This window comes from Sturnira hondurensis, unplaced genomic scaffold (genome assembly GCF_014824575.4).
Source record: "Sturnira hondurensis isolate 20B ecotype Veracruz unplaced genomic scaffold, ASM1482457v3 Scaffold0001221, whole genome shotgun sequence".
Taxonomy (NCBI): domain Eukaryota; kingdom Metazoa; phylum Chordata; class Mammalia; order Chiroptera; family Phyllostomidae; genus Sturnira; species Sturnira hondurensis.
In genome coordinates this window covers 4,344,512-4,405,459 of record NW_028073852.1, presented here as the reverse complement: position 1 = coordinate 4,405,459, position 60,948 = coordinate 4,344,512, and the positions used below count along the sequence as shown (strand labels likewise).

Below are 60,948 nucleotides of genomic sequence, written 5' to 3'. Positions count from 1 at the left end.
GGGCAAACAATCCCACAGCGATGACAGGTAGTTGCTCGCTCCAGCAGCACCGTGGCCCAGCTCTGAGCCGGCGCACGCACAGACGCGCCGCCACCGCACCCGCCGTCTCCGGGGGCCTTCTCCCTGTCCGGCGCGGGGCTGTCCATAGTGGCGCCTGACCTGGCAGAGGGGTTACTCCGTGGACATACTGCAGTCCTTCCTGACGTGTTGTCGAGGCCCGGAAGGAAGGAAACGTGTAGAATGCCACAGAGGGGTGGTTGTGGCCGAGAGGAGAGACCCTCGCAGTATTGGGGATTGGGATCTGCAGGCAGTGCACGAGGCGCTCGGGAGGGGTCCTCTGTCGCTGCGGGCTCTGAGCGGGAGGTCTGAGCCGAGAGCTTTGGGGTCCTGCGGATTCCAGACGGGTGCGGCGCTATGGAGGAGCTTGACGGCGAGCCGGTAGTCACTGTAAGGGCACTCCAAAGCGCGTTGCTTGCCCTCGCAGTCCTAGGATCGAGTCTGCTTCGTTACTGCAGGCTTGTCTACCTCCCTGCCGCCCGCGAGGCGCCCGTCCTCTTCCTTCGGCTCAATTGCCACTGCCTGGAGGTTACATTAACTAGGTGGCAGTGGTCGCTGGGTTTGTACACCGCTGCTTTGTATACTCAGCATACCTAGCCCCACAGGCCTCACTCCATCCCTCTCCCCGCCTTCTCTTCCCACCTTTTTGCTTCCCTCGCTTTTCCTGTTGGGCTGATGCTCTTAATGAGCGCGCCCGGACTGAGAAGAATTGGGACTTCTTGCTTCATTGTTGAATGACTGCATTAGTCCTTCCTAAGAACCGAATGCGCTGCCTTTAGACAAGACTATCGCCTGCCAGAATCATTGTCTGCCAAAAATATTTTTCAAGTGTCAACTTTGTGCCAGGATCACTTCTAGGCAGTGAATGAGAATCTTAGAGGCCCTTGCCCTTGTGGGCTTTCGTCTATTTCATGGGGCACATAGTAACCATGGAGGAGAATTATGTCAGCCACCGAGAAATGCTCTGCGGTGGTCCAGACGAGAGTTGATGGTGGCTTGGGTTAGACTGGTAGAAGGGGTAAGTGGTCGGATTCAGGCTCATTTCAGAGTAGAACAGGTAGTAGGTGGATAGATAGACGTAGGTGGTGATGGAAAGAGAAGGATCGAGGGTTTCTCCTGCCAGTGTTCGGGAAGGCTTTGGAGTGGTATGAGTTTGGGGGGTGAGCCTTAAGAGTGGTTTTTTTTTAGTTCTTTTTTTGGCTCGATGTTATGGTTATACCTCTAGAGGCTAGGTCGTCCATAAAGGTGAGCCTTGGGCTTTGGAGGTATGAAGCTGAAGCTGAAAGGGATGTTCTGAGAAAACCCAAGGGTCATTTTTGAAGAGATGGCATAGGAACCGTGGGGTTGGAGGTCTGTTCTTTTAGTGAGTACAATTCCTTTTTTATTAGCTTCCCTTTTTCTACACTACAGGTCGCTAAATCACTATATAATAATTGATCAGGGTGTAGCTTTCCTTTGTACCAACATTTGAGAAGTGGCAGGCTTGGTCGAGGTGCCCAGCAAACTCACTCGCTTGTTCGGGGTCCAGTGGGCGAGGCTGATCTGAACCAGCTTCAGCTGCGTATATAGACCAGCCCTGAACACGCATGAGCACTGATCTCTAGGGTCGTACAATACTTGCAGATCATTTGAAAGCAAAGCCTTTAGTAAGAGTAACAGTTTCTGTGCCTTATTTTGTACTAGTTGATTCCAGGAGTGAATTCCAAGAAGAAGCAAATGTGTTTTGACTGGGGTCCAGGGGAGCTGCTGGTGTGTGAAACTTCCTTCAACAGAAAAGGTAGTTGGTGTTACTGTTTCTTCCAGATTATAAGTCGTGGCACATTTCGTTGTTTTGTTTTTTTCTCTTTATTCTCTCAGGTTTGACTGAGGCATGATACAGTTGAACTTACGTTGGACCATTTTCATTTTTGAAACTTTTGTTCAAGAGTTTCATTGAACTATGAGACCTGACAGATTCTGAGTCCAGGATTTAAGAAGTTAACAGTAGACTTCTTAGTGTTAGCGTAGAGTTTTCAGCCCTGGCCAGATGGCTCACTTGGTTGGTACATCATCCATAGACCGAAAGGTTGTGGGTTCGATTCCGCTCGGGGCACATACCCAGGTTACAGGTTAAACCCCCAGTAGGGGCACATAGAAGAAAGTAGCTGATAAGTGTTTCTCTCCCTTCCTCCCTCTGTCTCTAAAAGCAAGGAAAAATTATCCTCAGGTGAGGATTAAAAAATAAAGAAAGAAGAGTTTTTTTTAATTTTTATTTATTTATCTTTAGAGGGGAAGAGGAGAGAAATATCAATGTATGGTTGCCTCTCATGCGTCCCCTGCTGGGAACTGGCCTGCAACCCAGGCATGTGCCCTGACTGGGAATCAAACCACGGTTGTTTGGTTCATAGGCCTGCGTTCAATTCACTGAGCTACACCAGCCAGGGCTCCATCTTGTTTATTTTTAATTTTATTTTTTAATTAGAGCTTACAGTCAATGTTACTTTGTATTAGTTTCAGGTGGGAAAGGTTTTCTTTATATTTAAAAACTTCAGCCTGGGCCAGTTAGGTCAGTCAGTGAGAGTTTTGCCTCAGTACGCCAAGGTTGCAGATTTGATCCCTGATCAGAACACGGACAAGAAAACCAAAGGATGCATAAGTAAGTGGAACAACAAATCAGTGGTTTTTTTTAAAAAAAGGGCTTTCTTTCTTTTTTTAATTTTATTTATTTATTTATCTTTAGAGGGGAAGGAGAGAGGGAGAGAGACATCAATGTATGGTTGCCTTTCGTGCATCCCCTGCTGGGAGTTGGCCTGCAGGGAACTGGCCTGCAACCCAGGCATGTGCCCTGACTAGGAATCGAACCACGATCCTTTGGTTTGCAGGCCTGTGCTCAATCCACTGAGCTACACCAGCCAGGGTGACAAATCAGTGTTTCTCTCTCTCCCTTGCCCCCCTGCAAAAACCTATTTTTAAAAAAAACTTCAGGTCTATCCCTCTTTTTGTCCCAAGTGACTCAGTTTCCTCTACAGCAGTTCCTTTTTTCTGAAAATTTGCAGATCTCATAGCATTTCCCTTTGGGTTACCATTGTAGACTCAGTTGAATTCTGTAGGCTGTTGCTACACAGCAGAAATGGGCTGGAGAGTGACGTGACTTATCCTTCCCTTTGTTCTGAAAGCTCCATGGGGTGTCCGACGTGATCTCTCCCTTCGGATACAGACTCCCACTAGTAGCGAGATAAAACTGAAATCTTGGCATTCGATCTTGCTTTCTCCTTTTCAGGGGTGAAGTCTCAGGAAGTGTTGAAGAGATTTTCTTGCACATCTTTGACATGTTTGTTAAAGAACAGGTTTTCCTCTTTTATAAAGAGCAGGTTGGGCTAATGAAAGTCTCATAATTTTGGCAAATTATAATATAGTGTGCAGTTTATGCAATTGTTTTAAAATTTTTACATGTTTATTTATTAGAGAGAGGGGAAGGGAGGAGAAAGAGAGGGAGAGAAACATCTGTCGGCTGCCTCTCCTGTGTGCACCTAACCTGCAACCCAGGCCTGTAGCCTGACTGGGAATTGAACCAGTGACCTTTTGTTTTGCAGAACTGCACCCAACCATCTGAGCCACACCTGCCAGGATCAACATGTGGTTTTTCTTTTCTGTTTGTTTTTATCTGTTGAGATCACATTAGGACAAGCCATCGAACATTATCACAACTTGTTTGAGAAGCTGTTATGCAAGAAATTTTACCCTGACGGGTATGGCTCAGTGGGTTGGTCCTTGTGTCGCAAACTGAAACATCACTGGTTTGATTCCTGGTCAGGGCATGTGCCTGGATTGCAGGGCAGGTCCCTGGTTGTGGGCATGTGAGAGGCAACTGATTAATATTTCTTTTGCACATCAATGTTTCTCTTCCCTCTTTCTGTCTCCCTTCCCCTCTCTAAAAATAAAATATTTTTTAAAAAACCTTCTACAAGTTTGTAGTATATAATTTATTATACATACTTTTCATTGCTGTTGCAAAATATTTTAGTTAATTCATTTTTTAATTGATTTTCAGAGAGGAGGGAGAGAAGGAGAAACACTGATTTGTTGTTCCACTTATTTATACATTCATTGGCTAATTCTTGTATGTGTCCCAGCTGGGGTCCATCCACAACCTTGGTGTGTCGGGACGATGCTCTAACCAGCTGGACTACCGGGTTAGAACCAGTTCATTCTTTTTTTTTTAAGATTTTATTTCTTTATATTTAGAGAGAGGGGGAGGGAGGGAGAAAAACTTTATCAGTTGCCTCTCTCATACCCACAACTGGGGACCTGGCCCTCAACCTAGGCATGTGCCCTGATTGGGAATTGAACCTGGGACCTTCCAGTTCGCAAGCTGGTGCTCAATCCGCTGAGCCACATCAGCCAGGGCCGGAGCCAGTTAATTCTTGATTTTTTATTTTAGGGTTAATGGCAGTGAAAAGTAATATTAAAAAACATTTATTTGACATTGGGTTTATATAAAACATTGGTTGTAGATTTATCTTATTTATCAAGTTTTACATAGGCTAATATGAAGTTTATATACTTTTTTTCAGTAGCATTCAATTGATGAAAGTGAAAGGTAGTTTCAGAATATGCTAGTAAGTTGAGGTGTTAAGTCAGAATAAACATTTTTTAAAAATCATGTGTCGCCCTGGCTGATGTAGCTCAGTGGATTGAGTGTGGGCCTGTGAAGCAGAGGGTCGCCGGTTCGGTTCCTGGTTGGGGCACATGCCTGGGTTGTGGTCCAGGTCCGCAGTGGGGGACGCGTGGGAGGCAGCCATACATTGATGTTTCTCCCCCACTTTCTTCTTCCCTTCCTCTCTCTCTAAGAATAAATAAATTTAAAAAATCATGTGTCTAATTGATAAATGATAATTTATATTATTTTAAATAAGTGGAATCAGTAGCAAAAAGCTAAAGCTTTTGTAATTAGATACTCAAAGTTTGTAGTGGGTTCTTTTATAAAGGTGATTGGGTTAATTTTTTTCTACTTTGTTTCAGGAAAATCAGAGGCAGTGCCAGGCTGCCCCTTTATCTTTATCATCCGGAAGGATATAGACGTTTACTCTCAAATCTTGAGAAAACTCTTCAATGAGTCCCATGGAATCTTTGTGGGCCTTCAGAGAATTGAAGAGGACTTAACTGGAAAATCCAGGAAAGCTCAGTAAGTAGGCTCGTACCTGGTGTTGAAGCCACAACTCAGTTGTGAAAAGCCGAGACGAAGTGTGCCCTTGTCCTTCCGTACGGTGGATGGATCTCCCGGAGCAGCGAGGGACCCCTGGCCCCTCTGGGCAGCGTCTGCGCTGGGCAGCGGAAGTGGTGGAGGTGTCTCGCAAGTTGTGTGTGTGTGGTGTTGTTTGACTTGCTGGCTTAGTAAGTTTTCTTTGTTTATATTCCTTCTTGTTTACTCTCTAGAGAAAATTTAGGCCAAATAAGCACCTGAGAGTCATTGAATAAGGTCCCACTATTGGTACATTTTGAAACTAATATAAAAATGAGAATTTTCAGTGAGAATGGATCTTTAGTTTGATGATGGAAATAAATGAGAAAATGTAAGTTGCAGAGAAAACAGTTTTATGATGTACATTTTAAGATTACACATATTCTCCCCTGGCTGGTGTGGCTCAGTGGATTGAGTGCCGGCCTGTGGACCAAAGGGTCGCTGGTTCGATTCCCAGTCAGGGCACATGCCTGGGTTGTGGGCCAGGTCCCCAGTGGCGGGTGTGTGAGAGGCAACCACACACCGATGTTTCTCTCCTTCTCTTTCTCCTTCCCTTCCTCTCTCTAAAAATAAATCTTTAAAAAAAAAAAAGACTATGCAAATCTGACTTCTTTTCAAATTATCAACCACTGATTTTAGAGTCCATCAGTAGGTTTCATCTGTAATAATTAATGTCAGTGTGGACTCGTGGATAGTTATTTTATTCTAAGTATTATATTGTATTTATTCTGTTGCTCGACTTTTCCTGCTTTGGCCATTAGAAGCCCTTTCAGTTTGGCTCCTGTCTCAGCAGCTCCTGCCACCTGTTTACGCTAACTCCCAGTCACCAGCAGGGTGTTTCAGGCTCATCTCTTGTGTCATTTTGTTCCTGTAGATTGGTCCGAGTAAGTAAGAACTACCGATCGGTCATCAGAGCCTGCATGGAGGAGATGCACCAGGTTGCAAGTAAGGATCGTGTGTGTCTGTGTGCGTGTCACAGTAATCGAGGTGTTTGTCTGGGGACAGATGCTGTGAGGTAAAACCTGATTGACATTCCAGTTGGAAGCTCTTTCCTATCTTAGTTTTCCGTCAGTCGTCCTGAGTGTGCTCTCCAAGACAGAACATACAGTGTTGACAGGTGGTGTCGGGAGAAAGGGCCACATTAAGGATCTTGGAAATTTGCATCCTCGGGTCTTTGACCTTGGTGATCGCAAGTCCCCGTAACCCTGACAGCTGTGTGACTCCTGGGTGCCAGGTAGTCTTGTGTGACTTGGTGGTCTCTCCGTTTGCTGTGTAGCAGTTACATGTGGCTGCTTTTAACTTCAGGGTCTTGGTTTGAGAATCATTGATCTAAAGGCATTTTTTTAAAAATCTATGGGGAAAACGACTGGCCCTTAGAAGAAACAAAGGTACAAGCCACAGTCTGTTATGTGAAGTTACAACAATAAGACTGAAAGTTCCATTGCTCACTTAAAATGTTTTGTGTTTTGTTAGTTGCTGCTAAAGATCCAGCCAGTGGCCACCAGTTCAGCAGCCAGGTGAGGGGTCTGTCTGCCTTGGTCGTGGCTGGTGCTGTTATGACTTCCCGTGACCACGGCACCCACCTGGGGTGCTTTTGCAATTGCTCTTTGCAGAACTCTCTCTTCTTTCCAGGTACACGGGCAACTCTTTGGGGTAGTAAAGGTCGTCCTAAATTTCCTGGTGCCCCTTCAGGGCCTAGCTTATTGAAACAAAATATGTCCTTGATAAATGCGTTTTCAGAAATGTAAGCCCTGGCCACATCACGTTGCGCTGGGTGGAGAGCTGAGCATCCAGAACCACATACACTGTACTCAACGCATGAAACCTGAACTTTACCGAGACGCGAGTTCTTGTACTTCAGTAGGAGCTGGGCGAGGACTTAAAAGAATTCCATCTTCGGTTGTCTTAAATACTTTTATTTTTCAATTACAGTTGACATCCAGTGTTCTTTTCCATTAGTTTCAGGTGTGCAGCACCCTGGTTGGGTACTGGTTTAAGATCCTAATGGTCCCCTGGTAGGTCCAGCACCCACCTAGTGCCCTGCACGGTTGTCACAATATTATGGACTGTGGTCCCTGAGCTGCACTTCACGGTAGAATCTTGACACCGTTCAAACTCAGTGGTTTATTGGGACCGACTCGCAGTCTCTGATGTCCGCAGAGCTGTGCTTCCCTCAGAGACAGCTGTTCTGTGTGTGTGCGCACAAGATGGTGGGGAAGGGGAGCGCTTCTGCTCCTAAAGGGAGGGTTATTTGGGGGTTGTGTGTTGGGTTTGCCTTTTCATAGACTTTCCTAAACTCCATCCCCTTGAATACCAACCTCACAATTTTTGCTTATCCAATATTTTTTTTATTAGATTCTCTTCTCTATTACTTAAATAAACCATAATAGTCATCAAGACCATGGGAGTGATGAGCTAGTTATTTTTCCTAATGCACATTAAACTAGGACCTCCACCATTAAAATAAAGATGGTTAGTTTGCCCCCCACCCCCTACCTCTAAAATTCTCTCGCTGGCTGCGGGAAGCGCTGCCCTGCCCTACATGCTCGGGCATGTTGACCTTCATGGGATTCACACCCGCTGTGTTCCTTTGTCGTGCGAGGAAGTCGAGGGCCGTTCTCACCCAATCGCCCTCTCCGCTCCATCCGCAGATCTCCATCCTGTCGGCCATGGAGCTCATCTGGAACCTTTGCGAGATTCTCTTCATTGAAGTGGCCCCAGGTGAGCGCTGGTCCTCTGTCACCATGGCAGAGGTACCCCCACCCTTCCCCGTCTGTCCTGTGCGTCGTGGCGTCTCGTTGCCCAGAGTGCCCCCTGCACCAACACAGCCATCAGAATGCATGGCGTGACATCCAGAGGGGCCTGTCACTTTGTCGGGTGCTGTGAAAGATTTGGGTAGAATGCCTTGCAGAAACCCAGAGTGTTAGGCAGAGGTCTCTTGAAAAATACCACGAAAACATACGGAACTAGTGCGTGGTCATCGACGTTTGTATCCTTGACTGGTCAAGTTCCAGCCAGTTTTTGGAGGAGCTGGGCACAGGTTCTTCCTCACAGCCTGCGAGGGGACTAGCCCTGCCGACACCTTGATGTCAGACCGCTAGCCTCCGGAAGTATGAGACAGTAGGCTTCTGTGGTTAAAAAAAGAGAGAGCCCCGTCTGGGTGGCCCAGCGGGTTACAGCGTCATCCCGATACGCCGGGGTGGTGAGTTCCGTCCCCAGTCGGCGCACACAAGAAGCAACCAGTGCGTGCACGAATGAGTGGGACAGCAGATCTGTGTTTCTCTTGTCCTCCCTCCCTCCCTCCCTCCCTTTTTCTCTCTCTAAAATAAACAAAAGGGGAAAAGAAGTTTTAGGCATGTAAGGAGAGGTCAGGGTGTGGGAGGGGAAGTCGCCTTGAGAATTCTGTGAACGATCGGGGCAGCAACAATACTGTGCATTGACTGTCTCCTGCAAATGGCTCTGTTGGTCTTGAATCAAGTCGCCGTCCACTCGGTATCCTGGCTTGGGCGGGCTCCCTGGAAGCGCTGCAGGCTTTGTGTTCTTTCTGTAGTCTGTATTTGTTCTGACCTACAGGGGAGCATTAATCTCTGTGCATTGTAGCTGGTCATTCATTCCCCTTCTAAAGTACTGAGCGGTCCGAGATAAAATCAGCTGTCTGTGCGCCTGTCTCCAGTAGATTTTGGGGGGCTGTCACTATCTGTCATTGCATGCCTAGCACCTGACAGCGCTGGCCCTTGTTCTGTGGCCCTTGTTCTGTGGCCACTGAGCATTGAACAGTGTGAAGAGCCTGGAGGAGGGTCATGGGTGGTGAGACCTGGGCGAGGCCTGGGCTCGGGGCCCCTTTGCCAGTCCAGTCCTTCGTTCAGGGCCACGAGTGTGCTCACTTCAGAGGGAGAAACCACTTCCTGCGGGGCTTGTCTGTCCTGTGGGGAAGGGGAATGTGGTGCCCGTGAAGCCGAGGTTGTGTGTGTGACGGCAGACCCCCTCTCCTCCCCCAGCTGGCCCGCTCCTCCTCCACCTCCTCGACTGGGTCCGACTGCACGTGTGCGAGGTGGACAGCGTGTTGGCAGATGTTCTGGGCAGCGAGAGTCCAAGCAAACACGAGAGCTTCTGGAAGTTGGTAAGGACCCTGCATAGGCTGAACCACCCTGCTCCACACGTCACGTTCTGCCTTCCCCGTGCGCCCAGGTGGGCCTGCGGTTTGCTTACGGGGCCTGCGGGCACTGGGCCGCTCTCTGCGTCTGTCAGGGAAACACCCTAGTTTAGAACCAAGTTGGCACGTAAGAAAAGTAATGCTCGGTAGGCTTTCCAGGGAGAAGGGAAATCAGTTTCTTTGTGGACCTAAGGGAGAGGAGAAATGGCAGCGGTCGGTGTAAATGACCTTGAGGGGTGGTTTTGAGAAATGTGCTAAAATGATTGTAACGGTGCACAGCTCGGCACACTCACTAAAGCTCATTGCATTGGGCACGTAGATAGGCGAATGTTTATAGTGTGTGAGTTATAACTAAGTTAGGCTGTTAAGGAAAACGACTAATGGTCCCAGAGTCACTTGGAGTGTCAGTTTGGAAGTCATCGCGTGTGCCGGGGGTCCGTGTGCACACGCCCCACTGCGAGGGTGGCACTGTTCCCACTCACCCCCGCTGACCCAGGTGGGAGGGAGCAGGGCGGGGGCTGCTTGGTGACTGGATTGGCGGGAGGCTGGTGAGACAAAGCCTGGAATTCAGGTCGAGAGGTGTTGCCTCTGAGGCTCTCAGGGCCCTTTGGTCCCCAGACCCGTGCAGCGCAGGGGCGAGCCTCTGCCCAGGGGATACTGGGCTCGGAGTGTGAGTCCTGGTTCATTCACTCACTGAGATTTTACTGAGGGCTCCTCTTTGCAAGGCAGTGGGAGCACACCCACCACTGAAGTGGGTCATGCCCTTCCTTACGGAGCGAGCTCACATCCTGCATAGGGAGGCGGGAAGCAAAGGCAGAACCGGGAAGGGTGTGGCATGTCTCATGGTGGAGTGCTGGGGAAATCAAGCGAGGGGGGAATTGGGAGTGTAAGAGTCGGGGTCCGGGAAGGCCTAGCCCGTGGGCAGAGCCCGGGCAGAGGCCAGGGCACCCGTGCAGAGGGAGGAGAAGGCGGTTCAGGCAGAGGCCTGTGTCTGGACAAGCAACAGCAAGGAGCCCGTGAGCCAGGAGCGGGGGAGCCGGAGGAAGGGTTGGGAGCGAAGGGCAGGGAGACGCAGGGCCGGGTTGAGGACGCGGCCTCAGGGCGCGGCCCTGAGGACTCCAGCTCTCGGAGAGGCGGTGCAGCAGAGGTGCCCTGTGGCCTGTGGGGCCAGCCCGCCCGGCTCAGGCCCCAGCTCTGCCTCTTCCTCACTGCCAGGTCGTGAGGTACTTCATGGCCTTCAGTTTCCTTGTTTATGCAAGGGCGACAGCAGCGCCTCCCCTTGGGGCTGGCATGATTACATTGGTTCGTGGGCATAATCGTTTGTACATTAGTTGGCAATAAAGATATTACTATATCTTTACTAGATATAGTAAAGAGTTCCTGTTATAGTCGGTTTTTAAAGCATTGATTTTAGAGGGAGGAAGGGGGAGATGGAGACGCACAGCCATTTCATGTCCCACTTACCTGTACGTTCATTGGTTGATTCTTGTGTGTGTCCTGACCAGGGATGGAACCTGCAACCCTGGTGCATCAGGACGACGCTCTAACCAGCTGAGTTACCCAACAAAGCAGCTGGCGCGGCATAGGTTGCAAAAAAGACACTGTGGAGTGTGAGAGCTGGTCCAGGGAGACGGCGCCGCCTTGCTCAGCCGGGCGCAGGCACGTCTGCATAAGTCTAGCCTTTGGGCTCTGCCCACAGTGATGGTGACGGCACCTCAAATAATGGTTTTGGGGGTGCAGGTACATTTTAGCAAGTAGACAAATTTACAGGTGTGGACTCTAAATAAAGAGGGTTGAGCCCCAGCCTGCAAACCAGAAGGTCATCGCTTCGATTCCTGGTTGGGGCATGTGCCTGGATGGCAGGCCAGGTTTTGTGCAAAAGGCAACCGATTGATGTTTCTCTCCTTCCCTTCTTCCTCTTTAAAAATAAAGAAGCAAAAAAAGAGGGTTGTCTGCATTTATATCAAGTGTGCATTTGAAACTTTTATGAACCAATAACTTACTGGATGTACTTTGCTATTTTCTATTTTATTTTTTAAAAGTTGGTCACAACCTATCATGAGTTACAGTGTCGGTTTGAGACTGGACGAGGTCTCAACCCTGCAGTGCGGGGTTCCGGGGCTGGTTTCCAGGCCTCGGGCAAACGCTCACGTGATGCCCCACAGGTGACCATCTTAGTGCTGCAGGGCCGGCTGGACGAGGCCCGACAGATGCTCTCCAAGGAAGCCGACGCCAGCCCCGCCTCCGCGGGCGCCTGCCAAGTCCTGGGGGACCTGATGAGGACGATGCCCGTTCTCAGTGTACGTGGAGCAGCCCACTCTGCTGCCTCACGGGAAACGGGTCCGTTTGGGAGGCACTCGGGGCTTGTGCGGCGCTGGTTACTCACCGCGTCCCTCCCGCAGCCTGGAAACACGCAGACGCTGGCGGAGCTGGAGCTCAGGTGGCAGCACTGGCACGAGGAGTGTGCGCGGCGCCTCCGGGACGGCGCGTTCGCCTGCAGCCCGCGCCTGGCGTCTCTCTGCAAGGTGTGTGGGGGGGGTGCGGTCGGGGCGAGAAGCTTCCCCTCACGGCCACGGTATGCGGTCCGGCAGCGGCGGAGACGTGGTCCTCCTCCGCGGGCGTCTGTTCTCTGCGGGGGAGGAGGGCGTGTCGGCCCAGGTGCGCCCATGGGGTCAGGGTGAGCGATCCCCTGGCGCTCAGGGCGCACGTCCCTGTCCGCAGATTATGCTGGGAGATGAGGCCGCCTTGTTGGAGCAGAAGGAGCTTCTGAGCAACTGGTACCACTTCCTAGTGACCCGGCTCCTGTACTCTCACCCCACAGTGAAGCCCATTGACCTGCACTTCTATGCCCAGGTGAGCCGGGGCTGGGGGCAGGGAGTTGAGGTCCTGGGCTCTGCTCCCCACGGGGTTGTTTTCGGAAGGGGCGTCCCTTTGGCCCTTTGTGAAGGACCCTGTCGCCCGTCCCCAGGGCTCCCAGGGCACCCCTGCCAGCCCCTGAGTCTCTGCTTCCATCCAGAGACTGAGCGGCCCCCACTTCTCCGCAGTCCAGCCTGGACCTGTTTCTGGGGGGTGAGAGCAGCCCAGAGCCCCTGGACAACATCCTGATGGCAGCCTTCGAGTTCGACATCCACCAGGTGATCAAGGAGTGCAGGTAGGGCCTGTGGCCCCCGCACCGTCTTCGGGTGGGGTCGGCGGCACTGGGCCCGTGCTCAGGCGTGCTCCCGACGCCCTGTGCCTTCTTGCTGGAGTCTTAGTCTTCTTCCTGCAGACCTCTTTAAGTCTTTGTGTCTTAAAACATGTCACTCTCTTGCTTATTGTCCCAGCGGCTTCCCATCACAAGTCCCTGAGCGAGCTGGCCTCTGTGTCACTCAAAGACCGAGTCACACAGGCTCCATTCTGCAGCGGGGAGAGCCAGGCCCGCGCTCCATCCTGGCCTCCCTGGCTGTCTCCTCGGTCTCGGGAACGGCCCTTTCCCCTGAGTTCCTGTGGCGGGTTCCCTGTGCTTTGGTCGTCTGCTCAGATCACTGGTCCTGTGGCCAATTTCCTGCATGGAACTTACTCCAGTTGGGGTGGGGACATGCATGTGTCTGTATATGTGAGGAGGTGACTTGTTTTCATTTTCAGTTCTTTAAAGATTTTATTTAGCTTTAGAGAGAAGGGAAAGGAGAGGGAAAGAGGGAGAGAAACATCAGTGTGTGGTTGCCTCTCACGCACCCCCTGCTGGGAGCATGACCTGGCCCGCAATCCGGGCACGTGCCCTGACTGGGAATCAATCCGGCAATCCTTTGGTTCACAGCACTCAATCCACTGAGCCATACCTGCCAGGGCAAAAGACAATTTCTTCATACAAAGCATTAATAGATACCTAAATACAAGGTGGCTTTTAAGATGAAATCACATGTATGTAGTTAATATTCACAAAATTAATATCAACAGCTGTACAGTCGAAGACATCAGCACATGCAAATGCAAGCGAAGATGCTCCTGAATTCCATGTTGCATCAGGCATCAGGAACCACCAGTCTTGTGCATTGTCCCTTGTCCACGCTCTCTGCGTGTGATTGGATCCCTGGGTTTTCTCTCTCTGTGACGCTCCCCATAGATACGCATCACGGGCTGCGGCTTTGGGGGTTGAACTCCTGGGCGCCCGGCGTCAGTCCCCACGTAGCGAGGAGAAACCTCTCACTCTCTGCGCCACAGATTCTGGCTCACCACTGCCCCTCCCATTCTGTTTGTTCCCTCTCGTTCTTTTTAAGCAAAGGACAGGTGGGGTTCCCGCTCATGCCCCACCCGTGTGGGTCATGGCGTCTCACTCGAACTCTCCTTCTTGCCTCACTGTCTGAACCTGCAGCATCGCTCTGAGCAACTGGTGGTTTGTGGCCCATCTGACTGACCTCCTGGATCACTGCAAACTCCTCCAGTCGCACAACCTCTAGTGAGTGTGCGTGGCCGCACCCACGCTTGTCTCCCCCAACCCAGGCCCTGGGGGGGGAGTGGAATTCCTGGGAGGGATGTTGGGCTGCAGAAGGGGCCCTGAATGGGGCAGACCAGGAGTCTTGGTCTCACGGTGCGTTCCGTTCCAGCTTTGGATCCAACATGAGAGAGTTCCTCCTGTTAGAATATGCCTCAGGACTGTTTGCTCATCACAGGTAGGGCCACCCCAGGGGTCAGAGCAGGGTACTCTTCAGTGTGTGGGTGCCGTTGGAGCTTGGACTGTGCTGGCTGCAGTCTGGTTCCCTGAATGCTGCAGTGGCCCGGAGATGAGCCCTCTTGGGCGCCAGCCCAGGGCTCCCGGGCAGCACCTGGACTTAGCAGGCCCTCGTGTCTGCTCTCCTTGGACCTGTTTGCAGCCTGTGGCAGCTGGGGGTGGACTATTTTGACTATTGCCCTGAGCTGGGCCGAGTGTCCTTGGAGATGCACATCGAGCGCATCCCTCTGAACACCGAGCAGAAAGCCCTGAAGGTGCTGCGGATCTGCGAGCAGCGGCAGATGACTGAGCAAGGTGCGTGGGCCCTCCTCTGGGCACAGCCCCCTGGGTTCACGCCATGCGAGCCAGGCTGGAGAGAGGCCCGGCAGTGGATGCCTAGGACCTGGGAACATTACTGGGGAGGGGCCGAGAGCTGGGGACTCTCGGGAACCTAGAAGCAATGGGGTATGTGTCCTTTTTTAAGAGTTGCCCAACCCACTCCTCCCATACTTACTCCAAGAAATCAGGGCTGGGGTCAGCTTTGAGTTTACCTGTCCCACGTGGGTTGCCGGCCAAGGCTGGCTCTGGGCAAGCAGGACCAGAGATGGCGTGGGTGGAACAGGGAGGAGATGGTGAGTGAAGTGTGCCCTCTCCTTTTCCCTGCTGAGCCAAAACACCGGGTCGCTCTTCCCAGAGGCACCTGATGCAGGCGATGACAGAGCTGATGTGTGGGGAGCACTATGTATCTGAACTGCCACCCCTGAAATCGAATCAGCTCATGAAGCCAGTCCTGTCGGGGCTCAGAACTGTGACTAGTCAGAAGGAGGCCGTTGACACCTTCAGCTCCCGGGCCTACTGACCGGGCTGTGGGAAGCCCAGGGGAGGCGGGAACGCCACTGCCAGCCCAGCAGGACCTAGGAGGGGGGTGGTTTGTGTGCAGGCTCACGGGTTCGCCTTTTCTCTTTCCCCTGCAAAGTTCGCAGCATTTGTAAGATCTTAGCCATGAAAGCTGTCCGCAACAACCGCCTGGGCTCTGCCCTGTCTTGGAGCATTCGAGCCAAAGATGCTGCCTTTGCCACGCTGGTGTCAGACAGGTGGGCTCAGCCAGGGTCAGCTGCCCAGGGGCTGGTGGGGAGCGAGGGGGCTGAGGAGGGGGCCTGGGGCTGCTGTTCTCACCTCCGGGCCTGCGTTTCAGGTTCCTCAGGGATTACTGCGAGCGAGGCTGCTTTTCCGACTTGGATCTCATCGACAACCTGGGGCCGGCCATGATGCTCAGTGACCGGCTGACGTTCCTGGGTGAGTCTCTCCGGGCTGACCTTCTGGCACAAAAGGACAGTTGAGGTCGGAGGGGCTGCTCTGGGTTTCTCCAGTGTTCCCTTTCTGTTGAGCCCCAGCTCCAAAGCCCACAGAACCCTGTGCATCAGGCACCGCAAAGCGTATTTTTCAGCAGTATTGTATTTTCCAGTAATTTCAGACTTAGAGAAAAGTTGCAGAAGTTGTGTAAGGAACAAGGAGTTGGAACTGTCTATTATAAACTGTACCCAGATCACGAGTCTTTGCCTTACGTGTTTTGTCACTGTCAGTCAGCTGGGTTTTCGGGAATGGTTTGGAAGTGAGCCGGGGACACCATTCCCCTTTCTCCGTGAACACTTGGGCGTTTTTCCCCCGGGAGTATTCCCTTCCATCAGCACATATGTGGAAATCCTGAGGTTCGGTGTCGGTACAATAGTCTCATCCAACCCACAGTTCACATTCTGATGACAGTTGTCCCACTGGTATCCTTTCTGGTGTGCAGGGTCACGAATGTTGTCATAGTTTTTTAAGCGCCTCTGTCTTTCCTGGTGCTTCTTGACCTTGACATTTTGAAGAGTCAGTTCAGCTCTGTTGTACAGTGTCCTCAGTGTTGGCGTGTCTGACGTTTCCCTGAGGTCGGACTTAGGTTCTGTGTTTGGGGCAGGAACGCCCCCAAGGCACTGCCCTTGGTGTGGCGCACCCTGTCGGAGGGGTCCCTTTGCTCACGCAGTGGCGTCCAGCCGACGTCTCCTCTGCAGCACGTGCTTTCCCTTGGACTTAAGGCCTCGTGCAGAGACACTGGAATTGCTTAGCGTCTTATCCCTGGTCAGACTTTCACCTGCTGCTTTCAGGAGCTACCGTGATTTTCCAACTCCCAATCCTTGTGTTTTAGCTGGCATCCGCCCTATGGAAGGCTGTCCCTTGTCCCCATTTGGCTTTTATTTACATCAGTAATGGACTCGTGGGTTAGTCAGTTTGCCATAACCCACGACACGATTATTATTATTATTATTTTTTAAAATATTTTATTTATTTATTTATCTTTAGAGGGGAAGGAGAGAGGGAGAGAAACATCAACGTATGGTTGCATTTTGTGCATCCCCTGCTGGGAGTTGGCCTGCAGGGAACCTGCCTGCAACCCAGGCATTTGCCCTGACTGGGAATCGAACCGCGATCCTCTGGTTCACAACGATTATTATTTTTTTAAAGATTTTATTCATCTTTAGAGGGGAAGAGAAGGAGAGAAACATCAATGTGTTGGTTGCCTGTCGTGGGTCCCCCGCCAGGACCGGCCTGCAACCCAGGCATGTGCCCTGACTGGGAATTGAACCGTGATCCTCTGGTTCGCAGGCCCGCGCTCAATCCACTGAGCTACACCAGCCAGGGCCCCATGATTCTTATTTTAATGCTTGCATGCTCCCGGGTTTGGCTGATTGGAGTCCCTTCAAAGCCATGCCTGTGTTTTGAATCCATTTGTGATCTCATCGGTCCCTTGGTTGGATGCAGCTTTGGGAGACTCCCTGCTGTCGAGGGGCTGGTCTGGAGCCTGTCTTCCCTTGTTTAGGGCCAGAGGTGACCTAGTGCGCTTTTCTCCATAGGAAAGTATCGTGAATTCCACCGACTGTATGGGGACAAGCGTTTTGTCGATGCGGCTTCTCTTCTCCTGTCACTGATGACTTCTCAGATTGCCCCCCGGTCTTTCTGGATGACACTTCTAACGGATGCCCTGCCCCTTTTGGAACAGAAACAGGTACAGGTGGAGCCCACAGTGCTTTCTTCTCTGCGTTTTGTAATCCTCGACGGTGCTTCCTTCTGTAGCTGGTACAGGTGGCCAGCATCCATCATCTCCTAGGTGGGGCTCCCCATAGTGCCCACCCTGGAAATCTAATATCCGCACAAGAAAAACTTTCATTTGGAATGAGGCAGTTGCTTACTGACCATGCCCAGCCCAGGGCCAGGAGGGGGCGTAGGGGTGCTTTGCCCTCTCAGGACTGTTAGGTGCAAAGCACACTGCACTCCCCGCCCTGGTCCCTCCCCTCAAGGGCGTGCAGGGAAGGCCGTCTGAACCTGGGCCCAGGCCCAGCCAGTGTAGGCCTTGGCTGGAGGCAGCTTAGCAAAACAGCTTCTCCCTCTCCTAGGTGATTTTTTCAGCAGATCAAACATACGAGCTGCTGAGATGTCTGGAGGACCTGACCTCGGGAAGACCAGTGCAAGGAGAGCCCGACCCTCTGCAGCTCCAGGTGATTATGGGCTCCTCCATCTCCGGCTCCCCAACCTCCTCCCACAGATGCTGGCTCCTCACAGACTCAGTGCCTCTTGTACTTCCAACCTGGAACTGTGGCACGTGTGCTTTTTAAGAAAAACTGGGGTGATTATAGTGTCCTGATCTCTGGGTTGTTTTTCCCCCCCGTTAATGAGTTGCTGTGGTCCTTCGCATTCAACGCTTACATTGAGAACTTTGCTGGAGGCTGTTGCTGAATGTTGAACGACCCGCGTCTGCCTTTGGGGAAGGGAGCCCTTGGGAGCTTTAAAGGACCCCTTCCGGTCCCTCACGCTGCCCATCTCTGCTCTCAGGACGACGACATAGAGACCACCAAAGTGGAGATGCTGCGACTGTCTCTCGCACGAAACCTGGCTCGGGCCATCGTCAAAGAAGGCTCACTGGAGGGCTCCTGAGGCGGGTGGCCCGGCGTGGGACCTCTGTGTGGTGGCCTATGGATGTTTTTAAAAGAATAAATGTTTTCTTTTGCAAACGTAAGGCAAGTTCCTACAGACCTCAGCCAGGAAGTTTTTATCTACCTCCCCTGTAGAGGTAGTGAAAAATAAGAAAATGCATATTGTGTTCCTCTGATGTGAAACTGACTTCATTGTCTCCCTAGAGGGAGAGGCACCCCGGTGGTGCACGGGGAGTGCAGGGCCTGCCCGCCCCTAATTAGAACCTCGGACAGGGGCCTTCAGGGGTTTGCCTGTGCTTCTGAAACCTGGGCTCACCTGCGAGTCACCCGAAACACGGGTCTGGTAGCTGGTTATCTCCTTTAAAGGAAAAGACCCAGGAACCTGCACCGCTCAACACACACCTAGGTGCTGCCACGTCTGGAAGTTGGAGGGGACACTCCCCCCACCCTGTGGGGTGAGTGGGGTCTGTATTAGGATTCCAAGCAGGGTGGAAATGATTTTATTTAACATGCAGCAAAATAAGGGCAGCAGAATTGGTATATCCAGTATAGTTGTCACAAAACAGCGACCCCAACAGTAACACTCATAAATAATTTTAATATCTAAAGCTTATATAAAGGTGCGTTTCCATGTAGTAACCCCATAGACTTTCCCAGGGCTGCAGCAGCTGGTCTCAGGAAAGCTCTTGGATTTACTCCTTAAGTAGTGAAATCAATTCACTTTTGACCTATCCTAGTGAAGCAGTGAAACCTGCTTGCTAAAGATGGAGGGGAGGGGGGAGGCAACCTCTGGATAGAGGCAGGAAGCTGGGCAAGGCACAGGGAGGATCAGGGAGCAAGGCTTGTGCCACCTTCCGTGGAGACGGCTGAGCCCGTCCAGCTGGGCTCTGGTGAGCTGGGCCGCTTCCCCAGCTGGCGGTTCTCACTGTCCTGACATCGGGGAAGCCCAGAGACGGGCACAAGCTGACTGGCATGAGCGCTGTTGAAGCAATAGGGCTGGTGACTCACCTGCAGCACAGCCCCCAGTCACCATCTCCAGACCCAACGTCTCGCCAACAGCGCCCTTCTGCGGCCGAGCACTCAAGTTTCCACAGCAGGTAAGTCTAGTGCCTCGCGCCTGACCCCAAGGCCTTCTGTCCCAGTCTGTTTACTGTGCCACAGGCCATCTGGGGGGCGGGGGAGAGGCCAAAGCAAGAGGATGTGGAGGGGCGGGTGGCGTCCTCCCTCCAGAGACTTGAAGGGCAGGACAGCGTCCGTTTCACGCCAAGCAAGAGGTAGTGAGTGGGCGGCCGGTTCCCACAGTGAGGCGCACTTCTCCCAGGAAGCCCCGAGTCCCTGCTTCCCGAGAAGGGGAAGCACCGGTTCTCTTCCGCATCCTCTCCCAGCCTCGTTCAGGCTGCCCTGAGGCCCAGCTTGGTGTCTAACAGGCTGAGTTCTGCATCCTGCTGAGACGTCCATAGGACACTGCCTGCCACCGCCAGGGACAAGCACACACTTATCATCCGTGGCCCCTCCGGGCTGATGCTGCCCATGGCAGGCAGTACACCAACTCCTTTCTCTGTGCCCAGGCCCACTGGGAACCTCTGGGCTTCGCCCCCTCCCTGGAGGCAGTAGCAGCAGCCTGCCAGCAGGGGGCGCACAGAGCAGCATGGCGGGGGTGGGAGGACATGGTCCTTGAGGGGGCCCACAAGGCTCTTCAGAGACCTCCTCCCTGTGGCACTGAGGGATGTGAGCATGAGGGGAAACCTAGTCAAACCTTGGGTCCGTGTCTCCACGGGATGGTGCAGGGTCTGGGGCCACAGCCCACCCCACAGTGCATGGCCACTTCAAGTCACACAGGTAGATAACACCGGGTCCTTTTAAGGGGCCAAAGGAGGAGAGACCATCACAGCAGCATCTCGGGCCCCTGCCCCGTACCAAACCTCTAAGCACTGCAGTCAGGACGTGAACGACTGGACTCAGCCCTCCAGTCTCAGGGCCACCTGCTTGGGCTTCAAAGTGGAGATGACCATGTCCTCTGGGGTCATAGGTTGCCCCACTGCTCCACAGGAGGGAACTGGTCCACCTCACCCACCTCCGTGCTCAGCTGCTCCCCCAGGGCGAAAGTCAGCCTGTACCGAAGCCTCGCCTTCTCCTGCGACAAGCAGCATGTGAGACCCCGTCACCTGCCAGGCCTGTGTGCACAGACCCTGCTCCCACCTCCCCATCCTCGCTCAGCCACTAAACCAGGGTGGCGAAGGGACAGGGTTAGTGCTACAGCCCCACACTTGTGGATGGGAGATGGCGGGTCCCTGCCCCAATCCTACCCTGGGACCCCTAGCTCACCTTCAGTGGATTAGCCAGCAGCATGACCTGGGTGATGGCTGCAGGTGGCTGGATGGGGCTGAATGGAGACAGTTCTGTCCCAGATGGTGGTTGCAACTTCACTTTCATTGACTACAGAGGGGAAAGAGATGGCAGCTGCTGAGACAGAACCCATTGTGGTCACAGTGGACACACTGTCACCTGCTGGCCACTAATACCCTCAACACAGCCTGTTGAAGACAACAGGAATGCTTGTGTCTAGAGGCCCTGGAGTACCTTGGGCACTGCCGCTTGCAGCACGATGCTCTTGATAGGCAAGGGCGCAGTGTTGAGCATGGATACCACCACCACCAGCACATCGGGCCGTCCTGGTGGACACTCCTTGGCAAAGTGGAAGAGGATGCGGAAACCATTTTTATCGTAGGCTGTCACAGGAAGAGCGCTGCCTGTAAGGTGGTACGTGGGTGTAGAAGAGAAGGGTTACAACCCCCAACAGCCCTGGGGGTGCCCACAGCAGCTGAGCGGGGAGTGCTGCTCCCCAAAGGAGTGTGGGGAAGAACCTCCGCCCTCCCATCACTAGGTGCACGGCAGCAACAAATGGCCAAGAAGGAAGCAGGTCACTACTGGCTCCGAGCCTGTCCTGAACCAGCCCGCTTGCTCCCCGCCGCATGTTGTGGGCTCCACTTCCCTCCCACCCCAAGTCTCCAGCACCTACTAGGCTTGATGGACTCCAGGGGCACATGGACACTGGCCAGGGAAAGCTCAGGCCCCTTCACAGGGCTCCCCTGGGATGGGCAGACAGGTGGCTGGAAGAGAGGGCTGCCAGGCCCTGTGGAGAATGGCAGGAAAGGCCTAGCTGAGGCGCTGGGAGGGGCCACAGGGGAGGTGGTGGCTGTGGGGAAGAAGCTGGAGGCGACAGGTTTCACCAGGCCTGAGGTCCTGGGAAGCAGGAAGGAGGACAGCAAGTCAGAGACCAAGCATGGCTGCCAGACCCCTCACAAGGTGCCCACCTCCCTAGCTTCCAGCTTCCAGCCTCAGGTCAGACTGAGAACATTCCCAACCCCTTCGGTTTCGCCAAGCCCAGGTCCAACCCTCCTCCACCCGCCTTCTCCCCACTCATTACACTTTGGCTTCTTCTAGAAGCTGATCAAGGGCATCCAGCTTGTTCAGGGTGCTGTCGCCCAAAGCTGAGCCATGGTACCCAGAAGCTGTGGGCTCAGGCTTTGGGGCTGAAGCTGGGGGTAGTCCAGTGGAAAAGAAAAAGCCTGCTTTGGGGGCAGAAACACTGGCTGGGACCACAGGAGCTGGGAAGGGGGGCAGCAGTGGAGCCTGGGCATTGCTGGTGGGGGCTGCTGAGGGCTGGAGGACAGGCCCTTCCGGGGGGCTACAGGCAGCAGTCCCCAACTTGGGGCTGAAGAAGTCCAGGTCTGACTGTTCATTCTATTGGGAAAGAGTAGAAAGTGCCCGTGAGCAAGGGGTGTGGAGGGGCTCTGGCCCTCCACGCCTGGCCCCTCTGCAACCCTGCTGGTGGAGCAGCCCTCCAAGGACGGGTCCCAGGGCCTGAAGACAGCAGGGCTGCAGCCAACCACAGCCAAGGACCAGTTGAGAAGGAGGGCAGTACTGTGAGTCAAGGCTGTCAGGTGTCCCGGTGATGTCACCCATGCACCCACCTGGAACAGGGGCCACTGGCCGTTTTCAGCAGACTCTTTGGGAGGAGCTGTGGCGGCTGGGTCAGCGAGGCCTGAGAACAGAGGCGGCTGTGATGAGAAGAGGCGCTGGGCCCTGGGCGGCCCAGCCCCGCCTGAGGAAGGGCTACAGGAGCCAGAGGGAGTCCTTACATTTCCGGGGTGAGGGAAGGGATGGTTTGGGGGGATGGAGGCAGAGCAAGACACTAGATCTACCATTTCTACCCCAGAGTCCACTGCAGACTGCCCCAGTAGCCGGAGGGACACTGAACTTGATTGACTCTCCCAACCATAGCCTTCTTCCCCATCTTGCTAAGCACGTGGGCCACCCCGAGCGCCTCCCAGTTCCGTGCCCCCTCCTTCTCTACCAGCTCTGCTAGAGGAAGCCCTGCACGGCCTCCTACCCAAGCAGAGCAGCTCCTCATCCAGCAAGCTCAGGGCATTGCTTGTGTTGCCGGGCCCTGGGGGGGCTTCCACCTGGCTGGAGGGGCGGCTGCTCGCAGGCCCTGAGGTCTGGGGGGGTGGAGGGAGGACAGGGATGCCCGAGGAAGGTGCAGAGGGGGCCGGGGCCGGCGCCAACACTGCGGATGAGCTACTTGGCGCATCCAGTTCCGCCAGGTCGATGAGTGCGCCCTGGTTGCCAGAGTGGTGGCTTCCTGGATGAGAGGGGAAGGGACAGGAATAATCAGGGGCCACTCTAGCAGACACACAGCAGAGGGCCTACTCCATAGGCCCCTGGACTGGGCAGACTGAAAACTGAAGGCAGGTGGCGAAAGCCCTGCCCAAACCCCTGGCCTCTGGGAGGCCCCTCAGGCCCTGTGGGCTGACACTGCACCTGCGCCGGGGGCCGGGGCTGTGTGGAGGGGCCCGAGTGAGGGACTGAAACACTGCACCTTCAGAGTCGGGCAGGGCTGAGGTGGACACCTCACCATTGATGACCTGCCCTTCAACGATGGTTTTGTAAGAGCTGATGACCCGGGAGAGGTTGTCACTGGCCTGCAGGATGTCCCCTAGAGCAGAAAAGAGGCTTCTCATTCCTGGCCATGACAAGGGCCCTACCACATATACATCCCATTCCTGGGTCATCCTTGTCAACTAGTCTTTCCTTTTTACTCACCCAAACTATTGTCATTGTCCTCCGTCTCGCTGGCTAGTTTGAACAGCGTCCGCCTCTTACTCTCACACCGATCAAACAGCTCCTGAAAGAGACCAGACTGAGTCAGAGCTCCCTTGAGGTCACCCAATTTAGCATTCCCGCCCAGAAAGTCACAGGCCCTCGGCCGCCATGGGCAGTGACTGGCAGAGCTGGGCTTAGAGGATAAGTCGTCTGCCACCAGCCTGCACCAGGCCGTGTCACCCAGATGCCTGCTGAGGTAGAGAAGTCACCAGAGGGACAAGTGGAAGTACTCCCCTTCCTACCTCCCTGCCGCATGTGCTCAGAACGCAGTGTGTCTGTGTGACCTGGGTCTGAGGGGCCACGGCAGGAGCTCACGGGGGCCTCTCTGCAGCAGGCCGAGAACGGCACAGGGCGCAGCCACGCAGACTGCGCACACGCACAGCCCCTTCACCCAGGGCGAGTTAGTCACAGTGCCTGTCAAACGGGCACCAGCCCCCTCTCCCCAGCTGCCGTGCTGCCTCCTAAGTTAGGGACCATTGGGTGAGCAGCAGTGTATTCAAGGGGGGCTACCTTCATGAGCTCCTTATCTGCCTCTGAAGAGTCCTCTTTGCTGTAGTGAAGCAGCATCTCACTGAGCAGCTTCACGTTGTTATTAACCTCCTCTAAGGTGTGCAGGCGCTCCGTCACCTTCTGGGTCCGAGCCTCATCCTGCAAGAGAGAGGCCTCAACCTGACTGTCCCCAGAACCCCACAAGGCAAGGGTCGCAGCAGAGACCACGAGAGCTGAGGCCAGCCCCCACCCCCCCCCCGGGAGCTCTTCTCAATGCACAGGCCGGGGAACCACAGGCCTTGGACCCTGTTTAGTTTTTTTCTGCTTAATATTTTTTTAAATTCTCACCAAAAGATATGTTCACTGATTTTAGAGTGAGAGAGACATCAACATGAGAAAGAAACCTCGATCGGTTGCCTCCCATACCCACTTCGACTGGGGACCAAACTCTCAGCCTTTTGGTGTACAGGACGATGTGCCAACCAAGCCGCCCAGCCCAGGACAGTTTTGCTTTTTAAAGTAATAGTCGTCTCCCAAGCCCCAAACTGGGCCCCACCCACTCTTCCTCCTCCATTCCAATATCTGGCCTCTCCAGGGGAGGCTGAGGGCAGGGGCGAACAGCAGGCCTAATGTCAAGGGGGGGATTCTGCTCTGTGGGGTTCCCCCACCCACGCCCCAATGCCCAGGGCCCACTTACTTCCTTCACCATGGACTTGATGAGCTTGTTGGCCTCCTGAAGGTCATCTGGGTTTTTGCTTTTCAACAACTTGGCTAAAAGCTGGAGGAGAGGGTATCCAAGGTGAAGGCAGAAGGCAGCGCCCCGCCGGGGAGACCCCAGAGGAACCAGCTCCCCACAGCATGAGCAGGACCGCACCTCACCTGAGGACTGCACAGCCCGGATGCACTTTACCTTGGATTTCTCCTCATCATCGAAAACGGGGTTTTTGGGACGAGGTGGTGGAGAGGGGATCAGTGTCCTGTCCACAGGGATTGGAGGGTCAGACTGCACGATGCCTGCAAGGCGACACAGGGCAGGGCGTCTGCTCAGGCCAAGGAGGACGCGTCGCCCCTCCTCACACAGCCAGGGCGCACACCCCTGAGGTCAGGGACCTGCACAGACAGAGCAGGTCCACGCCTCTCCCAGCAAACCCCAGCCAAGCCCGTCCCACTGTCTCTGGGAGGGAAGAAGGAACGTAGCTTGGGGACAACAGGCACCCCCATCCTTCCTGGCCTTGGCCACCCTTTGGCACTGTGTGGAGGCTGGGGAGTAGGGGTGGGCACACACCCTGTCTCTTCAACATGTGATAGGCATCCTTGATCTTCGATTCTTCAGGCAGGGCCAACGTCCAGCTATAAAGCAGCTCAATAACCTTGGTCTTCACTTTCTCAGACACCCTGTCCCCCAGGTACTAAGAGGCAAAAGGAAAAGGGAAACTAGTGACCGCAGTCTGGGGCAGGGATGTGGGAAGGCTCTTTCACAGCAGTGAAACAGTCACTAAGGAGCTGGAGCCCCCCTGCCAGTGTGTGAGATGGCTCAGGGGCAGGGCTGCCTCCGTCTGGGACAGAGTCTGCGGTCAGGCAGCGGCGGGAGCTCGTCCCTGCATCTCCTTGCACCATCTGCCAGAAACACGGCTGCACTTTACCACAAAGCACTTCCCGTCTTCAGTATAAACACTGTCCCCTCTGCTCTAAGCGGGTGCCTGGAGCTTAGGCAACACTTGTGTGCAGCAGAGCCCGTTAGGCTGAGGAATGACGAGGTGCCCACCTGCAAGTGGCCAGACAAAAGTGGCCGCTATGCGGACCGCCCCCCCAGACACACTCACAGCTGTGCCCTGTCACTCCTTGCATTCAGGTGAGAGGCCCATCGGTGAGGTCCGTGCGGTCATCCTGCTACCCTCAGGACCCGCCTGTCTTGGACACGACACCGAGAGCCTCGGATCCACGGGGCTACCAGCTGTGCAGTGAAAGCCAGCAGGTGCAGGGGAGAAACACAAGTTCCTACAAATGAGGAAACTGCCCCGACTTACCTTTGGAGAGACCACTTTGATTAACTCATTCAAAAACCGGAACTTTCCCACTTCGTTATGAAACCTCCTCCCGCAGTTCTTCATGCACGCCTCCAGCACCTAGGACGCAGGGGGGAGGCACTCGGTGGGGGTGGGGCCAGATGAACATTCACCCAAGGAAGGAACTCATCAGGAAGAGTTGAGAACACGACCCCAGGGGACATCTCGTGTCCCTCAAATTGCAAAGCTCTTCTGGGGAAGCTCGACGGGAACCAGAGAAACCCCCAGACAGCAAGAAGGTGGAATGTCAGTCCTGGAAGGCGCCTTCCTGCCGGCGCTGCCCTGCATCTCAGGGCTGAGGAAAGCGAGACCCAGAGGAAGCTGCTCCGATTCAAGCTCCAGGCTTCTGTTCACAAGCTGCCCGACATTCTGGGGAGGTGGGAAGTAGCGGCTGAACTGCTCTCTCAACCTTGGTGGGCACAATACGCCCCCTCTCCCCACTCCCACCTGTTTTCCCGCTGGGGCCGTAAGGCTTCCTGAGGCTTCCTGTGCCTGGAGCTTGTGCCAAGGAGCACGCCACGCCAGGGCTCCCTTTCTTGGCTTGTATCTGTAAAGCAGGGCTTCTCATCTCGTAATGACTGGGGCTGGCCATTCCTTGCGGAAGCCCGCCCTTGCATCGCAGGGCGTCTGGCAGCAGCCCTGGCCTCTCCTCTCACCCCCTAGATGCCAGGAGCAACCCCTGACATGAGACAACCAAAAGTGTTTCCACATATCACCAAATGCCCCTGGGGGGCAACATCCCCCCCCCCCCCCGAGAAGCACTGTTTGAAGGCCTCTGGTGCACGCGGCTGAGCAGCCCTCCTGGGACCACTTTCTGCCCTGCGCCCTTCAACAGGGGCAACCCTGGGAGCCCTCGTCCGGAGGCACCCAGGTGCCGCACACAGCCTCACATCCTGAATCCTCTTAGTCTCAATAAGCCCCCGAGGGCCACCGATGGTGTGACACCTTCACTAGTAACTGGCATTACTTTTAGCTACAGAACGAGTTTTACTCNTGTTTGAAGGCCTCTGGTGCACGCGGCTGAGCAGCCCTCCTGGGACCACTTTCTGCCCTGCGCCCTTCGACAGGGGCAACCCTGGGAGCCCTCATCCAGAGGCACCCAGGTGCCGCACACAGCCTCACATTCTGAATCCTCTTAGTCTCAATAAGCCCCCGAGGGCCACCGATGGTGTGACACCTTCACTAGTAACTGGCATTACTTTTAGCTACAGAACGAGTTTTACTCACCTCCAATTTTCTTCAGTTAGTCAACTCCTAAAGGGCAGGACAGCTCTGTCTGCACCCCACCCTGGGCTCAGGGCCCGGCCTCTGGCCCCCTCCCTCAGGCCCTGCTTCTCCCGCTAGACCACACAGCCACCTCCAAAGCCTTGGTGCCCGGCACAAGGACGCACACATTTGTGAAACAGGCGAGCCAGCTCGAACCTACCGTCAGGGCCTGGACCGCCTCCCATTCCTGCGGAGACTGGATCTTATGGGCCAGCAGGCGGACAGCTATCTGCGGCCTGGGAGACAAGCAGACGCACTCTGAAGACACTGCCCCTGAGGCCACAGGGCCAGCCTTCCTGGGCCTCGTTCCTTACTTTCCCAGGCAACTCCCCCACCTGCCCCTCAAGGCTTCCAGACTCACCCTTCAAGCTCCCTGTTGATCTGATCGCAGAAGCCGATGATGTATTCCCAGTCCTCCTGGCGGTTGCAAGGGTTGGTGGCTTTATCTTGGGACAGAACAAAGAAGAGGACAACTGTAACGAAGAGCAAGGAGGGCAAACAGAGGTTCTCCTCTTAACTTTTATGCACTGATGTGCAGATGTCTGTTTCCAAATTTCTTCTCTAACAGAGGCCTCAACACTTCAGCCAGGCAGCAAGTCATGTACAAATACTGCTCTCTGTCTGCGCGGTGAAAGCCACAGTGAGGAGAAAACGGTCCCCCGACTCAGGGAGCTCAGGGTAGATCACGAATGACAGGACAAACACAAACGCAAGTGACTGAAATACTCAAGTAGATGCCTATGTAAAATGTTTACCGTAACAAATAAATATGGATACTTCCAGCTATGTAAAAACAAGCGGGGTGTTAAGTAAGTAGGGATGACCAAGAAGTGCCTCCTAGTCCTGGCTGATGTGGCTCAATGGATTGAGTGCTGGCCTGAGAACCAAAGGGTCGCCAGTTCGATTCCCAGTCAGGGCACATGCCTGGGTTACAGGCCAGTTCCCAGCAGGGGATGTGCAAGAGGCAACCACACATCCAAACTTTAACTTTTTTAATTAAAGTTTTTATTCAAAAAAATGAATAAAGAAGTGCTTCTTAATACAGTGTAGGAAATAGTCAATAACAGTGCCACACACCTGAAATCTGTGTCACTTTTGTTAACCAGTGTCACCACAATAACTTCGATAAGGATAAAAAAGTGACCACATACCTGTAATGAATTTATCAATTAATAATTAAAAAGAACAGTACAGTAACTTGGTATGCAGCCAGGTGGGTTCTGGAAATATTGGAGGGAACGCTTTGTAAAGAATTTGACTATTTAATCACTATGCTGTACCCCTGAAACTAATACAGAATAGTAATGATTATGAACTGTAACTGAAAAAGATGTTTTTAAAATAACAAATTAAAAACTACAGAAGGAAGTGTCTCTAGACAAACTGAAGAAGGGGATACTTGACAAAAAATATACATACTTAGAAAATATACTTCCTACAGGCCCCGGCTGGTGTGGCTCAGAGGCCTGAGTACTGACCTGTGAACCAAAATGGTCGCTGGTTCGATTCCCAGTCAGGGCACATGCCTGGGTTGTGGGCCGGGTCCCCAGTAGGGGGTGTGCAAGAGGCAACCACACAGGAATGTTTCTCTCCCTCTCCTTCTCTCTCCCTTCCCCTCTCTAAAAATAAATAAAAATCTTTTTTTAAAGAAAAATATATACTTCCTACATACCCTTCAAAAACCTTTCAAGATCTAAATTTTCTTAACTGCACATAATCTCACCACCTGTGGTTAAGCTAACAACACTTACGGAACCCCTATGACGCACCAATCGGCATGCTCTCTGCCCCTGGGGTCACGGAGGCACAATCTAAGCTTGCGCATTCAGTGCCCTCAAGATGAAATGCTCTTGGCTCGAGGGCAGAGACAAATGCTGGGGAGCCCTCGGAGGGTCACTGGGGGTTTCACATCCAGTGCTAAATGCAGAGCCTCCTAATACTTGTGTGGCCCCCTTTCCCCTGTCACCTCCAGAAGCTGTGCTTGCGGAGAACAGCCCGGGCTGAGGGGGGGGTGACTGTGTTCCCATCTCTTGGTCATTCCCAAGGCTTTTATTATTATTTTTTTTAATATTTTATTTATTTACCTTTAGAGGGGAAGAAGGGAAGGAGAGAGGAAGAGAAACATCAATGTATGGTTGCTTCTCGTGCATCCCCTGCTGGGAACTGGCCTGCAACCCAGGAATGTGCCCTGACTGGGAATCGAACCTCGATAGTCTGGTTCGTGAGCCCGTGCTCAATCCACTGAGCTACACCAGCCAGGGCTTCCCAAGGCTTTTAGAACACAGTTCTCTCATCTGTCATGGACACGACCGCAAAGCATTTTCCCACTAGGTTTTCTCTCTGCTACGGTGCTAGCACTCAGCCTACTGCGGACATTTTATTTTTAAAAACAAAAACAACTACTCCCATCTCTGATTCAAACCTTGGCACCTGCCCATTCCAGAAAGCAGCCCCCAGCTGTCTGCCATGTTCGGGGTTCAGAAGACAAGCGGAAGCTTGACGAAGCCCTTCCCAACAAGGAGTGTTGACAATTCTGATCTCTGATTTCTCTGGACTGTTTTCATAACTGCCGTTTTTCCTAATGTTAAAAATCTCTAGCTCCACAACCAGATCCTAAGAGGGACTCCACACCCCACACCCAGGGCTCTGAGCCACGAGGGGTCAGACACCTTGCGGAGGCAGGGCGAGGGCAGGGCTGTGGCCGCGGCGGCGGCATCTCTGCTCTAGCTGCGAGAAGATTCAGACGGTTCTGGTTCACATGTGGAGGGAAAGGGAGATGCCTGTCCTCGATCGTAAACAGAGAATTAGCAGGCCCTTCCAAATGTCAAGCCTGAAGGAAGGAGAGATTAATTCTATCAATAGTGACTACTAAGTGCCACTGTGACCTACTAGCTGTCACCCTCCAGAGAAGTCCCGAGTGAGTCTCTTCCACCAGTTATCCAAAACCTTCTCAGGTGTTAGCGTGGCTTTGTTACTCATCCCTATCATTTGAGATGTTTAAAGTTCTCACACGATATCAACAGACTGTAGGGAGACCTGAGGCCTGAGGAGCCATCCCCACCCCATCACTATCATTTCGGGAACAGTCACATACCTCGTGGTGTAAGAAAAAGCAGTCCACTCCCTCACACTGATAGCAACTGGAAAAGCATCTTCCAAACACAGTCTGACGTGGAGACGTCCTCCCCGCGTGCACGCGCACACACACAGGCAACAGGCCCTCACCAGACACGTCTTTCCCACACCTGCTAGAAGTCCAACAACGTTTCTGCTTCCGAGAATACACCTGCTTACTTTTCAGTGTGTTCAACTGTGTAGAATCTGACTTTAAAATTTTTTTTTTTACCTTGGTAGAACTTCCTACTGCAAACCTGCAGGGAGCGCTGTGCCTACACATGGGCAAAAAAGCCCTGGTTTCAGCAGCCTCCCACGTCTGAGGGCCTGCCCGCACTCCAGCCCACTCCGGAAGCGGACCTCAGTCGCCCACAGGAACTGGGAGAAACCTCTGGGGATCATCCTGGGGGGGCCGGATCTCTCCACCTGCCCACTGCCTGGCCTGGCAGATGCACCCAACCTTCCACCCACTGAACACTCTCCATCACCTGGCACAGAGGAGACCTCAGGGCTGACGTCAGGGACCCTGCCTCCTAGAACCACCCTGCTGGGCTCTATTCTGATTCAAGGCTTCTATTTTCAGGTCCATACCAAAAGCCTTTCTCTCTCCTGTGTCTGCGCCTCTACATTCCCTGCTCTCCTCTTCAGCTCCATCACTAGCCCTGACTGTCGCGGGACCTCAAAAAGCTAAGTGGGGACGGAAACATCAGCACTGGCTGCCCCATCCCATTACAGCCCAGGTACCCTGGAGACAACCAATTCGATGTGGCAAACGACTCAGAGATAAGCAGAGGCAAGAACAGGAGATGGAAAAAGAGTCCAGAATTGACCTTCATTGCTATAGTCCTGAATCAAGAGACAGTCAATCATTGAGTGTTTGTTAGGCACCCGTCGAAATTGAGTGTGCGGCATGCCAGGCCCTGGAGGGACTTCAAAAAAGTACAAGGCTCAGACCCAACCCTGGGCCCAGCAGGGGCTGCTGCAGTAATCCGAGCAAGCCTTGCAATGACGAGGACCTAGAATGAGATGCCGCTGAAGCGCAAGCACTGGCTGGTTCACTTGGTGTATAGTTCACACCATTAAGTTGTAAGACTTGTGACCGAGTTCCATCCAGGTAAACCCTTCATAAGTTGAAAATATCTGAAGTTGAGGATGCATTTAACACACCTAACCTACCGAACATCACTGCTTAGCCTAGAACACAACACACAAGGAGGTTTTCTCTCCTGATGCAACACGAGACATAACCAGGGCAACGACCGAGACAGGGTGCAATTGTAAGTGCTGCTCTGGTACAGAAACGCATCGAAAACAAACCCACCACTTCCCCTTCCTGACTTCCCTGCTTCTACAAAAAAGCTCCCTTGGCCCGACCGGCAGGCACCCGGGTCTGCAGCCCCACCGCAGACGCCCCCTCCCTTCCCACAGCCACTTCTCAGTCTGCCCCTAGTTCCTTCCACCTTGATGTCCTGTTAGATCTCTCCCTTCGTTTCTCGCCTCTGCCCCGCCACCGCCCTCACCACTGCCTCCAGAGCTCTCTGTGCTCCAGTCCACCCTGTGCAGCCCAGGAGCGACTCTCCTCAGACACCCACACAAGGTCCCCCAGGTCTGCGGATCTGAGAACTGCAGACACATCACACATCGACTGCCCGGCCTGGAATCCAAGCCCTTGCAGAATGTGGCTCTAACTTCCCAGCTTCCTCTCCCATCACTCTCCTGCAGGAACTCGGGGCCTGGACCAGCCATACACCCACCGCTGTGTGTCCCAAACACGGCTGGCTGCCTCCACATCTAGTCTGCCCCCTCGGCCCACTTTTCCTGTTCCTTAAGGCTTAGCCCAAATGCCGTCTCCCCATGAAGAGAAAGCGTCTTCCACTCCACCTATCCCGAATTTTCTAAAGAAACTGCCTGCATTTTCCCATTTCTGGCTCTTGCCACTGAGCCTTTATCTCTTTATTTAAGAATGCTTTATTCACTCCAGCATCAACTTCATGAAACTGACGGCAAAGACTGCTTGCACTTATTTTCATGACGCTTTGCACAGCAGGCATTCATTAAACACTGCCTGACTGTGGCAACCAGAGGACTTCAGAGAAGGCCGCCATTACCAAGAGATGATTTGTGGGGGTGGAGAATCTGGGATGGGTCTTAAAGCTCTTAGTGAGCAAAGGAGAGCAGGGCTTGCGGGGAAGAGGGCAATGTGTGCTTGTGAGACAAGAACATCCGACTGGCCAAAGCAAAGGCTATCAGGAAGCCACAGAGAGGAGGCAGGAGGTGTGCAGCAGTGGAACGATTTGATTCAACAGACATACTCCAAGGAGCGGAATGCAGAAGGGACAGACCTGAGACCCTGGGCCCAGCAGGGGCTGCTGCAATAAATCGGGCAAACCAGAGAGTGACCAGGACCTAGAATGCCGCTGAAGCGCAAGCACTGGTTGGTTCACTTGGTGTGGTTCACACCACTAAGTTGTAAGACTCAACGGGGTCACACCCAGATAAACCTTTCGTAAGTTGAAAATACTGGAAGTGGAGAATGCATGTACTACACCTAACCTACCGCACATCACTTAGCCCACAACGCATCATCCAAAAAACACAGGCAGCAAAGTTCAGCGTAGAGTATCGGCTGTAGAGATCAGGTGGCTGGCTGGGAGCCGCGCTCCCTGGCGCCGCCCAGCATCATGGGAGAGTGCCCTACCGCACAGCCGGAGAAAAGACCAAAATCCAAACTTTGAAGTACCGTTCCTACTGAATGCTTATCGCTTTCACAGCATCGTAACATCGAAAAACCGTGTCGAACAACGGTAAGCCGAGGACATCCAGCCTCTATCGATACCATCCCATTCTCCTCTCACCATCTCTCCCACAAAAACAGGCTGTCCCTCTCCCACTTCAAAAGGTAACTCTGAAGTTATTAAACTCAGCTTAGGCCACCTAAGCTGATGGGGACACCTCTCCAATGTCCCCATCAACATCTCTGGGTCAAACCAATCCCAGTGTGGTTACATCTGGTTGGGTGGCTCTGAGCACATGGTTTCACTAGATTGTCACAATTTCCCCTTTTTGTGAAATTGTAACAATATTATCTGCTTCACTGGGATACTTAATAAACGAATTAAACAAATGCCTTCAGAACACTTTGTGCGCTCCACGGAGAACAGTTCCATATACACAGAAGGCTTCGTGCAACTATACCTGCCTGCAACTGTAGATTTCTGCAAATGTACCTAGGTTCAACCACCTGAAGGAAGTTCTTACTAAGAAAGGTCGGGCAATTGGAGGAAACAGCCATCACCTGCAAGACCCTGGAGGCGCTGGTAAATAAGAGATCTCTTGCGAAAGGTAAGAACTACACATCCCTACTTGCATTATCACCATGTTCAATTTCTACCTCGGACGCCTCCGGGAGCCTCCTGTAGCCCACAGGAAACTTACTAACCCTTGAGCAAAGTACTACCAGCTAACAAGGTTAACCCATATTTCCTTAATAGCAATGTAAGTTAGCAATTATAACAATAGGCCGCTATAACTACGGCACCGACTGGGTTCCTCAGTTTTGCTCAGGGTAGGTTACCAACAAATGACAAGATGTCCAAGCGTGTATGCGCGCGCGGAGTGGGGTGGGGGCCATTGAGCTCTTTTCTCTCTCTCTCTCTCTCTCTGGATTACTCTCACTTCAAACATTCTGCCCGCGCGAAGCGGTCACTTCTCCTCGAACACAGAGCCTCAACTCCGAAGCTCTGTGTGTGTGCTCTGCAGCACCCACCGCTCCCGAGGTTCAGCCCAAATCGAGAGCCTTTCCCTTCGTCAGGGACTGAGCCGCCCGCAGCCCCGCCACAATCTCCCCTAAGCGGCAGTGCTTGTCAGGCGGAAGCACTTGGCTGTCACCTTCCCGGAGCCCGCGAGGCCGGACGGGACCCCAGCTCACGCCAACGCGCGTGGGAGCGGGAAGTGGCGCCGCAGCACCCGGAGCAGGTGCCGGGCGAGGGCCAGGCGCCTTGCTGGGGAAGGGGCGTGAACGCGGAACGCTCACGGTGCGCCGGGCCCCGGCTCAAACTGCCAGGCGGCGGCGCCGCAGCGACCAGGGAGGGGGTGTAGGGGTGCGCAGAGGAAAGGCTCGGTGGTGCCGCGAGGGCATGCAAAAGCGGACGCGGATACTCACTTAGCCAGGACTCCAGGCTCTCTCCTTCCGCCTCCGCCATATTGCAGCCGCCCGGGCCGGGCTCGCGGCCTCAAACCTCGCGATAACCTGCAGGATCTGAGCCGGGGCGGGGCCTGCATGGGGACTTGAGAGGAACCGACTCAGCCACCGACGGTTGTGCCAGGCTGTGACAGATAATGGAAGGGCGAGTGTTTCCTTTAGACTCTTCCCTCTGGACCTCAGAATGACTCTTAATGCCCGGATTAATAGGGTGATGTGCAGATTTAAGACCCTGTTGAGCTTTTTTCTCTTCCGTCACTCGCTCAGGCACGCCGAGGGCAGCTCCCGTGGGGTCCTCACGGCAAACCGAGATGGCTGCCCCCTTGATGAAGACAGTGAGAGGGTGGTTGGAACTACCACTGGGTGTACGCAGTGCTGTTCTGCGGCTTCCAGGGTGAGAGGTCGGCGGTCAACCGGGAGGTCGCTTTAATCTTCAGGGAGGAAGGAAAGTGGCCATACGCAGGCCACGCGGGGTGCTGGAGAGAGCCTGGGAGCAGAGATTTCTGGGTCCGAGGCTCTTAAGTAGCTGCGTGATTTTGAGGCAGTCTGAGGCTTGGGTGGCAGCTCCTTGCCGGGGAGGGGGGGGGATCCTATTTCGGAGCTGAAAGTGCAGCCTTGCTAAATCTGAGAGTTGGAGTTTTCCGTGTTGGGAATTGCGGGTAGACGTGCATGGGCAGGTGTCCACCCTGAGGTTCAGGAACCTGTCCTTACCGTTGGCACTGGAGATGAGACTTTACTGGCCTGTTTGGGGTAGCCGCTCCTACCTTTTGGGGCAAGAGCCAGAATTATTGCGATTCACGGTTGGCTGGCACTCACTTCTCAGTGGTTTGGCAGACACGCCTATTATTAAGTCAAGCCTTTTCGTTTGTGGAGTCAGCTCTTGCCCGCCTTTTCCTCTTCCCCCTCTCCCAGGCTCATCCAGGTGAGGTGGAGCCGCTATGGCCCTGAGTACAAGGATCCCCAGACTGACAAGGAGTATTTCCGCAAGCCCTTGGCAGAGCTGACTGAGGAACAGAAGTTCGAGCTGGAGGTGAGGAAGACGCAGCTTATCAAAGCTGCCCCAGCGACGAAAACGGGCTCTGTGTTTGAAGACCCGTTGATCAGGTTAGGTGAAAACACTTTTGTTCCACTGGGACGATGGAGGGAGGATCTGCAGTAAGGATTCTGTGATACAGCGTAGGAAAGCTAAACATGTTTTTCTCCTTGAAGCAAATTCACCAACATGATGATGAAAGGAGGAAACAAAGTTCTGGCCAGATCTCTCATGACGAAGGTAAACGGTACCTCTCGCCTTTCATCTTTCTCTTGTTTTGTACTGGGCTCCTTCAGTTCAGTGTGAAAAGGAATGGCTGGCCTAGCTCAGTGGATTGAGCACAGGGCCTGTGAAGCAAAGGGTCGCCGGTTCGATTCCCAGTCAGGGCACATGCCTGGGTTGCGGGCCAGTTCCCAGTAGGGGACACATGAGGGGCAACCACACATTGATATTTCTCTCCCTTTCGTTCTCCTTCCCTTCCCTTCTCTCTAAAAATAAGTGAATAAAAAAATTTAAAAAAAAAGAATGGATTCAGATACCTGTCATTAAAATTCACTTCTCTGTATGTGTGTGTTGGGTGGGGCTTTAATGAAGTGCAGCAGGAGTCAACGGCTACTACCATCCCCCTGCCCCCCACCCCAATCTTAGCTAGCTCTTTCTGTCCTAGTTTAGGAAAGAGGGAGGCACTTAAGGTGGCTTGATTGGTTGGGGCGTCATCCCACACACCAAACTGGTAGGGGTTTGGTCCCATTCTCCATCAGAGCACATACCCGTGTCGTGGGTTGGATCCCCACAGTGTTTCTCCCCTTCCCTCCCTCCCTCTCTCTGAAATAAGTAAACATACCCTTGGGAGAGGATTTTTAAAAAGTGCTGTGGAGGAGCGCAGCGCCATAGAAAAGCCTGCCAGTGGGAGTGAAGGGCAAGGTACTGGCTCAGCTGGGTAAACCCTTTGGGAAGCCTGGGGCATCCTTGTCCACCGTATCCCTTTGCAGACTCTGGAAGCCGTGAAAAGGAAGCAGTTTGAGAAGTATCATGCTGCTTCCCCAGAGGAACGGGCAACCATTGAACGCAACCCATACACCATCTTCCACCAAGCCCTGAAAAACTGTGAGCCTGTGATTGGGCTGGTACCCATCCTCAAGGGTGGTCATTTCTACCAGGTGAGTGGTCAGGGCAGGGGAGGCAGGGCTGCCCACGGGTGTAACAAGGTAGGGGGAGGGGTTCTTGGGATGGAGGGCCCACAGTAGGCCAACATTGATAGATTTCTAGGGACCAGAGACTGTTAGGATCTGGCCGTCTGAGTCCCACAGTGTTAAAAATAACAGCCAGGTTCTGGCTGGTGTAGCTCAGAAGATTGAGCGCGGGTCTATGAACCAGAGGATCTCAGTTCGATTCCCAGTCAGGGCACATGACTGGGTTGCAGGCCAGTTCCCAGCAGGGGACTCACGAGAGGCAACCACACATTGATATTTCTTTCCCTCTCTCCTTCCCTTCCCCTCTAAAGATAAAGAAATAAAATCTTTAAAAATTAAAAAAAAACGATAGGCAGAACACAGAACAAAGTGGTATCCCAGTGACCCCCTCCCCCCAGCATCCCATGTGCTGTCACTTTCTCGTGGTGAAGGACTGTTTAGACCCCATCTCCGTGCACCGGTGTCCAGCGTAGCATTTGCCTTGTAACCGATGCCATCACCGTTTGTTGAACTGAACTAGGTGCCTCCGTTATAGTATTTCATTACACTTCATGGTCACAAGTAGATATTCTCATCTTCTGTTCCAGCGTGAACTTCATAGAGGTAGAGACTTTCTCATTAATGTCGGGGTCCCTAGGGTCTGGCATGATAGTGGGGGCTTGGAAAATGATTCTTGGACAAGAGGCTCTTCCCTTTAGGCATCCTCATCTGCATGGCTAAGCCACCCCGGCTGATGGGGCTTTTCCCAGTTGGGGCTTTTATCCACTTGGCTGAGCTTTCATTTGCAGGTGAAAGAGGTCAGCGCTTAATGAGCCTCTGCTCGGTGAAGGCCTCTGACGTGGGCTACACTGACATCACCTGAGGGTGAGGGAAGCTCGAACAGGAGAAGGCAGGCCCCTCTCCTCAGGAGCCTTGCCAGGGCTGACCCAGAGGGGACCTGTGGAGGAAGGAGGCTGCAGCCCTGGCAGTTCTTGGACCAACTTGCCCATGTCCTGTCTCGGCCAGGTCCCTGTGCCGCTGTCCGACCGGCGGCGGCGCTTCCTGGCCATGAAGTGGATGATTACTGAGTGCAGGGAGAAGAAGCCCCGGCGGATGCTGCTGCCAGAGAAACTGTCACGAGAGCTGCTGGAGGCTTTTCACAACCAGGGCCCTGTGATCAAAAGGAAGCACGACATGCACAAGATGGCGGAGGCCAACCGTGCCCTGGCCCACTACCGCTGGTGGTAGGGACGGAGGCTCCAGGAGGAGCCCGGGGCGCTCTGCTGCAAGAGGCCGTGTGAGCCGCTGCTACATGAAAAGCACCTGTGCTGAAGGGCGTATTCCTTTGTAGGGCAGGCAGGCCTCCCAGGAAGGAGGCCGCAGTGTACTCATTGCTTCCCTTGTGGGCTAGGACTTGCTCTCCCCGCCCGAGCTCCTCGCAGAGAGTCAATACGTGGACTCGGAGTTCCCCCAGGAAACTTAGGGCCCCTCCCACCTTCTCTTCCCTCAACTCAGGGTGGACATTTGGGTGATGAAAGGAAGCATTTTCACATCAGAAAGGTTTATTAGAAAATTCTCACCCTGCACTGGAGCATGTGATGCAGGGCCGCCACTCATTAAAACCGACTGCAGGAAGGACCTGTTTCCAAAGTCGTGCTTACACGAATGTGTGTCAGAAGCAGTATCTGGTGTTACTTGTGCACTGCACTTCTGCCCCTTGACATTCCAAAGCGTCCCACCAATGGCTATGGGTACCCATTTTACAGATGGGAGACTGAGGCACCAAGAAGCTGTATAACCAGGGCAGAGAGACTGAGGACTGCAGAGTGGGGAGGGGGAGCGGGTCTGTGGGGAGGTGCTTAGAGCAGGACCACCGGGTAAGCAGGAAACCTCAGGAGCTGTTGGAAGTCTGGAAGGAACAGGTATTGGGGAGAGGCAAAGGCTGCGCTGCCAGGTTGGGCAGGGGGTGGAAGCAAGGCTGGCGCTGCTGGCGGGGAAGCCTAGCAGCACTCGGCAGGCCTAGTCGGAGACCTCGCTGTAGTAATACTTGTGGGCCGCTGGGGTCGTCTTCCAGCCTGCTGCCCGGAACTCGATGATCTCCAGCAGCAGCAGCTGGGCCAGGGAGCTGAGGCCAGTTGGGAGCAGAAAGCCATCCCGGATCAGGACAAAGAGCTCATCCATTCGCTGCCTGTTCATCTTCTCCAGCTGCTCCCCAACGCGGTGCAGCTGCAGCACCAGGCAGTCCACCTGCAGGGAAGTGCGGGAGGCGAGCTCCCAGCCAGGGCCGGCATGTCACAAAGAACAGCCATTTACTTAGCCCTGGCTGTGTGCCGGGCACCGAGCTTGACCCCGGACACGCATTTTCCCACTTCGTCCTCACGCTGCCCAGTGGGTATTGTTCACATCTTACGTGAATGGAAGCAAGTTCCGGGACTTTCCTAAGGTCTTTCATCTAGGCCAGGCTGGACTCAGGCCCTGTCTCCAAACTGCTTAACCCACTTTCTACCTCCTCCCACACTGCCTGGTCCTGGTTTGGTTTCCAGCTGGCTGTGTCCACAGCTGGCCACGGCTCCCACCATTCCTCTCGTGGGTTGGCTTTCCTGCTGGAAGCTTTCCTGTCGTCTGTTCTGGGTAAATTCCAGACCTGGTAGCTTGTTCTGTAACTGACAGGCCCTCACTGTCCCCACCAGGCTCCTGCCCCAGAAAATGATGCCCTCAAAGCCTCCATGGGCACTGGGCTGGTACTCTGAGCCGAACTAAAGACCCACCTCCACGGCCTTCCTTGCCAGGGCCACCCACCTCCTCCTCCTTGCTCAGACTGTCGGGCTGGGCCAGCCGGAAGAGGCAGTCATAGACAGGGTTCACCAGGGCCATCATGGGCATATTGTTGACCTGTGGGGGAGAGCACGGGTCAAAGCACCGTCTTAGTGGCCTCAGGAGTCAGGTCGTCTCTGCTGCACAGGGTGGCTGCTCACCCTCAAGTAATCAAAGATATTGCAGATAAAGGTGACATAGCAGACCCAGCCCTGCAGGGAGCGGGCGCGCAGCTGCTCCCGAGCCTGGTACTCCTGCTGCAGCCGGTTGAGGAGTCCACGCCGGAAGGCACTCTGGCCTGCTTGCTTGCTCTCTGCCTGTCAACCGGAGACAGAGAGAGTGGGGGTGGGGGGAGAGGGGAGCGGTGCTGTCACAACCCCCACCCAAGCTTCCGTGGCTGAAGACCCTCCTGTCCTAACCCTGTCTCTGCCTCTGAGGGGAGTCCTTTGCATCTTGGCCCACTCCTGAAGCACCGTCCTCAAAGTGTCTCCCCTCTTCTCCACCAACCCTACCCAACCTGAATAATGGCATAGCACATGCGTCCTGCTTCCTTGCTGAACACACAGTCCTGCAGAGAATGGTCCACAATCACATTGGCCACTTTGTCCAAGTCCACGGCACCTGGATCTGGGGTAAAGATAGGCAGGCAGTCTCGAGCTGCTTAATTATCACATTTGTCTCCACCTGCTCCCACGGATCGGGGATGTTTACAAAAGAGCACTCCTAGTATGATGCCCTTACATTTCATTTAAAGAGACCAGAAACCATGCAGAGTCGTAACCACACAGGAGCAGCTCTGGTGGCCCGATCAGAGGAAACGGGAAGGTGTGTGGCTGTAGAGACCAATCAAAAGAATGCCCAGTCTCGAGGACACATGTCTGGCACTAGCTGGAGGAAGGAGCACTAAAGAACTGTCTCTGACAGCAGTTTTACAGAAGAAAGCGTTCTCATAACACAAGAAACCCACAGGCTTAGCCTGGCACGTGGTGGCCGCTACTTGTTAGCTGAGTCACGATTCTGTTCTGAGCGTTGCGGGAAGGCCCTGGTCCAGGACCCATCTCCGCTGCCACGAGTCAAGCAGCTCTGCGCGTTGGAGAGAGCAGGCTGCGGAAACCAGGTCCAGCTTAAGGACTTTGGGGGAGGAACCGTGCTCTCCGTGCCCCACACCACCCCCCCTTCATGGGTACTCGTACTTTCCCAAAAAAGGCACTACAGTCTGGGAGGTGACTCTGATTCACACTCCCAGAGCTGGCCTGCATGTAGCTTGTCTTTCAGTTTGAGGTTTATGTTGCTGACTCCTAATCACAGAAACCAAAGAAGGACTGAAGGCTAGACATTCCCAGGCTCAGGCTCAGTCCTCCAGTCCTGTCCCCGTGGCCCCTTGTCTGCAGCTCCAGACCCAGGCTCAGGAGGGCTCCCCACGCTCACCTTTGAGTGCTGTCTTCAGCAGCTGCTGGGTCTCTGCATCGAAAGACTGGATTTTATACTCCTCTCTACCTGGTTCCCCCATGACCATCCAGCCTGGGCAGCTCTTTACTGGGGTGGGATTAGTGACAGCACCTGGGGAGGAGATGAATAGGGAGGCCTCAGATGCGGAGCATGGAGTTGGGGTTCCCAGGATGCAGGAATGAGTGGGGCTACTCCTGGGCAGTCCTTGGCACTTGGTGGCTGGCTGAGTGCCCACCAAGCTTGGCTCCTGGTGGAGACTGGACACCAGCTGGGCACCTGCTGCTTAGATTCGGAACCCCTGTAGCATCTGGGATTACATAACAGCCAAGAGATGAAGGGCAAAAGGGCCTATCCTCCAGCCCCAACAGGAGGCAGAGTAATCCTCAGCTGACAGCCTGGGGGTGGTGGGGGGAGCGGTGCGCGGGACTGGGGGTGTAGGTAGATGCATATTAGACACTCGCCCTGCCTATGTAAAGCGGCCTGGACGCGGCTGGCTCGGCAGGATTCTGGGCCAGTGAGAGGGCTGAGGGCTCCAAGCTGCACGCAGCTGTCCCAGCAGGGTTGCAAGGCTCCGAGTCCCTCTCGCCAACCCTCTCCCTCAGCTTTAGACAGAGTCCTTCTCAGTCCACGGAACGCACGGCTCTAGCCCTCAGGTTGGAGCCGGGCTGCCTGGGTGGGTGGAAGAGTCTGCCATTCTGACGGTTGGGAGCCCAAACTCCCCTGTCCTGGCCAGCTTCGCCCCGGGACGAACTGGTTAAACTGGCCTGCCAAGTGGCAGAAACCCGGCTCTGCCCACTCAGGACTCTTAATTCCTGAGCTCCTTTCGAGATCCTTCCTCTTAAAGAGGGGAACGGGCAGAAACGTCCTCGGAGGTAGAGTGCCCTCTCTGGACTTGGTGCCTCCCCCCTAGTTACGGGAGACGACCTTAGGGGTCTCAAGACCTGGGCAGCTTCTTCCCTAAGCCCGAAACGCCCTTCCCATTAGTGCAGGGCCGGCAATAGAACCCGCCGTCTGGAGGCCTGCAGGAAGGACAAGCGGTGTGAGCGCCAGGACCCACCTGCTGGCCCGGTGCCGTGCCCGCGTGCCCGGAGGCCGTTCGGCGGGCATGGTGCGCGCGACCCGCGTCCGCGGCGCCGCTGCTGAGACCCACCGCACCTCGCCGTAGCTTAGGTCATTTCCTAGCGCGGCGCCCCAGCCGGGCCTGTGGAGGGGCGGAGCCTGGGCGGATCCGAGACTGACAGGCCTCGCCAGCGCCACCTGCTGGAGCCCCAGTGACGCTGCCCTTGTCCCCTGGACTGCCCGGAGGGCCCCGGCGTGCGACCCAGGCGGGGCCGTGTGGGGCCTTGGTGACACCACTACTACTGCCCCTGTTTTCTCCTCACCCGGTTTGCCCCTGGCCTGCTCAGGGCTCGCCAGCGCTGGGCCAGATCTGCTTTCCACCCGCATGAAACCCTGGGTCTTAAATGGTGGCATCCCGCCCCACGCCTGGGGCGCAGGTTAAAACCTGAAAACCTGGTCGGAAGAGGCAACTCCGCAGGGCCGCAGGGGCTGTGGCCTGAGCCTGGGCTGCCAGAGGGCATACAAAGGGGGCTGCAAAGGGACTGTCGCTTAAGGAAAGGGAAGTAAGTGTTGATGGTGGTCGTCTGTTGGAAGAGAGGCCACAGTAGTCACCAGAACATGGATGAGACAGAAACTGTCAGCTGCAGCAAAAGAAACCAGGGAGCAGAAGAGATGAAGAAAATATAGTTTACTTCAATGGAATCGCATAAAAAATACATTCAGGCAGCTGCCTCACCACAGTGCCAAACCCAGGCCTTACATGCCAAAGGCCCTGTGGGTGCCCTCCAGCCACAGCCTGGACCTGCATAACCGGCAGAGGAGCTTCAGGGTTCAGGGTCCCCAACCAATCACAAAGCCCCGACAAGACAGAAAGTAGTAATGCTGAGAGAAGGGGCCCAGGTTCTCTGGGAAGCAAGGGCCCCACCTACACCAAGCCTGCTCCCAGCTGGGCCTTCGTAAGACCAAGCCGAGTCAGGGCCCAGCATGGGGTTGGGCACGGATGGAGTCCAGCGTGGGCTTCTGGTGCTCCTCCATCTGGCTGTCCCTGCAGAGCCGACCCCCAGACCAGGCGCCCCTTAGGGCTAGGAGAGCAGATGCAGAGGGTGGGGTCCTATTCTGTGGGTTTTCTCCTGCCACCAGAGGCCTAGCTGAGTTCCTCCTCTGAGCTGAAGTGGGCACCTGGCTACCCTGTGGGTTCCTGTGCTCCGACACCGCTCCTGGGCACCACCTGTGTGTCCAACCTCTTCCTCTGACACCCTGCTCACTGGGCTGTGTCGGAGCTGTGGCCCGTCTGGGGTTACAGAGGAGAAACAGAGCACCATCCTGAGCCAGAGGACGCTGACAGAGCAGCAGACCCCAACTGGCCCAGCTGTGAGCTCCCACCCCCCCTCCCAGGAGGGCTACCCCAGCCCAAAAGAGGCGTCACTCCAGGTGGACTGGGGAAAAGGGGGCCGCCTTTCTGCACCTCCTGACCTCAGCACGGCCCCCACTTCCTGCTGCACCTGTGTCCCCCAGAGCCCCCTGCCCAGGGAGAGAAGAACCTGAGTGGTACAGACTCAAAGCTCTGAACGTGGGGTTAGGAAGTGACCAGTTCAGCTTGGACTCCTCCCCGAAACTAGAAGCAAAGCTGCTGCAGGGACACGACTATGGAGAAAATGGAATTTTGGGATGGCTGGGCCCAGCTGGTGTTGAGACTTGGGAGGAAAGGCAGAGAGGAGGTAAGGAATGTGCTTTTAGCTTGCACATCCATTAAACAAGTTGGGGGGAACCAGAGCCCAGGTGTGGGGACCAGGCCCCTGCCCTGACCCTAAGCCATGGCCCCACCCAGGAGAGCTCTCCAGGCAGACTGGCTAGGAAGTGCAGGAAGGCAGGCGGCTGCTCCCCTGAGAGTGTGGGCTAGATGGAGGGGAGGCCTCAAGCTCCTTGACTGGAGGGGCTGGGGTCCCACAGACTAAGTCCTCCACGGCCCCCATGCCCACACAGGGAGAAAGCCCTTGCCCTCTGGTGGCATCCAAGTGGATCAAGGCTGCAGCCCGGCTCCCAGCTGCTCTTCAAGCTTGGGGCAGCTGGCTGGAGAGGTGGACCAGGCAGTGCCTCTCAGTGCAACTCAAGGTCGTAGGTCAAGTCTTCTTTCAGGAAGTTGCTTCCGTGAGAGACCTCAGGCCACCTTCCAGTCCTCAAGGCTAGCTGTGTGCCTTCTTCATGCAGTGGAAGAGGTCACAGAAGAACTCATACCAGAAGAACACGAAGCCGGTGGAGAGGGCGGCCTTCAGCAAGCTGGGGGACAGGCCCTTGAAGATGCCCTGCATGCCCTCCTCCCGAAGCACCTGCCTGGCGCAGTCCAGGAGGCCCTGGTAGCTTCGAACCTGGGGAGAGGAAGGTGACTCCAGGTGAGGAGGGAGGTGGCTAAACACGTATGTGACTTTGTTCTTTTGTCAACACAACACCTGGCGTGTCAAAGTTCCCAGTAAATACTTGCTGGATAAAGGAACAGATGTGAAAAGACAGAGAAAAAGTTCACCTCGTTCTCTTCCAAATGGGCGAATTCGGACTTAGTTGCAGTGCCTGGAAATCAGCACTGGACAGAGCCCCTTCCTGCCCGGGAGGCTGCCACTGAGTATGGCTCCGACAGACCCCATGAGAGCCCTGAGCCCTCCTCCCAGAGGCACCCGACCCCTCCCCCCACCACCCCACCCGGTTCCCCTTGGGAAGCAGGTCTCAACTGGGCCCTCATTAGCTTTTTCTAAAATTATTTATTTATTTACTTATTTTTTATTTTTAAAGAGAGGAGAAGGAAGGGAGAAAGAGAGAGAGAGAAACATCGCTGCATCTTGCACACTCCCACCTGGGGACTAGGCCTGCAATCCAGGCAGGTGCCCGGACCAGGAACTGAACCAGTGACCTTTCGGTTTGTCGAACAGTCAACCCACTGAGCTACACCACCCAGGGCTAATTTTTATTGATTGATTTGAGAGAGACAAATAGACAGACATTGATTTGTTGTTCTACTTACTGATACATTCACTGGTTGCTTCTTATATGTACCCTGACCGGGAATTGAACCTACAACTTTGGCATATTGGGACAACGCTCTAACCGAATGAGCTCCCCAGCCAGGGTTCATTAGCTCTTAGGCTGACCGGTGCCACCTCTCTAGCCTGGCCTTCTCTAGGTGACCACACACCTTGCTCCCTTCCAAAGGCGCCAGTGACTCCCAACGACGATGACAGTGACATCCTGAAGAGCCAAGTCTCAGCTCTGAGGCCTGGTGTTGTTTGGAACTCAACTTCCCTCTCAGCCCCGCCCTTCTCCCTGACGGGCCCACCCCCCTCCAGTGAGGGGCAGCTCACCTGGCCAAAGGCAGCTCGAGCCTGCTCAAACCCTCCCACCTGCAGCCGTTTCTTGAAGAGGTCCAGGGGATACGTAAGAGTCTTGCTGATGACTCCTGCTCCGCTGCCACAAAGCAGGTTTTTGAGGTTTTCTGACCCAGAAAAGTGGGATTGACGGGAAAACGAGAAAAATGCAGTTTAGGCTGGACCATGTCAAGGTCATCAGCTCTATCCTGCACCATAAAACAAAAGCCCACTAGCATTCTTGCTCTCAGAGGAATTTAATCCAGGAATGAGAGAACCAGACACAGCCACTTTGGGCAAGAACAGGGACCAGGCGGGACAGGCTGGGGGCAGGATGGGCGGGAGCCTTTACTAGTCACCTCCCTGGCCCGAGGCCACAAGGGCCGGGGCTCTGAGATGCCGGTCAGTTCAGGCTGATGAGGGAGCGGGGTTGCCCCTCCTTCTCCACATCCTTCCAAGACAAAACCAAGCAAAACACACAACCAAAAGCAAGCAGCCTGCAAGTTGGACCTCTGACCAAACTGAAACCATGCCAGCAGTTGGAAATAGATGTTGGTGGCGCCACTGACGGGCAGGGGCGGGGCTGGGAGAAACCGACACCCGTAAGCGGGTGAGTTTTGGAGCCAAGATCAAAGACCTATGGTGTCTGAGCTTCTGACAGGAAAACCTTATTTCCTGCGTGATTCAGAAAGACATGCTACAGCTCTGGCTATCTCACCATTTTTCGCTCCTTCGGCGGGCGTGACCCACTCGGACAGGCGCTTCAGGGAGTTGTAGAAGGCAAACTGGAACCCGGCGTAGGGGAAGACGGCGATCAAGGTGGGGTTCAAGCCTTTGTAGAAGACCAAGGGGCCCTCGGCCCTGCACATGGTGGCCACGGCATCCCGCAGGGTCTTATACACCTGCACGACACACACGCAACTCAGGTGAGCACAGTGAGAACACAGCCCAGCACGGGCAGGTCCCCAAGCCACTGCCAGGAGCCTTACCTCTCCTGCCCAGAGGACAAACCACACGCTGGACAAAAATCCCCGAGGTGACTCCCCTTCCAGCTGCCATATTTTGCCGGGTAGAATGCACTCCTGTGCACGCCCCCCGCCCCAGGTGACTGGGTACACAAACTATGGCACAGCCATCGAAAGGAACCCAGGATCCCGGTGTGACTGCTACAGCAGGAGGCAGCAGTCCGTGTGCCTGACAGGCACTAAGCTCCCAAGTTCACAGCCAAACACAGAAGGGCAGGCAGCGTTTTTGGAGGAAACAAATACCTGCAGAGATCAGCCCCCCAGCCCCATACATGGGCAACAGTGACTCTCCCTCCCACCCTGGCCCCGCCTCTGCTCCTCCATGTCGGTGACGACCCTTGTGCCGTGTCCTGTGTATCCTGGGCGGACACCACACGCTTTGCCATTTTGCACTGTGCACTCGGCGCAGGCTATGCTTCCACAAACCCGACTGAGCCAGGCAAACTGGAGAAGGGCTCCCAGGAACAGACGTGCGCTGGCAGACATTGCACAAACTCAGCGGAGGCCCCGATGATAAAGGTGAGAAAGCCCCCCAGAAAGTAGGACAGAAAGACAGAGCCAGACAAGGGGACAGAAAAACTCAGGCAACTGGACGGCCGATCCTGGATGTCCAACTGACACGAATGACAGAAAGAAGGAAAAGAAAAAACGGGGTCGGGCGATGGTGTGTAAATCATTCAGGACCACGTTCCAGGCATGGAGAACACGACTGCCCCGACCGAAAGGTCCAGGAAGTGCCCATCACAATGGATAAGGGACCCACACCAGGGCACATTTCTAGAATGCCAGGGATCAGGAAACATTCTGAAAGCTTCCAAGGGCAGGAAGGGGAGAAGGGAAGACGGCTTCTACGTAGAGGATCAGCGATCACAACGGTTCCCTTCGGAAGCACTGAGAGCTACCTACAAATCCTATGCCCGAACCAGCAGTCAAGGGTAAGGGTAAAATAAAGGCATTTTCTATCAAGACTCCTCTTGGGAAAATGAAAGAGAAGACATGGTATCCAACAAGAGAACTCCCAAGAGAACAGCTGGCCACAGTCACAGAGCAGACAGTCCAGACTGCAGCCGGGGGAAGGGCGCCAGCGTGGGGCCTCCGGGAGGGCTCCACGGCGACGGGGCACTGACGGCCGTGGCCGACCCTATCGGCACGGGGTTTGAGGGCAAATTTGCATTAAGCGTGTAGAAAGCTAAACAAATAAAACACACAGCCTTTCCTAACTTTGGGGAAAACAAAGGTATAAAAGCAAAGGTAATCATAATCTATTTCAAGGCTCAGCAGTAACAACATCTACATAATTGTAACGGCATCGACACCGAGGATTGATTCAGCCGGCATCTACCGATCAGTAGTACAGCCATCAGAGCGGGGAGGACACTCCAGCACCCGGGCGATGGTAAAAGAGCTAAACCCTCATCTTCCACAGCAGCGCTGGTGGTTATTGTCAACGAGTAAGAAGGAAGGAAGGAGGGAGGGAGGGAGGGAGGGGAAGAAGGAAGAGGAAGGAGACAAACGGGCTGGTGCAAGCCTGCTACTTAGGACCAGAAGGTAAATAATGAAAGAAACAGCCACAAGCATTACCGGGCATTGCGGGTGAGGCTGGTGTTATGATTCGTGCGGAACCGCCCGTCTGTACACCTCATTCGTTGTTGATTTTCTTGTCATTGGAAGGTGAGGGTTTACAATACAGGTGCTACTCTTCTAGGGAAGGCGGGGCCCTGCAGTTCTGGAACAGGTGTCTTCACCTCACTTTCACGCACATGTAATTTTCCGGACATTCTAGAATCTAGGATCCCACATCTCAATCATCTAAGCCAGACAGGTAATATGTGATTCTCTCTCTCTTTTTTTAATTGATTTTAGCCAGACAGAGACACCGATTTGTTCCACTTATCTACGCATTCATTGGTTGCTTTGTGTTTGTGCCCTGACCCAGGAGTGAGCCCGCACCCTTGGCCTATCAGGATAACTCTCTACCCCACTGAATGACGCGGTCAGGGCCACGACTCTCTTTAGTTAATCCTGTCTTCACTTTCTCCTTCTCATACACTTTTACTAGATGTTGGAAAGTGACAGAGAGGACTGTAGCATTCCTAGACAGAGAGGGTGAAGGACTGTCACTGGCCACCTTCCGTCACCCCAGCCACCTGGTTGCTGAGGCCTGCCCGTCCCCTCCACTCACCTCCCAGGGGCCCTTGTCTCGTTTCTCCTCCGCTTTCCACTGAAGTGCCCTACAGAGCAATCTAGCTCTCAGGCCCCCATCGTTCCTGTCCAGTCTGTTCCCAGGGCACTCTGCCCTCCTCAACCAAAAAAGTCGTCAGGACGTCTCCTAAACAAAAGGGCTCCCCAGACCCAAGATGGCCACCCCAGGCAACACGAACAACCAGCAGAACTGAAACCAGTTATTCTTAACTGATCCCAGACTGAATTCTTACACAAAGCATCGTTCCCCAGCAACAATGCCCTAAAGCAGAAGGGGGACGGCGGAAGCATCATTCTTCCTTGGCTGGGACCATGCAAGTGCGCGCGCGCGCGCGCACACACGCACGCACACGCACAACACTATGGACGTCCAGGAAACGCAGATGAGGATGGGGAGGCCTACTTCAGGGCTGAACCCCTTCCTTTAACTCATTAAGTTCTTTGTGTCTGACTCAATTATCCCATTTCCTCCAACCCAGTCTTTGTGGAAACCAAAAACATTCTCATAATAATATGGCAACGTGATCTCAAGCCCCACGTTCCGGACTTCCAAACGCCTTCCCGATCCAGCCCACTGTGTGACATTTGCTCTGATCCCACCCGGAGGTTGTGGCTCTCATGTCAGCTGTGGGCGCCAGACACGGCGCTGAGCACGGCTACAGGCTTCATAAGCGAGCTGACCCGTGGGCGCAAAACCCCCGGCCTCCACCTGCTTTCTTCCCTCTCAGGAAAAGAGCCCCAGCTCCTAGGTCACCTTCTGTTACTCAAGCGCCCCTTTTCTGGCAGGGTCACTCACCTTGGGCTCACCCTGAGCTGCAAAGCGGGTGCGGAGGACGTCCACGGGATGCACGGTGAGGGTGGCCACGCAAGCGGACAGACCGCCACACACGAAGTGCACGGAGGAGTCGCGGGCATCGCGCACACCGGCTCTGTGCACCAGCTCGGTCAGCATTTCAAATGACAAAAACTGCAAGAGTGCCGACAAGGTCATGGACAAGCACCCCCAAATATACCCCCTATGACCCATGACCCAGGTGGGGCCCAGTCCAAGGGACAAAAAATAATCTTCCTGAGCAGTGACAGACTACAATAGTTTTGTGCAGCTCAGATGCCATTTTATACTCCACTGGAGTTAAGCCAAATACTCAAAGGATTAAGAAAATAAAGGAGAACAACTTTGTATCAGAAAATTCTATTCATTAGCTTAAGTTCCCTGAGACCTGGGAGAAGGTGGCCATTGTCTGATCCTTGAAGGCAGGGGCCCCTCCAGTGCAGCCGGCAGGGACTCTGAGAAGCGTCCTGCCCTGGAGCAGCTCTGTTGGGAGAATCTCACGTATTCCACATCCCACGGTGTTACCCCTCAGTGTTACTCCTCTGCTGCTCAATTCTTCCTGCAGCCAACTCAAGCCAGCTCAGGGTCCGGAGAGCACGAGCTGCCGCATGTACGTACTCAGGACGCTGCAGTGCCTGCGTGCCGGCGCACAGACGGGACGGCAGGGGCACGTCAGCGTGGTGTACACCTGACCCCAGCCATGGCTGTGGTGTTGGAGGAATAGCAGGCAGGGGGCCGCTCTGGCGCAGCTGCCCGGGTGGGAGTCCTGGCCCTGCTGCTTTCTAGCTGGGGACGTGGGCTGGGTTAATTACATAAGCTCTCTCTGCCTCAGTGTTCTCATTTGTAAGACTGGAGTGAACCTGTCTCAGAGGACTGCTGCCAGGTAACAGGTGTAAAGTGCTTAAAACGGGGCCTGACCCACGCTTAGCCCTGTACAGCGCTCTTCACCCTGTGTTTACATACACTGTGAAATAAATTAGCATTTAGCTGAAGGACAAGCAAACAAGAGTCCAGAACTTGGATTCTAGTCCTAGACCCCCACTTACAGGCTGTGTGGCCTCTGGCAGCTCACTTGACCTCTCTGATCTATGTAACACTTGCTCTACCTTCCTCACAGTGCTGTTGGGAGTTCAAAGAAGCACAGATGTGAAAATGCTATTTGGAAAATAAAAAGCACTGTGTCACCATTGGCAAAGCCCACCGTGTTGTACTGTCAAGACGCTCTGTCACGTGGGCTGTCAGCTAAGACTTGTGAGAAGTATGAGGATGGCCTTCTGCCGCCCAACCCCAGGCAGCATCCTTGGGCTGCCCCATTGAGCAGCCTGTCCCCAGGGACCTGGCAGTCCCTTGGCCACCTACCTGAACAGCTCCATAGCCTACAGAGAGAAGCTGAGCCGGAACGTGTCCCTTCCAGAATGCCGTCGGGCCCTCCTCCTGCAGAATCTGTCTCCCGGCCTGTAGGATCCCATGGTACTTTGCACTGGGGTCGCTTCGAGACAGGCGCTCAATCTGAAGCTAGGAATCAAAATGAAAAGGTCAGGACAAAGGGCAGGGCTGGGTGAGGTGGAGACACTTCAGGAAAGGCAACAAAGTACTTCTCCTTCACAAAATGCCAAGCTCTTCTTAGAAACTACTTTGGCAAGAAAGAGTGAACTGTCCTCTGGTCCGTGGACAAAGGGGGAAAGGGTACCTGAAATCGGATCTTGATGACATCCAAGGGGCTGATCAGCACTCGAGTGACAAGTCCAGACACAGACCCAGCCACTGCCACCTCGAAACTGGAGATATTCCTGCTCTCTGCTTTGGGGTCATAGCCGACCATCCCTGCCTCTGGCCCGTACAATGTCCATCAGCTTCAAGCTAAATGCAAAGGACAAGAATGAACACTAGAGCAAGTCCTCAGGGTCGCTGCTCCCACACTGCCTCCTGGGAACAGCCCCCTGACCTGCCGTCTGCAACAGGGCCTGCTCTGGGGCCTCCTTTACATCCCTCAAAGGAGGTCAGCAGCCTGTCCCAACAACTCTTGTGACATTAACTATGGCTGCTTTTCCCCAGGCACCTGTGAGGAGCAGTTTAAGCACCACGCAGGCCACCGAGAGGCAAAGCCTTTCCCCAGGTCCCCAGGGACTGCCAGTCACACGGAGCAGGCTCAGGACCCTGCTGTGGCGAGGGAGGGAGGGGTTTTCACAAATACGAGGACTGCATAGTTGGACAAACCCTTACGTTCTGCCTCTCCCATGTACCTTGGGAGGTTTCTTTAACCTGGGCTCAGTTTTCTCTTCTGGAAAGCGGGAATGATGCCCACCCTGGCTAGCCCAAATTGTGGCCAGGCCCATGCAAGAAACCATACGTGATAAGCCTAGTAAAAATGGTTAAAGTCTGAACACGTGAAAGGACTGTTTAAATGTAGTTCAGTGGTAGCCTTACTTTTTCTGCTGTTCAAAATTTCCTTCTTGTACCAGTAATCCTTGGCATTTATCTAAAAAGACAAAATAAAAATGAAATATGATTATATTTCCTATGTGTTCTATATGTACGGCATATAGAACACAGCACCCAGAAAATGGGAGGGGGGCCCGCTGGGGTGAGAGGCAGGGCGTGGGATGTGCGTGAGAGACTGCCGCGGTCACCCCATTCTCTTAGGGCGGAAGCCCCAGATGCTGCAGTGAGCAGGTGCCACGCCCCGAGCCCGTGCACTCCTCTGCCCGTGTGTTCAGGTGAGGGTCTCTGCGGATGTACCCGCGTGTGAGCACAGGTGTCCAGGCGCGCCTTAGGGAGTGTTTTTGCTCCCAGAGTCCGAGAAGACGCCCGCGAAGTGGGCACCCGGGTGTACAGGTGCCCCAGGTGTGTGCGGGGTTTTGCCTCCTGCGTCCCTGAAGAGGCTTCTGAGGTCAGGCATGACACGCGCGCGTACAGTCCCCACCTTCACGAGAGTACCTGCGTATGTGCACTCCCTCTGGGGAGCAACGGTGCAGGTCCCCGAGCGGACCTCAAGGAAGGCGGAAGTAAAGGTCACTCACCCAGTTCCTAGGGCACCACCCGACTCCCCTAGCTCTGCTCCCCGAAGCCCGCCTCACGCAGTCAACAGCAAAGTTCAATGGCGCTCGGCAGTAACTGACGGAATTTAAGACCAATCATCGTGCAGCTTCCGACAGACGTTAGGCCAATGGTTGCAGTTTTTTATCGAACACCACCTCCCACAAGTGTCACTGGGTAACGTAGTCCTTCACCACCAAAGCGCAGAACCTCCTGGGAGATGTAGTCCTGCTGAGTGCGCGTGCGCCTGCGCAGATGGTACCGTTGCTTTGAAGGATGTTGATCGCACAGTCAGGCTTCTGAAGTTGCTACGATCACGGTGCTGGAGGTTGAAATTTGACCCGCTTTCCTCAAAACCCTTGTAGTCCCTGAACCCGTATAGTACATATTTGGAAAAGATGACGAGAAGCTTAGTAAAAACCTAGAGGGCATGGGGGAAAGAATAGATGGGTTTTTAAGACCAGGAAGAGGACGGCAAAAATAGAGGTTTTGTTCCCTCCTAGGGCTTATTACGAGTATTTTCTCATAAAAACATACAGACACGTTACAAAACACGTAGAAATTAAGGGGGAAATGACTCATTCTACCGATGTTACGCAAGTAACGTCAGCGTTTCACAAGATAGTAGTTCTTTCTTCCTGAGTCTTAAATTGCATTTTTCACGTTAGTGCAATTATTTTGACGCATATTTTCAAAACATTTTATTACACAACTTAAAACATTTCATACATTTACAAAATTAGAGAAAATAGCCTAATGTAGTCATTCCTCAGTAGCCTAATGTAGGCCACACAGTCATTCCTCAATAATTAAACAACTCAGGGTCGGTCTTGTTTCCTCTGTACTTGTACCTTCCCCTCCCACGTATTTTGAAGTAAATACGAGACGTTCTGAGATTTCACCAGTAAATACTCAGAATGTATCTTTAAAAGACAAGCATTCCCCTTTTAAAACATATCCCTCAGAACTATCAAGTACCCCCCAAATCAACAATTTCCTAATACCAAGTACTGAATTAGTATTTGACTTTTCTTGATTTGCCTATGGATGTCATTTAAAAAAAAAAACCAAAAATAGTTGGTCTGACTTGGGATCAGACCACACACTGCGACTGGCTCATGTATTTTTTGTCTTTTTCAATCTACTGTTTCCTTCTTCCTCTTTTTCACTTGCACTTTCTTTCATTTCCTTTTCAGTTTTTCTTTCTTTTCCTTCCTCTATTTTGTTTTTTTTTTTTAAAGAAAACTGGAGTCTTCCTCAGTCGAGACCTTGTTGGTGGCGTCCCCATGGCACTGTTTGAATGCCTTCCTCTGCCCTCCTGTGTTCTCTGCGTATGGTAGTTACATTTATTTTTTTTTAAGATTTTTATTTATTTATCTTTAGAGGGGAAGGGAAGGAGAGAGGGAGAGAAACATCAATGTATGGTTGCCTTTCGTGCATCCCCTGTTGGGAGTTGGCCTGCAGGGAACTGGCCTGCAACCCAGGCATGTGCCCTGACTGGGAATTGAACCGAGATCCTCTGAGTCACAGGCCCGCGCTCAATCCACTGAGCTACACCAGCCAGGGCGGTAGTTACATTTAAAAGCTTTAACTGAATCAGGTTTGATTTTTTTTTACAAGACTCCTCATGTGGTATTGTGCACTTTCATGAGGAGGATCGAAACACCTGCATGTTTCTCATGTTGTGATGTTTTCAGGCACTGATGAGCGTTGCACTGATAAGACATTGTAAATGACGAATCCATTTCAGCTTTATTAGCTGGAATACTGAAGAGGAACATCCCTTCATTGGTCAATCGATTACCTGAAGTACACGTCATGTAAGAAAGGGATGATAGATGTGTAATTCTTTACCTTTAAAAGTTTTCAAAATAGCCCTGGCTGGTGTAGCTCAGTGGATTGAGCGTGGGCCTGTGAACCACACAATCGCGGTTCAATTCCCAGTCAGGGCACATGCCTGGGTTGCAGGCCAGTTCCCAGCAGGGGACTCACGAGAGGCAACCATACATTGATGTTTCTCTCCTTCTCTCCTTCCCTTCTCCTCTAAAAGATAAATAAATAAATAAATACCTTTTAAAAAGGTTTCAAAATAATTGGTTCCCTAGTATGTCCAAAGGTCATTAATCAATGAGGTTTATTAATATTATTATCATTGTGAACACTCATAGATTTAAACATACTTGTTCTCTTCCAACCCACTGTAGTCATTACCCTAGCTGATGCTCCCATTTCCCCATCTTTGGTCAGTAGGTCCTGTGAAATTGGGTACCTGGATCCTTTTGACAAAATGACTAGTTTCTTTGCTTTCTGGTCTGACAAGCTGTTCCAGGCTCATCACAATTTTTAAAACAGTTTTATTGGGGTATAACTGACATACAGCTGACTACATGTGTTTCATACAAACAGTATAGTTTTTTTTAAGATTTTATTTATTTTTAGAGGGGAAGGGAAGGAGAGAAGGAGAGAAACATCAATGTATGGTTGCCTCTCGTGAGTCCCCTGCTGGGAACTGGCCTGCAACCCAGGCATGTGCCTTGACTGGGAATCGAACCGCAATCATCTGGTTCGCAGGCCGGAGCCCAATCCACTGAGCTCACCAGCCAGGTTAATACAAACAGTATGTTTTGAAGTGCGGTGTACATCACCACAAGAGAGCATACATCCACATACCCCTTCCCTATCCCTCCTTCTTGCCCTCTCTTCTCCTACCTCTTTCCCCAAGCAGTCTCTGATCTGCTCTCAGTCTTTACGGGTTAGTTTGCATTTTATAGATTTTATATAAATGGAATCATACACGATGTCCTTCACGTCTGGCTTCTGTTCCTCAGCATAACTATCTTGAGATTTGTCCATGTTTTGCATATCACTAGTTCATTCCTTTTTATTGCCGAGTAGTCTTTCACTCTACGGCTCTACAACAATTGGTTTATCTGTTTGCTTGTTGTGGGCATTTGCATTCCAGTTTTGGGCTGTTATAAACAAAGCTGCTATACACATCCACATATAAGTTTTTTTTTTTGAAAGATTTTATTTATTTATTTTTAGAGGGGAAAGGAAGGAGAGAGAGAGAAATATCAATATATGGTTGCTTTTGGTGGGTCCCCTGCTGGGAACTGGCATGCAACCCAGGCATGTGCCCTGACTGGGAATCGAACCACGATCATGTGGTTCGCAGGCCTGCACTCAATCCACTGAGCTACACCAGCCAGGGCCACATATAAGTTTTAAAAATGTTTTTAATTTATTGATTTTTAGAGAGAGAAGAGGGAGAAACGCTGATTTGTTGCTCCACTTATTTATGCATTCACTGGTTGATTCTTGCATGTGCCCTGACCAGGGATCAAACCTGCAGCCTTGGCATATTGGGACGATGCTGTACCCAACTGAACAACCCAGCCAGGACCCCGTGTCGGTTTTTGTGCAGACATCTGCACCTAATTTCTCTTGTGCAGACCTAGGAGTGTGATGTCTGGGCTATACGGTCAGTGTCTATTTCACTTTTTAAGATACTGCCAAACCATGCCCTGGCTGGTGTGGCTCAGTGGATTGAGTGCCAGACTGCGAAGCAGAGGGTTACTGGTTCGATTCCCAGTCAGGGCACATGCCTGGGTTGCAGGCCGGGTTCCCCAGTGTGGGGAGCGCAAGAGGCAACCACACATTGATATTCCTTTCCCTGTCTTTCTCCCTCCCTTCCACTCTGTCTAAAAAATAAATAAATAAAATCTTAAAAAAAGAAAGATACTGCCAAACTATTTTCCAAAGTGTACAATTTTACTTTCCCACCAACAGTATGACACATCCCTGGTAAAGTCATTCATAATAAATTTAACCATTTTAATGGTATGTAGTGATAACTCATTACGGTTTTAATTTGCATTTCCCTAATGAGTAATGATGAGTATCTTTTCATGTGCTTACTTGCTATCCATATATCTTTTCACTGTGGTATACGTGCAAATCTTTTGCATGTTGTTTTTCCTCACCTGAGGACATGCTTATTGATTTTAGAGAGAGGGGAAGGAAGGGAGAGAAAGAGGGAGGGAAACATTGATGTGAGAGAGAAACATTGATCAGCTGCCTCTCTCATGCGCCCCCAACAGGGGACCAAACCCACAAGCTAGGTATGTGCCCTGACCTGAAATCAAACCCACAACCTTCTGCTTTATGGAATGATGCTCCAACCAGCTGAGCCACTCTGGCCTTCCAAAGGACATTCAGCAGAAGAGCCAGCAGGACTTCTGGCTGCAGGCTAATTGGAGAGTGAGCTAGACTCAGAGGACCACAGACCCTCAGAACTGGAAAGAGTCATGGCCCGGGGCTGGGGCCCGGTGACACAAGGCGATGTGCCCAAGGTTCTCCAAGGTCAGATGGCAAACTGGTGGCTGAGCAGAGAGATTAGTGGCAGGTGCCAGTTTTCCTGGTCTTACACCTGGTTCTAGTTTTTGCATATTTGAAATCTGGTCATTTAATTTTAAGTTAAATATTCTAAGCAAATCATATCATGTGAAGAGAGAAACAGGAAACTAACGGTTCCCGTCAGGTTAGGGAAGTGAATCCTTCTGTGACCTCATCAACATTTACCCTAAACAGACCTATTAAAAGCTCCTTTGGACTTCCCCCACCCCCTGCCTCCTCCTCGGAGGGAGTAAGTACTACCTTCTTGGCCTGACAAATAGAGCTGGCATTCGCCAGCCGCCTCGGGCAACGACCTTCCCTACCTGAGCGGGTGGTCAGCCACACCACCCAGGAGAGGCCTGAGAGCCAGGAGGTGGCTTGCCGTGGCCCTTCAGCAAGGCCCTGTTTCTTTGGGCTGCGGTTTCTCCACCCAGAAACGTGGCGGGGTTGGCCTGCAGAGCGTCCACGCCTCGCTGCCTCCGGACCGCCACACATCCAGACAAAATTTACATTTTTAGTAAGCACTGCAAGGGTTCTCAGCTTAGGCTGAAACAAGAACCATTTGGGGTGTTCACTTAAAAGTGCAGCTCACCCCTCTGTAGGAACACGCATCTGATCAAGCAGGTCTGGCGTATGGCCTGGGAATAAGAGCCTGGTTGGTGGCCCCCATTTGGAGAAACACCGAACTGGGGATCCTCCTCTCAGCTGATGGTGCCAGGCTGGTCTCGTGTCTCCTTTCTAGCGACTCGGGCTGAGAGGAAGGGCCCTTTTTTCCCATCATCCCCCCGCCCCCCATATTGAGTGAGGGCCTGCATGGCCAGACACTGGTTTGGGTGCCGGGATAAAGCCACACAAAGTGGCACTTCTCCCCTGGTGGAGCTGACCGTCTTTCCCTTTGTGGTATGTATGGAAGCTTCCTCCCCATCCTTCCTGGCTCAGTAGCCCGTTTCTCCTTAGTAATAGTGCTGAGTAACTGTGCGCTGTCTGGGTGTATCACCCCGTTTATTTGTTCACGTACTGAGGGAAGTCTTAGCCGCTTCCACGGTTTAGCAATTATGAATAAAGCTGCTATAAATTACCCACGTGTAGGTTTTTGTGTGGACATAGTTTCCATCATTCTTATTTACTTATTTTCTTAAACTTCCGGGCTTGAAGTCTGAGAAAGTCGTGCCAAACCAGCTACTGCTGGAGGGCTCTGAGGAAGCGCTGACACCCAGCGGGGGCCTCAGAGGGAGGGGCTTCTGAGCCGGTTCCTTTTTCCGTCCTTTCGGATTGACTCAGCAGTGACTCACACCCCAGTAAACTAACCGAGAAAAAGAGAGAGAGAGAGGGGGGATTTACTGTCCAGTGACTTTCAAGAGCTGACTTCTCACATCCTTCGACTTTCTCCTGTCGCTCTTCTCAGCAGAGCCCAATGCGGAGGGCTGCGAAGTGTGCCGTCCCCCCAAAGGCACAGGTGTCCGTGTGGGCCGGGTGGTCTCCAGGCTCCCAGCTCTCGGGTGCTCAGTGTTTGGTTCTCTCCGATTGGTTCCCCCGCCTCACCCGTCACCCATTTCCCAGCTTCCCTGAGAGGGTGTTTCCTGCTGTGTCTGTGGGAAGCCAGGCTCCCGTGGCCCCCACGCTTGCGGAGGGGGAGAGCGGGTGCAGCTCTGTCTCTGAGGAGCGGCTGGCGTGGCCCTGTCAACCACAGCCCAGATCACGTCTTTCCCCCACGAGGTCTGGTTCCCCCAGAATCGAGAATGACTGCATCTGGGAACCTCAAATCCGGATGTTAAGTTGAACAATAAAAAGATGGACAACCTAATAAATGAATTAGGGGAGAGACCTGAACCAGCATTTCACAAAGAAAGATACAGGCAGGCGATGAGCAAGTGAACATGATCAGTCAGAAGGAAACACAAACGAAAACCATGATGAGAAGCCACCACACACCCACCAGAAGGGCTAGTCAGACGGACATCGCCAGGGGCGGCAGGGCCGTGGGGCAGCCGGGACCCTCGCCCAGTGCCTGGGGGAGCGCGAAATGGCACAGGCAGCTTCTCAGGAAGTTCGGCATCTCTCCACCTGTGACCCAACCCCGCCACTCCCAAGTGCTTCTCCAAGAGAAACGGAAGCAGGTTTACAGGAAGAGGTCGGAGAGCCTGCTCGCTGCAGCCCTGGCCGGCTCCGGCACAGCTGCTGGGAGTGTGGCCCGCGGGTGTCCGAGTCCCAGTCAAGGCCCATGCCTGGGTTGCGAGTGGGATTCCTGATCCAGGAGCACATAGGAGGTAACCAATTAATGTTTCTCTCTCTCTTTTCCATTCTCTCTAAAAGCAATGAAAAAAATGTCCTCAGATGAGGATTCAATAAAAAACAATTAGAAAAGAATGTTCCTCGCGGCCCAAACTGGAAAGGGCTCAGCTGTTCCGAAACACAGCACCGTGAGGTGTGGGCAGGGCACCCACGCAGGGGACCACAACTCAGTGATGACGAGAAGTCGAGAACTACTGGAGCGGGAACATACTGGCACACCGCAGCGGGGGTGTCTCACCACGTCCACACGTCCTGCCGTGTGCGCTCCGTCCTGCTCACTGCGGCTGGTCCCTCCGAGAGCAGAATCAGGTCATCTGGTGCTTGGAGTGGAAGCAGATCAAGGGGTAACACAGAAACCGCGATGGAACCCCAACACCACCAGTCTTATGAGAGAAAAGCCACGTGCTCCTGCACCCCAGGCCTTCCAGCTCAGCATCACCATTCATTCCCCTAGAGTTCCTGGGCCTTGCTCCTGTGGCCCCGTTCGTTCCTTCCACAATGCGACGTGTGGGAGCCCGGGTGCTCTGTGTGTGTGTGTGTAATTATAATGAAACTACATAATTTGCAGTTTCAACCATTTTTTAAAAAACTTCTTTCCTGGTTTTTTTTTTCTCAAAGATTTTATTTATCTTTAGAGGGGAAGAAGAGAAGGAGAAAGGGAGAGAAACATCCATGTATGGTTGGATCTCATGGGTCTCCCGCTAGGAACTGGCCTGCAACCCAGGCATGTGCCCCGACTGGGAACTGAACCGTGATCCTGTGGTTCGCAGGCCCGCACTCAATCCACTGAGCTACACCAGCCAGGGCAGTTTCAACCATTTTTAAGTGTACAATTCAGTGGCATTAACTCTGTTTAGAGTGTTGGCCAGCCACCACTCAGTTTTGAAAACTGCTTCATTACGTCAAACAGAAGCTCCATACCCATTAAGCAGTACACCCCGTTCCCTCTCCCTCCAGGCCCTGGTAACCTCCAATCCGCTTTGTCTCCGTGGGCCTACCTATTGTAGACATTTCACAGGGGTGGAACAATACAACATCTGTCCTTTTGTGTCTGGTTTATTTCACTGAGCCTCACGTCCTCAAGGCTCACCCACACGGGTGAGAACTCCAGTCAGAACTCCGTTCTTTTCACGGCTGAGTAACATCCCACTTGCGTGGATGGAGAGACCGCATCTTGCCCATCTCTCGATGGAACTGCAGCGGTCTCCACCGTCCGGCTCTTGCGAGTGATGCTGCAGCGGACAGTGGCGTACAAGGAGCGGTTTGCATTCTTTCAGTTCTTCTGGGTAAATGCCCTGGATCGGAATTGTTGGATTTTATGAAAATTCTATGTTTACCTTTTTGAGGAACCAAACTGGTCTCCACAGCCATTTTAAACTTGCACAAGCAAGGGATGAGGGTCCCAATGTTTCCACGTCCTCATCAATTCTTTCTTTCTCCTTCCTTTCCTTTTCCTTCCCTCCTTTCTTCTCCTCCTCCACGTGCTTTTGCACATCCTATGGCCCCTTCTTTCCCCAGTGTCTCTCTAAAGCCATCCCTGACCCTGTCTAAATCTGTCCTCCCCCTGCCCATCCTGGGAGAGAATCATTGCTCAGTGTCCCGAATGTCACACGCTGTGAGCTCCCTGAAGACAGGTGTTCGCTATGTTTCTGACTCATCTCTCCATCCCCAGCACCCAGCACCCAGATGTGCTCCCAGTGCTCCGCAAACCCTGGGGAGTGCCGAAATGGAAGCAGTGGCCCGCGCTCTGGCTGAGAGTGAGATGGTTTCCCTTCCCGCATCTGCCTCCACCTCTGAAGGTGTTTATAGAAGGGAAGTGGGTGTGGAGGAGAATTACATGCACAGGAGAGTTGAATAGAGAGACAGTGGGGTCATCTTTCGATGTCTTTCTTTGCTTA

General features: G+C 53.4%; 5 protein-coding genes and 1 non-coding gene across 13 annotated transcripts; 3 read left to right on the top strand and 3 right to left on the bottom strand.

The window, feature by feature from the left end:
- The first annotated feature begins 207 nt into the window (after positions 1-207).
- NUP85 (nucleoporin 85) lies at positions 208-18,145 on the top strand. The gene is made up of 19 exons (XM_037065730.1): positions 208-447; positions 1,741-1,834; positions 5,059-5,221; positions 6,153-6,223; positions 6,752-6,795; positions 7,930-7,999; positions 9,277-9,398; positions 11,597-11,731; positions 11,834-11,956; positions 12,153-12,284; positions 12,476-12,582; positions 13,783-13,866; positions 14,015-14,080; positions 14,282-14,433; positions 15,095-15,212; positions 15,314-15,414; positions 17,010-17,161; positions 17,550-17,651; positions 17,986-18,145. The coding sequence occupies exons 1-19, from the start codon at positions 415-417 to the stop codon at positions 18,085-18,087; spliced, it is 1,971 nt and encodes a 656-aa protein (XP_036921625.1). The 5' UTR covers positions 208-414; the 3' UTR covers positions 18,088-18,145.
- Positions 18,146-18,570: 425 nt separating this feature from the next.
- On the bottom strand, positions 18,571-34,481 carry GGA3 (golgi associated, gamma adaptin ear containing, ARF binding protein 3). Of its 2 annotated transcripts, XM_037065718.1 has the most exons (17): positions 34,350-34,481; positions 27,435-27,519; positions 27,234-27,309; positions 25,769-25,867; positions 25,027-25,150; positions 24,652-24,755; positions 24,439-24,519; positions 23,763-23,900; positions 23,193-23,274; positions 22,969-23,085; positions 22,480-22,731; positions 22,061-22,131; positions 21,514-21,830; positions 21,106-21,329; positions 20,667-20,836; positions 20,412-20,522; positions 18,571-20,220 (listed from the first exon to the last, which is right to left on the bottom strand). In XM_037065718.1, exons 1-17 carry the CDS (start codon positions 34,387-34,389, stop codon positions 20,110-20,112), a joined length of 2,202 nt encoding a protein of 733 aa, XP_036921613.1. In that variant the 5' UTR covers positions 34,390-34,481; the 3' UTR covers positions 18,571-20,109. The 2 variants fall into 2 exon arrangements, with proteins under 2 accessions (XP_036921613.1, XP_036921617.1); XM_037065722.1 differs by lacking the exons at positions 27,234-27,309; positions 27,435-27,519; positions 34,350-34,481 and adding an exon at positions 27,035-27,212.
- LOC119003383 (small nucleolar RNA SNORA32) lies at positions 29,331-29,451 on the top strand. The gene has a single exon (XR_005069948.1). It is a non-coding gene; the product is annotated as a small nucleolar RNA SNORA32 (small nucleolar RNA).
- Positions 34,482-34,491: 10 nt separating the features above from the next.
- Positions 34,492-38,256, top strand: MRPS7 (mitochondrial ribosomal protein S7). 2 transcript variants are annotated; one of them, XM_037065883.1, is made up of 5 exons: positions 34,492-34,599; positions 35,301-35,492; positions 35,598-35,661; positions 36,414-36,581; positions 37,620-38,256. In XM_037065883.1, exons 1-5 carry the CDS (start codon positions 34,583-34,585, stop codon positions 37,839-37,841), a joined length of 663 nt encoding a protein of 220 aa, XP_036921778.1. In that variant the 5' UTR covers positions 34,492-34,582; the 3' UTR covers positions 37,842-38,256. The 2 variants fall into 2 exon arrangements, with proteins under 2 accessions (XP_036921778.1, XP_036921770.1); XM_037065875.1 differs by having other exon boundaries at positions 34,525-34,782.
- Positions 38,138-42,076, bottom strand: MIF4GD (MIF4G domain containing). Of its 2 annotated transcripts, XM_037065863.1 has the most exons (6): positions 41,914-42,076; positions 40,836-40,967; positions 39,925-40,034; positions 39,569-39,724; positions 39,393-39,485; positions 38,613-38,840 (listed from the first exon to the last, which is right to left on the bottom strand). In XM_037065863.1, the coding sequence occupies exons 2-6, from the start codon at positions 40,921-40,923 to the stop codon at positions 38,613-38,615; spliced, it is 675 nt and encodes a 224-aa protein (XP_036921758.1). In that variant the 5' UTR covers positions 40,924-40,967; positions 41,914-42,076. The 2 variants fall into 2 exon arrangements, with proteins under 2 accessions (XP_036921749.1, XP_036921758.1); XM_037065854.1 differs by lacking the exon at positions 41,914-42,076 and having other exon boundaries at positions 38,138-38,840.
- Positions 42,077-42,951: 875 nt separating this feature from the next.
- Positions 42,952-52,386, bottom strand: SLC25A19 (solute carrier family 25 member 19). Of its 5 annotated transcripts, none has more exons than XM_037065845.1 (9): positions 52,348-52,385; positions 51,755-51,806; positions 51,273-51,386; positions 51,018-51,187; positions 50,687-50,842; positions 49,292-49,462; positions 45,987-46,170; positions 45,266-45,396; positions 42,952-44,281 (listed from the first exon to the last, which is right to left on the bottom strand). In XM_037065845.1, exons 4-9 carry the CDS (start codon positions 51,147-51,149, stop codon positions 44,099-44,101), a joined length of 957 nt encoding a protein of 318 aa, XP_036921740.1. In that variant the 5' UTR covers positions 51,150-51,187; positions 51,273-51,386; positions 51,755-51,806; positions 52,348-52,385; the 3' UTR covers positions 42,952-44,098. The 5 variants fall into 5 exon arrangements, with proteins under 5 accessions (XP_036921740.1, XP_036921734.1, XP_036921720.1 ...); XM_037065839.1 differs by lacking the exon at positions 52,348-52,385 and adding an exon at positions 52,265-52,338; XM_037065825.1 differs by lacking the exon at positions 51,273-51,386 and having other exon boundaries at positions 52,348-52,386.
- Positions 52,387-60,948: the final 8,562 nt, after the last annotated feature.

Coding starts and splice junctions, on each gene's coding strand:
- NUP85 (XM_037065730.1), top strand. CDS start 415: ATGGAGGAGCTTGACGGCGAGCCGGTAGTCACT. Junction 5,222..6,152: donor GGAAAATCCAGGAAAGCTCA/GTAAGTAGGCTC, acceptor TTGTTCCTGTAG/ATTGGTCCGAGTAAGTAAGA. Junction 8,000..9,276: donor CTTCATTGAAGTGGCCCCAG/GTGAGCGCTGGT, acceptor CTCCTCCCCCAG/CTGGCCCGCTCCTCCTCCAC.
- GGA3 (XM_037065718.1), bottom strand. CDS start 34,389: ATGGCGGAGGCGGAAGGAGAGAGCCTGGAGTCCTGGCTAA. Junction 27,520..34,349: donor GAGCCTGGAGTCCTGGCTAA/GTGAGTATCCGC, acceptor TTCTGTCCCAAG/ATAAAGCCACCAACCCTTGC. Junction 27,310..27,434: donor ATCAACAGGGAGCTTGAAGG/GTGAGTCTGGAA, acceptor CTTGTCTCCCAG/GCCGCAGATAGCTGTCCGCC.
- MRPS7 (XM_037065875.1), top strand. CDS start 34,700: ATGGCTGCCCCCTTGATGAAGACAGTGAGAGGGTGGTTGGAACTACCA. Junction 35,493..35,597: donor TTTGAAGACCCGTTGATCAG/GTTAGGTGAAAA, acceptor TTCTCCTTGAAG/CAAATTCACCAACATGATGA. Junction 36,582..37,619: donor AGGGTGGTCATTTCTACCAG/GTGAGTGGTCAG, acceptor TGTCTCGGCCAG/GTCCCTGTGCCGCTGTCCGA.
- MIF4GD (XM_037065863.1), bottom strand. CDS start 40,923: ATGGTCATGGGGGAACCAGGTAGAGAGGAGTATAAAATCCAGTCTTTC. Junction 40,035..40,835: donor GCTGAAGACAGCACTCAAAG/GTGAGCGTGGGG, acceptor TCTTTACCCCAG/ATCCAGGTGCCGTGGACTTG. Junction 39,486..39,568: donor ATATCTTTGATTACTTGAGG/GTGAGCAGCCAC, acceptor TCTCCCCCACAG/GTCAACAATATGCCCATGAT.
- SLC25A19 (XM_037065825.1), bottom strand. CDS start 51,149: ATGGTCGGCTATGACCCCAAAGCAGAGAGCAGGAATATCTCCAGTTTC. Junction 46,171..49,291: donor CAGCTCAGGGTGAGCCCAAG/GTGAGTGACCCT, acceptor TGTGTCGTGCAG/GTGTATAAGACCCTGCGGGA. Junction 44,282..45,265: donor CTCGAGCTGCCTTTGGCCAG/GTGAGCTGCCCC, acceptor TCCTCTCCCCAG/GTTCGAAGCTACCAGGGCCT.